The 71365-nt window shown below is 35.1% G+C and overlaps 7 protein-coding genes and 1 long non-coding RNA gene across 9 annotated transcripts; 5 read left to right on the forward strand and 3 right to left on the reverse strand.

Moving 5' to 3' along the window:
* Positions 1–10270: 10270 nt before the first annotated feature.
* LOC105785802 (ABC transporter B family member 26, chloroplastic) lies at positions 10271–18767 on the reverse strand. Of its 2 annotated transcripts, none has more exons than XM_012611965.2 (18): positions 17925–18767; positions 17661–17788; positions 17334–17376; positions 17092–17136; positions 16873–16995; positions 16688–16791; positions 14412–14466; positions 14246–14316; positions 14046–14148; positions 13727–13937; positions 13067–13140; positions 12065–12121; positions 11910–11984; positions 11643–11717; positions 11283–11564; positions 11087–11151; positions 10953–11013; positions 10271–10814 (listed from the first exon to the last, which is right to left on the reverse strand). In XM_012611965.2, the coding sequence occupies exons 1-18, from the start codon at positions 18447–18449 to the stop codon at positions 10734–10736; spliced, it is 2178 nt and encodes a 725-aa protein (XP_012467419.1). In that variant the 5' UTR covers positions 18450–18767; the 3' UTR covers positions 10271–10733. The 2 variants fall into 2 exon arrangements, with proteins under 2 accessions (XP_012467419.1, XP_052489740.1); XM_052633780.1 differs by having other exon boundaries at positions 17650–17788; positions 17925–18074.
* A 142-nt stretch (positions 18768–18909) lies between these two features.
* On the forward strand, positions 18910–20943 carry LOC105785803 (uncharacterized). The gene is made up of 4 exons (XM_012611967.2): positions 18910–19453; positions 19594–19746; positions 19934–20139; positions 20529–20943. The coding sequence occupies exons 1-4, from the start codon at positions 18962–18964 to the stop codon at positions 20734–20736; spliced, it is 1059 nt and encodes a 352-aa protein (XP_012467421.1). The 5' UTR covers positions 18910–18961; the 3' UTR covers positions 20737–20943.
* Positions 20944–25097: 4154 nt separating this feature from the next.
* LOC105787012 (kinesin-like protein KIN-UB) lies at positions 25098–26689 on the forward strand. The gene is made up of 5 exons (XM_012613478.2): positions 25098–25347; positions 25592–25741; positions 25917–26005; positions 26266–26460; positions 26603–26689. The coding sequence occupies exons 1-5, from the start codon at positions 25128–25130 to the stop codon at positions 26663–26665; spliced, it is 717 nt and encodes a 238-aa protein (XP_012468932.1). The 5' UTR covers positions 25098–25127; the 3' UTR covers positions 26666–26689.
* Positions 26690–30155: 3466 nt separating this feature from the next.
* Positions 30156–30818, forward strand: LOC105785804 (60S ribosomal protein L27a-3). The gene has a single exon (XM_012611969.2). It carries the CDS (start codon positions 30234–30236, stop codon positions 30672–30674), a length of 441 nt encoding a protein of 146 aa, XP_012467423.1. The 5' UTR covers positions 30156–30233; the 3' UTR covers positions 30675–30818.
* A 3113-nt stretch (positions 30819–33931) lies between these two features.
* On the forward strand, positions 33932–39298 carry LOC105785805 (amine oxidase [copper-containing] zeta, peroxisomal). The gene is made up of 12 exons (XM_012611970.2): positions 33932–34355; positions 34844–34953; positions 35073–35378; positions 35643–35755; positions 35856–36186; positions 36270–36485; positions 36594–36830; positions 37158–37343; positions 37566–37706; positions 37863–38131; positions 38213–38294; positions 38968–39298. The coding sequence occupies exons 1-12, from the start codon at positions 34154–34156 to the stop codon at positions 39088–39090; spliced, it is 2316 nt and encodes a 771-aa protein (XP_012467424.1). The 5' UTR covers positions 33932–34153; the 3' UTR covers positions 39091–39298.
* On the reverse strand, positions 38361–38973 carry LOC128042458 (uncharacterized). The gene is made up of 2 exons (XR_008197987.1): positions 38767–38973; positions 38361–38690 (listed from the first exon to the last, which is right to left on the reverse strand). It is a non-coding gene; the product is annotated as an uncharacterized LOC128042458 (long non-coding RNA).
* A 1601-nt stretch (positions 39299–40899) lies between the features above and the next one.
* Positions 40900–43247, forward strand: LOC105785806 (uncharacterized). Its single transcript, XM_012611971.2, has one exon. The coding sequence runs from the start codon at positions 41128–41130 to the stop codon at positions 42985–42987; it is 1860 nt and encodes a 619-aa protein (XP_012467425.1). The 5' UTR covers positions 40900–41127; the 3' UTR covers positions 42988–43247.
* Positions 43248–69279: 26032 nt separating this feature from the next.
* On the reverse strand, positions 69280–69606 carry LOC128033748 (uncharacterized). The gene has a single exon (XM_052621814.1). It carries the CDS (start codon positions 69604–69606, stop codon positions 69280–69282), a length of 327 nt encoding a protein of 108 aa, XP_052477774.1.
* Between the last annotated feature and the right edge of the window lie 1759 nt (positions 69607–71365).

Genomic DNA, 71365 nt, shown 5'->3' on the forward strand with positions numbered 1-71365 from the left:
AGGTTTTAAACAAGATGTCACGTAGCCCTAAACGGAATGTCGTTAGTGGAGGTACATTAAACGTTGCCGAAGGTGGTGGTATACATCCTGTGAGAAATGTAGCCGTTAGTGGTGTGCCTGATTTGGCATACCAAACCCTTCTTTGAGAAATGACTCGTTTGCTTCAACAACAATTGGAGCCACTTCAAGAACGAATGAATCAACTCGAAAAAAGAACTCAACGAGAATGTACTCCTCCAAACCCAAGGAAAGAGCGAGGCCGACTGTGGCAAATCAAAATGACCTCTATGAACCAAGTGACGTGGAGAGCGACCAAGCCTCCAACCGAAGTGAAAGGCATCGAGGCCAAAGAAATCGAGGGCCAAAAGAGTAAGAACATGTAGATGACGATCTAAAGAACATTAAGATGGCCATTCCCTCTTTCCAAGGTAGAACCGATCCCGAGGCTTACCTAGAATGGGAAAAGAAGATCGAACTTTTGTTTGAGTGTCACAATTATTCTGAAAGAAAGAAAGTCAAGCTTGCAATAATAGAGCTCTCTAATTACACTATTATTTGGTGAGATCAACTCACCATGAGTCGACAGAGAAACGGAGAACATCCGGTCTCAACGTGGGCTGAAATGAAGTCCATTATGAGAAAGTGGTTCATCCCAACTTACTATTACCGAGAGTTGTATCAAAAGTTACAAAGCCTTACCCAAGGTAATCGAAGTGTAGAAGATTACTACAAGGAGAAGGAGGTAGCAATGATCCGAGTTGATGTCGAGGAGGATCGAGAGGCTACTATGGCAAGGTTTCTTACTGGTCTCAACCGAGACATTGCCAACATAGTGGAGTTACAACACTATGTCGAAGTTATTGACATGGTTCATATGGAAATCAAGGTGAAGAAGTAATTAAAGCGAAAGGGCGTCGCCCGAGCCTTTTCTAACGTCACTTCTACATCAATGTGAGGACAATGAGTTAGCAAAAAGGAAGCCTCAAACCGATCCAAGGAGAATAGTGGAGCCACAAAGTTTAACAAGCCAAGTGGTGAAACGAGCAAAGGGAAAATAGATGCTGCACCAAACCAGACCCGAGACACCAAGTGTTTTAGGTGTCTTGGAAGGGGTTACATAGCCAGTGTTCACCATATTCATTGCAAGCAGGTTCGCCAGTGTGTTTGGTGAGCTAGGGTTTGCCAGGTAAGTTGTGAACTAAATTCGCCAGTCAAAGATTGAGTCAAACTCAAATTAGGAAATAAAGATATGGTGTATCTAGGAATAATTTACGTGCAAGTAACATATTTTCTAAGTCAAGTAAGGTATCCTAAGATTTCCAGGACACTTAGGTCTATAAATATAACCCTTATTCTGTGAGAATTCTCTCAACGAATATTCTACCAACAAATCTTTGTTCTGAATCAAGTTCGTAGCACCCTTAGGTTTAATTATCCAGAAAGCTAGGTTCACTTGCATGTGTGAATTCTGAAAGTTCTGTTAGGTTAGTAATCTGAGTGTTTATATTGCAAACCAGCCAAACTGTAACACCCCTAACCCTTTTTCGTTGTCGGATTAAGGTTACAAAGCATTACCGTGCAAACGGAAACATTTAACATCTTAATATTTAAATAAATTATATATATTATAATCCATTCAATCGAAGGCATTTTGTCCTTAAATCAAGCCCTCGAGGCCTTAAAAATAGCTTAGAAGCAATTTGAGACTAATTTGAAACAAATCAAAAAGATGCAAAAATTTAAAAACAATGGTCACACGGTCGTGTGGTCGGGCCGTGTAACATTCGAACAAGGGACACACGATAGTGTCCTAGCCCGTGTCCTCACCCGTGTAACTTACTGAGATGCTCCACATGCCCGTGTGCCAGGCCGTGTGCTAGGTCATGCAACTCACTAACTTGAACACTATGAAACTCTCAATTGACATGCGGCCGTATGACAGCCCGTGTCCCAAGCCGTGTGAACCCAAAATTTAACCAAAAATCAAGTCATTTCAAAGCTATGGGCACACATTCAAGGAATTCAAATACCATCCAAACACTCAAAAACATACCATTTCAAACATCCTAAATAATTTAACCAATATGCCATTCAAAGGTACCACAATTGCATCAAAACATCATTTACCAAATCAAGTTAACATTGTTTCATTTCATGCATAAAGACCTCGTTCAAATATATGCCAAACATGCCATAAATGACCATTTTCAAACCATCAATAACATACCAAAAGAACCATATTCACAAGCACTTAAAAGTGACCAAAATGACACCATTTGGTAAGATATTGTAAGTCATCAAACTAAGCAAAACTTTAAAATTTTAAACATACCAAAGCAACCATTTATACATCCATAAACTATCAATAAAAAGACCTATACATGTCATTATTAACCTTCGCCAAAATACTACAAAACTATCGAAATGATTGTTAGATAGTGTGATAGGTCTCTGTTGGATCGTCGGCACTCCTATGGCGCAGCGAAAAAATAATAATTCGGTGATCCCAACCAGGAATCCATGTGTGAGGAATGAATCGGGGTGAAAAGGTTGCGAAATTACCTAATGTTTATTCAGAGTAGGCAGCAATGCCTCAACAACGAGTAGTCTGATCTGCTGTCAAACCAAGTCGCAATCTATCGTGATCTCGGCCTCTACGTAATCCACCCAGTTGACTACGAACGGAAGAAATTCCCAAAACAGTTTTGAAAGTGATTTTTCTTTGACGGCTGCTAGACCCAAGCAAAGGAAAAACGAGATCCTTATAAATCTTTTTATTTTTAGGGTTTTTAGGAATTAAATAAATATAATAATATTTTAAACCGAAAATTATAATTACATTAATTATAATATAATTTCGGTAAACCATATATTTATTTGAATTCATATGCTAACCAAATTCATGTCATCATTATGCGTACAACAACCTTGTACATAATGTGTTGGAAATTTTATTACCGAATTAAATTAATTCTATAATTAATTTAATTCAAGCTACCACCAAAAACAATACCAACTATGGCTTATTCCGTTCATTTCAACTATATGGTGTAACCCTGTAGGTTCCTGTAACGTTAGCAGTAATACTAGAACGATTCCAATGTTACAAACAATGAGTGGCATCTAGCAATGCATCATTGCTACCTAAGTCACAAGAGATCATGATTCGACATAACCTTTTTATGATTAACCTTTTATGCAATAATCCTTAAGTCCTTTATCTCTGAATTGGACACAAGTCATGGAATAGTCACACTTGCATAGTCCATTCCATGTTCATTGATATCTTAAGCAGACTACGATATACAAATAAGTATGACATCTCATATCAACTTATTTGAGCATGGCCATGCATTTCTAGTCTCAATTAATCAAGTGGCCTAAGATATTACTCCCATTATGTAGGAGAGACTTATTCTATATCGACCAACCATATCCCGCTACATCGATTGTGGTATATCCAACATCAGCCTTTATAGAACAACCAGTTACGGTGTACGTTTGACTGTATCAAGATATACTACTCACGATATTGGAATTATGATGATCTCAAGTCTGAGGATCATATACATATTAATCACTATGAGTAATGTCGTGACAATTACATAATAATCCAAGAAACATACTCATAATGGGTCAGTCCAATATGTTGTTCTCTAACACACATATTCATGCATCGATTCTGACATTCCATATCAATGACAACTCTTTATCATCAATCAACTGCATGTTAGTCTTAATGCATTATCGTTGTCCTATCCAACAATAATACTTGACTAAGGATATTTTAAGAATAATCATATTATTCTCAGGACATTATTATAAAACAGTTTATTTATACACACAGAAAAGAAACTGAAATAATAATGGTAACGCCTTATATTAATAAACATGATAAATCAAGTATGTTATTACAACCATCTCATGATTGATCTTTGGGCATACTCTAACAGTCTCTAACAAGCTTCCAACTGATCGAGCTTCCGATAATCTATAAAACAAAAGAAAGAAACTACGTTTGCAACGAGTGCTTAGTAAGCTCATATAACCTTAAACTTAACTTACCATTTCATTTATGCAATTCAAAGATTAAACATAAATCATTACCAATGCCATAAAGTTAGTAAAAGCCTATACAACATCATCAACTCACAAGTTATTATACTTGTCCATGAAACAAAGGAAATCAACCAAAAGATATGTAAATTTCCATATGTAATAACATCATTTAGTTCATAAATCTTTTCATAAGGTCAAGATTTCATCCATTTGCATACTTACCACTTCCTTTCCTCTTCTTACCATTGAACCATCTAGAATTACATCGGATACTCGAGAAATCTCACACATAGTGTGCCTTTACATATACCCGTAACATTTCTTTTACATCGACGCTCATACGAGCTGTGAAATGGGTTTGCTCACACGAGCTGTGGGTCGGAATGTAAGCTACACGATACTGCTTACACGAGCTGTGGAGAATCCGCAACAAATGCAGGACCTCAACCATTGGTAGGACATTCAAGACCAACACTCGAAACAATAAATCCCTAATGACATTTCATTTGTCTCCTAAGAATTCTTAAGGTTCACTCGGTTCGTTATCCATCAATTTATCATAACTTGGATTCGTTTATATATAGAGAGATTCATTTATATTAAAGCAACATAGTAAATAGTTGATTTAGCTAACATTAAAACGATCATAGTTCATATGAACTTACCTCGATAACTAGGGCGTAGAAACAAAGCTGAACTAATCTAAAGTTATAGTTTTTCCTCGATATAAGTCCAATTGTGGTTTATCTTAATCTAAATAAATAATTTCATTCAATTAAGAATTTCTAGAATACAATTTATTCCATAATTCATATTTATACAAAATTATGAATTTTCCCTAACATTTAAACTTTTCACAATTTAGTCCTTAAGCCCATAACTTAGAATCTAACAATTTTAACCTAAATCCAACTTAATCCATGTTACTGGGGACCTTAAAGCAACTCATATTTATCAAAATTCTCAACAAAACCCATATATTTATACTTTTAATAATTTAATCCCTATTTTAAAATTTAACAAAAATCACTTAACAAAACATGTTTATTTTCTAAAAAAATATTCATAATTTATCAACTAGTTAACCCCCGAACTAGTTAAATTAAGCTAAAACAGACTCAAAAACATAAAAAAATCATTTAAAATAGGTTGAAAAACACATACCATGCATCAAAGAAAGCTTTGCCGAATGTTATCAACCTAAAAATAGTGATTTTCGGTAATAGCAAGTGAAAATGGAAGAAGATGATAACTTTTACTTAGTTTGTTTTAAGTTTATTTACTAAATTACCATTTTACCCTTACTAATAATAAAAATTTCATTAATGCCTTGTCCATACACACCCACTAACTCATTAAATAGTATATTTACCATTCAATTCCTTTATTTTAAGATTTCATAGCCATTGTACCCTTTAACTAATAGAACTCAACTTTTATACTTTTTACAATTTAGTCCTTTTCGCTTAATTAACTATTTAAATATCAAAATTTCTTAACAAAATTTTAATACAAACTTAATATAATCCCGTATAAATTAAATAAATATTAAAACAATAGTTTACTCGTCGAAATTGTGGTCCCAAAACCACTTTTTTCGACATCATTGAAAATAAACTATTACACGGACCATCTATCCACAAGGATAAAGGCAAAGCCAAGCTTGTTTAGTTCTCAATTTTTTGGTGAGTGGTTAAGAATTGCCATAAGTATGCTAACTAATATGTTTTTCAATATTGGTAACCAGTCAGACCATCTATCCACAACTAATATTCCATCAGATGGGCTCGTGGGTCTCTCCTACCTTTGAACATGTCTTTTGGGACCTTAAAATCTCGTGATAGACTTATTGTTGCTATCTTCAGGGTCAACTGATTGTTAGAACAAAAAATCCAGTCTATATCTCTAGACTCGGGATGCAATACCCTCACATCTCGCCACAATACATCCATCTCGTTTTGCCATTCTCTCGCATGCAAGCCTAGACCTTCATCTTGCATGGTCACATTATTGTGAAAAATCAGAATTATCAAATTGTACATTTCTTTTAAGTTCTTTGTTCTGATTCATTAACTCCTGCTGGAAAGTCTGCTACTGCTCAAATCGCGTATTCTATGCAGCCATTTGTTCCCTCATCAACTTCATCTACTCCTGAAGAGCAAGAAATTGTTGCGGCGACGCTTCTTGGTCAGAAGGAAGTGGTAGCCCTCAACCAGAAGGAAGGTTCAAGTCGAGCGGGCTCAAAGCTCCTAGGTGAGCCACATTACCTAGGTTTTTCGGCCAATCTACAAACCATCTAGCAATCCGTTCCAACCGGTTAACCACCGGAACTTGATGCTCCAGCTTGTCCAGATGAAAAATCAAAGGGGAAATTCTAATTTGGGTGAGCCATTGTAACTTTTGGTAATTTTTCTCAAACTTGAAAGAAATCTGTTGGTCAGAAGTATGTCCACGCTCATCGCACCAATTGTCGAGTATTTTTCCGTTATGTCTCTTTGGAGGGGGCAATCAAATATTTATACACATGGTTATTGTTCATGAAATTGATGTTCTTGGTAAGCTCTATGCATGCTTGACACGTGTATTGCTTTGGTCTGCCTGCTGGACCTTGTAGCCCCCCACATGCGAGCTCCTTAGTATACGAGAACTGGGACCACGAACTTCCCTTACTGGACCTCGTAGCCCCCCACATGCAAGCTCATTGGTGTACGCTGTCGAAACCGTTTTTGAAAACAAAAATTTTAGTTGCCGACTTAAAAAACAAAAACTGGAGTCGCCACCGATCCTTTATTAAGGTGTGATCGGCTCACCTTAAAATGATTTTGGTCTACGAAATTTGAGAAAATGAGTCCGGGAGTCAGTTACGCACGAGGAAGGATTAGCACCCTCGTAACGCCCAAAATTGGTACCAAATTGATTTTTTTTAATGCCTTGGTGTCGAAAATTTGAAAAGATTTTAAAAGGAAACTTTTTATTTCATGAACGAATTAAAATAATAAGGCATTCTTATTTCAAAGAAATAAAACACCACACCCAGTGAGTTAGGGCACAATGTTTTTAAATCTTCAAAATACCCAAATATTGCCTTTTGCTTTTGAAAATTCTTATTTCGAGAAGAAAATGTCATGACCAGTAAGTTAGGACCCAACATTTTGAATTCCTGAGAATAAGCTTTTATTTAAAATTTGAGAATTTATTGCAAAATAAATACTTGGCTTTCTAAATTCAACGAAAAATAATCGCAATCCAGTAAGTTAGGACACAATCTTTCCCGAGAATCATGAATGCCAAATATTTTGGAAATTTGTAAAAATATGATGATTTTAATGTTTTGACAAAACCAAAATATATTTCCGAAAGGTATGTTAAAAGTTAATGTATAATATGAAACAAACTTTATTTTAAGACCAATATGAATAAATATTTACAAATATATATATAAGTACAATATACAAGTAAATTTGCAAACAAAAAGAAGGAATGAAATACATCAAACCAAAAAAATAATAAAAATGCATGTTTATAAATATGAAAATAGTAAAAAAAAAGGGTATGCATATAAAATAAAATGCATAAGTATATATGTGAAATAAAAAGTATGTGAAAAATAAAAAAACTATATATAAAAAAATGTGAATGCATGTACTTATAAAGTTTAATATATATCTTAAATATGCATATATACTATGTAGAATGTGCGTACGTATATATATATAGAAAATATAATAATAGTAATAATAAATAATACAATAATAATAATAATAATAGAAAATCGTGGTAAAAGAATGATTAAACTGGCAAAAAAACACTTAATTTGAACTTAAAAAGAAAAATAATGGGTAAATTCCAAGCAAATTAAAAAAAAACCACATTGAATGCGCGTACAAACGTGGGGGACTAAAAGGGAAATTATCCCTTCCACCCAAAACGCTGCGCAGCTGGGGACCGAATTGAAACAAAATTAAAATATGCGGCCCAAATTTAAAAAGAAATAAAAGGGTTTAATTGAAACGAAACGCAAAAAAAAAAAGACTAAACGCAAAATTTCCCCATTCAGGCTAGAATGCGCGGATCCTTCCCTCCGGGTCGGGCCACCGCGCGGGTCTGGCCCCTTCAAAACGGCGTCGTTTTATCTTTACTATTAAAACCAAAAAATTTCCTAAAAAACTATTTCATTTGATTTTTCTAAAAAAAATTTACAACAAGGGGGGAACCTCTGTTAGGTTTTCAACCCCCCAGCCCTCCATGCCGCCGCCGTTCAGTTGATACCCACGACCTCCGTCGACGGAGAAGACGCCGAATCCGGCGAAAAAGGTAAGTTTCTCTTTCCCCTCTCCCTTTTATAAATTAATATAAACACAAAAATACTCAAAAGAGGATAAAATCGAAAAAATACCTTTATATTCAAAGAAAAATGTATTTCTCTTCTCTTTTTTCTGTATTTCGTATTTCGTATTTGTATCACTTTTTCGAATCCCTCTTTTTCAGCCTTTTCTCCTTTTTTTACAATAAGAATCGGCCTTTATATAGCCGAAAAAAATCAAATTGTTGTCCCGATTTTGCTATTATTCTTCACTGTTTTCTCTCTATGGGACTCCTTGAGTCCGTTTTGCAGGCGAACGTGGGGGAAAACGGCGTGCATGGAGGAGGTCAGTCCTGAGACGTGCGGCGGCTGGGGTCTTGCTGGTGGCTGCTATGCGGCTAGGGTTTTGATTTTTGATTTGGCTAAAAATTTGTTAAGCTTTGGGCTTGCTGGGCTGTTGGTATTTTTTGGGCTTGTAATTAGGGTTAATATTTGGGCCATACGGGTTGTTGGGTTTGGTATATTTATTTGGGCCCGGGCATATTTGGGTTTGTACATACGCAAATTGGGACCGCGAACTTCCCTTGCGAGACCTCCTAACGAACCCCCACTACAAGACCTGCACGCACCCAACTGGTGGGGCCCAACCAATTCGCGGGTAAGCGACCTAGATTTTATCTGGGTTTCGGATTGGTGATCATAAATATATAACAATTCTCAATAATAAGCTACGCAAAATACAAAATTAAAAAAAAGAAAAACATGACTTCCATAGAATTATAATGTATACCATTTACAATATAAAATTATAATGTCTTAAATACACATAAAAAAATTCAAACATTATATAAAAAAATAACACATATCTAAAAGAACATGTTTTTTTATTTTTTATTTTCTTACTTCGTCATGATCAAACAAAATATAAAATATTTAAAAAAACATCATACTATCCTTCAAATCATATTTAATGAACTGAAAATTAATCATTTACAATGTTAAATTGAGCTTTAATGTGCAATTCATATCCCATTTATTTATTGTTATGGATAACTATCATAGATAAGCTAAAATCAAATTTAACGAAAAATTAGAAGTTTTAATAATTGATGCTTAAATTACCTTTCAAATCATTTTCTTCTTCTTATGCTTAGCAACTTTTAAAGCAAATAATCCCAATTCCAAACTTAAAAAACAAAAAAATAAAATTATCAGCAAAAATTTTAAAATTGAACTAGGGATTGAATCAATTAGATCACCCAATATTCAATCTGATTAATTCAACCGACAATAATTTATCCATCCTTTTGTCCTCTTAGGCCGAACAATCCAAATTTTAAAGTATTTACTCATCTCGTTTCTCACTTCCATCTTTTTCTTCTCCAGCATCTCATCTCATCACTTTTCTTTACTTTTATTTATCACTTCCTTCTTCATCTTTCATCTCCCTTTATATTTTTTTTATTTGAACTTTGCTTCATGCCTCTTCATCAATCCTTCACAATAGGTTTTTTTTTTTTTTTCAAAATCTTTCACAATTTCACTCTTTACTTATTATATTCTTTCTCATAAGGTTCTGATTTTCTTTCTTTTAATTTTAATTTTTTTGTTGTTGGGTCATTGGGTTCGATAAAGCTGGGCACAAAATGAATAAATTATTAGGTCAAATATATGAAAAATAAAACAAAATTCCAAAAAACTATAGAACTCGGTTTAAATAGTTTTGGTTTCCTGTTTAATCCAAAGACAGTTCAACATCACTAATAAAATTAATTAAACACATTCCTTCCTGTTAATCTCCCTTCAACCCTCATCCCTTTCCAATTTTCAAAATTTTGTAAGATCAAACTCATGGTTGTATTTCATTAAAAATTAAAATGGAGGAGTATGTAACCTAAAAGACAAAAGTGCTTGAAACTACGTCTAAAGAATCTTCATAAATTCTGAATCGGATCAATGTTTATCATCAAAATTACATGGCTTAAAACATTACAATTGTATAAGCTTAGTGTTGATGGATTGACTATGGTGCGTAAGTTTATCACTACATTCTACATCTAATCACACTTCCCTCCTTCCATTCTTCAATCTTTACTGCTGTAATGCTATCATGCCTGCATAGTACAGTTCTGCCTACTGAAAATTAAAAACTCATACCTTCAAAGCGCTGGCAGGTGCCGACTCCTGACGCATCTCCTTTTTCCGGCAACCTCCTTCTCATACCAATAGACACTGAATTCTTGTTGTGTGATTATACACTCATCGGTCAGCTGTAAAAAGTTGCTTTGATATCCTACGCTTTATCTGTTGAGATAAAATTCGAAGGATACTTGAATTGATATTAATTACAATATGCCAATTTACATGACAATCAAACTACAGCATCGGTCTGTCTTCTTGTCAATCGTGCATATAGACCATTTTTGTGGAGAAGTTCGTTATGACTGCCCATCTGCAAGTTTGGAAGACAATTGTTTAAGAACAGCAATTCTCAATGCAAGCATATGCTTTTCTTAACACCTACATATATACTAAAGTTTTGATATTAAAGACCCAAGAAAATTATATTGTCTTCAAGAAAAAAACCAACCTCGGCAATTTGACCACCATCCATCACCACAATTCTGTCAGCAGCTTGAATTGTAGAAAGTCTGTAGATAAAGCATGATAAGACTTTTATACTCACTGTTAAGTCTTGGAAAAAGATGATACCTGAAAGCTTACCGGTGAGCAATTACTATGACGGTTCTTCTAGATGACAAATCACTTCTGACAGAACGAAGCACACCCTGGATAAGGTGACATGTGAAACATTAAGGGTAAGAAACAAGTGGCTCCACAAGTTCCATGCTCAACCTCCTAATTGGAAAAAAGAATATAAAGAATGGAGTCGGATATTGGTATTTATAACAATGGCTACCTTAACATTGTGTTCACTCTCTGCATCCAATGCACTGGTTGCTTCATCAAGGATGAGAATTGTAGGGTCTCTAAGAATGGCTCGAGCAATGGCAATTCTCTGCTTTTGTCCCCCACTGAGCAGATCATCATCAACAAGTGTGTTATACCCATTGGGGAGTAATGTGATGAAGTCATGGGCATATGCCAGCTTGGCAGCCCATTCAACATCCTCTTGCTTTATGTTTCTGGTACATCCGTATTTAATGTTGGAACTAATGTCCATGCGGAAAAGTTTTGGTTCCTGTAACGAAAGAACATATTAATGAGGTAAGATCCACCAAAATTTACTGAAATTCAATCCTGGAACTAAATGGAGGACCTGTCCCACATATCCTATTCTTCCCCTCAACCACATGGTGTCCAGTTCGTTAAGAGGGACACCATCAATTAAAATCTGCAAAAAGAGGTGTAAATATAGCATAAGATTCAATTACAGATACTGGAAACAAAATTGCTGAGATGTAAGCAGAAAATACAAAATAGATGGCTACAAAACACTATGCTGTATGAAAGTTCCGAGCAGCATATGTCCAACACCGACTGCTCAGAGGTAAATTGAATAGGATGAAGATCAAAACACTTCTACCTGACCATTTGTTGGCTCATAGAGACGGAGCAAAAGATTCACCATCGTACTTTTCCCGCTACCACTGAGACCAACCTAATCAAGATCAAGTACATAGAAAATTATTCCTCATAATCGGTGAGGAAGTGATGAAAATTTGCAAGAGCAACACTTACTATTGCAACAACTTCACCAGGATGAACCGATAAATTTATATGCTGCAGGACTGGTACCTGTTAAAATTATCTATACTATTAATTGTTTCCACATAACTATAGTAACACATTTACAAAGATATAGACATTCATGCACCAAAAATTTATGTACATAGTCTTGGGGTTAAAGGAGACCAAATAAAAGGGATTAAAAGTCTCAATTATTTTGAATCAGGCAATCCAAGGTATACCACAATGAAATTTACCACATAAAGGGGGGGGAGGAGAGAGGAAAGTGCCACAGAGCTGTAAATGCTTAAATAGGAAAAGGTGTGCTTTACCATTTTCACATTTTTCCACTTTTATCTGGATTCTCAAGAAAAATGGAGATAAGGTTGTCTAAACCTTCCATGTAAATAGCATGGGAGACAAAAGCCAAAGAAAAATAGCATTCTTTGCTTGAGAAGCATCTTAGGAAAGAGCTTCAATCATAGTAATCTCCTAAGGATGTAGGAAAAACTCTTCTGGAAAGATGCTTTCTGTGAAAAAATGCAGCTGAAAGCCTGAAACAGTACATCATCTCCTTTGAATTGTTCTTAGACAAGACAATGTCCATAGTGGTGGCAGTTATATTTTTGGTTTTCAGTTTGAGAGGATTCTATGGCATGGAAATGGTATGCACTTATGTAAGAGAAAATAAACATATAATATAAATTAAGTCCTCTCTCTATATGTATATTTCTTGGAGTGAAAGGGGCAAAAGGGGGCATTTGAGGGAGGACAGTTTTTCTCTTGAAAATAAAAACTAAAAGAAGAAAGTTGCATCCACCGCTTGCAAGTGGCATTTGAGGGAGGACAGTTTTTCTCTTGAAAATAAAAACTAAAAGAAGAAAGTTGCATCCACCGCTTGCAAGTGGCATATCTGGTTCCAGGACCATGTAATCCACTAAAATAATAGATAATATCAACAGTATCAAAAGAAAGGTGTTACTTGGAGTACTTGTGATACTAAGGACGACATACCATTTCTCTTGAAAGATATTGAAAAGATACATTTACAAATTCTATATGCCCTTGCAGCTTTTGCAGTGCCATTCCTATAACAGAGCAAAATCGAATGTGATACAAGTTAAATGAAAGAAATATCTGCCATTGAAGAAAACTTCTTCTGAAAGGAGTATTTAATTAATAATTAAAGAGAATGTTCCTCACAAGATTAAGGTTCTCTTTAATTTTGATAAAGGGAAAGAATGATGTAGAACAATAAAAACTGCTCTCTCTACAGACATATATGTCACCCACTGATAAGTAACATGCTTAAGAATGATATCAAACCTTTCATCTAAAACCTTTGTGAATTAAAATCAAATTTGAAGTACCATATGCCAATATAAAGAACATATCTTACTGTGTACAACAACACATCCCTTAATCTCAGAGCCACGCAAGGTACATCAAAAGAAGTACTATATTCAACCAAGTAACTACATGCGGGAGCATTTACCTACTCTTTATATAAATAACAGGTTAACATAACATTAAAGTTCCAGCGATTACAGGTTTGCAGTTAAAACTCTACAATCTTCACAATGATGGAGTGCTATATATCACAGGAAAGTGAATGAAGGAACATTTCAGAAAAATATGCTATGAATTGTCTATCAAAGTTAATAAAATTCTTGCCTTCTGATATGAATTGGTCACTAGGCAGAAGATCCATCAATTGGAAGACCTTTTCACTTGCTCCAACAGACTGCATCAGTGATGATACATTATCCCCAACCCACCATGTTGAATAGATTAGCCATTCACTGTATAGTATAAACTTTGTAAGTTTCTCTGCTGTTATATGACCAGCAAGAATATACATCCCTCCAACAAGCACAGCGATAATCTATAGAGAAAAAAGAGGAAAATTCAATAACCAAAGGAGTATATTACTATTTTCTTTCATTTACGATATTATACTTGTTTAGAAAGGCCAGAGCCATGAGTTGCAAACCTGAGTTGCATGGTAAAGAGTGTTGAAGGTCAAATTCCAAACTCCATAAGCAGCACTTTGTCGCAAGCTTACCTCAGCCAGTTTATCCAGCCAATGGTTGTACCTATTAATCATAAACAGATCAAACCTTTTTCCATATGCTATCAAAGGAAAAGACCAAAAGCAATGACATTGACAAGAACTCCAGTAGAATAATTTACCTTTTCAGTTCTTGCTTCTCTGTTCCATAAACGCGAACAGTTCTCATTAAGGAAAATGTCTCCTGAGCTACCTATGAAATAAATAGTAAAGAATCTTTCACCCTAATGCGAAAAATTGGGGAAAAAATACATGATGTAAACTAAAAAGAAAGTTTCTATTAAATACCTCATTGGCAGAAGCAGCATATTCTTGGATCAATTTTGCCGTCTTTTTCTGGTACCTATAGAAGAGGACAAAATATATTTTTCTCAGAAAATGACTACACTCAGACAATAGTCAAACCAACCATATATCTGAAAATCAAGAAAGAAGAAAACTGTCACTTTATATTTTAGTAAGTCAAAATCCTCAGTTTGAATCAAAGGTTTGTTGTTTGTCTGTCTTTCTTTTCTTTTCTTTTAGAATCCAAACACATTTTGTTGTGGATGCTTAGTAGTTGCTAGGTGAGACTCTTAGGAGAAATTTGTTAGGTAGGACTCTTAGAATAAAGTTGTTTTAGGACTCTTAAAATAGATGTTGTGTTTGGTAGTGCTTTAATTACTGTAATCTCTACTTAAAAGGGGAGATTAAGAAAAAAAAAAGTCAAAATTTATCAAAACTCTACTAAGAGATTTGGTCTCTCTCTAACGAGAGCTAAAGGTTTCAGTCTCACTTTGATGAGTTGAACTATCAATCCCAAATTCATGGTTGTAACAATTTGGTGTTTAAAGCCAACAATTCTTGGAAATGGCAGAGCAATGGTTGGTGTTATGAATCGAAACAGAAAACAGGAAATAGAAAGGGAAGAAGAAGAATAGAAAGCAAAGAGAGGAGAGGAGAGAAATCACAGAGATGAAGAAGAAGATAGAAATCGAGAGAAAAGAAGCAAACAAAACATATTCATTTCATAACCTCCCCTCTGTTATAGACTAAGTTAAAAAAAGGGAAAAAGAGGTGAAGTTGCACCAGATTCAGTTAGCAGCTGTTACTACAGCTGTAAACAGGAGGGATTGAAACACATCGTTTCATCACGTTTCCACTCAATCCAGCCCACTAAAATATAAGTAAAAATGTTATTTTTTCCTAATCTTAATTTTGCCCCATAACAGTTGGAAAAGTGGGGAGCAGACATACGCAAGAAGCTCAAGAATATGCAAACAAAGATAGAACAGATGATTGATTGTACAATGCAGCATGTAACCAACATATTGCAGAAACTAAAACACACTGTATAACTAAATCTGTGGTAGATCAAAAATAACTTTATGGTAGATACAAAAGTAACCCTCTAACTGAACAAAATCAAACCATGGCAGCCTCTACTAATCTCTATTTCTTATGCCATGCATCAACCCCTCCTTAACCCATCTCGACAAAAACCATCACAGTCACAGCCAACTTCGTTCCTTGTCTTATTCATTAACCCCCCGTAAACGCATATCCAGCAATCCATCCTTTTCTCTAAATCCAAGAAACCTTCAACTCTATGTCGAAAAAGTTAATGAATCTAAACTTGCTAGTGTATTTTTGAAAATTGCAAATGCTGGTAAGAAGTTTGTAAAAGGTATTGAAATAGTGAAAGAATGATGAGCTTATTCATACCTTGGTAAGTATTTATAGTGGTTACCATGCTCATTAAACCACAAAGCAGAGATAAAGAGATAAAGAAAAAGATAACAGCAAGAAATCAAAACAGGATAGTTGTTTTTGTTGCGGAATAAGTCAATGACTGTTATAGTTGTTGTTGTTGTGGACTAAGTGGCTGTTATTAGTTAGATTCAATGGTGCTGATAAATGAGAATAAATTTGTGAAGGTCCATGACCCCTTCAATTTTAACAGTTAGCAATAGAAGGAATAATGGTGCGGTAGTGGTTGTTTTATAGAGTAAAAAATGACCTTTGATCCTAATACAAGGATTATAGATGGATGTGCAAGCATTGGATAACTGCCAATCACTCTTAAGCTCTTTTCCAATAAGTATTGTTGTGGACACTTAGAAGTTCTTCGGTAGGACTCTTGAGAGAATTTGTTAGGTAGGAATCTTAAAATAGAAGTTGTGGAAGTAGGACTTTATTTACTTTCTTTAATTATTGTAATCTCTATTTAAAGGGATGATAAATAAAACAAAGGTACGTTGACTTTTATCAAATAAACAAGATTTGGGTTTCTCTCAAACAAGTCCTAAAGGTTTCAGTCTCCCTTTAATGAGATGAACTATTAATCCCAAATTCACGGTTGTAACACATTTTTAGTTAAACTGTCTCTTCCTCGAACCCTCTAAAACCTACCGTGTGACTTTGCAACATCTAATTAACATTAATAGCATTCAGATATATCCTCTACTCCGCTATTTTCTTTAATTTCCTTCATATGCATCCATTTAATCATAATTACTACCTTTTATGATATATTTTAAGTAAACTAGCTTCAATTTAAAGTGAGGATACTCTAAAAATCTTACATGCCATAGACAGTCATAATTGCTGCTAGACTAGAGCATATCACCAACGTACATACACCAAGTGGCCATGACAAAATCAGCAAGTAGATCAAGGCACCTGTCCCCTAAAAGAAGAATGAAATGCTGATGAGATTCCCACCATTCCAGCAAAGTCAAACAGATTAATTATTTGATCAATGACAAACCTGAAGAACATTCCGCATAATAAGATTAAGATCATTCCCAATCACACGGGACACTTGTTGACAATCTGAACCAAGCCTACTTGTTAAATCACCAACTGTTTCACCATCAAAAAAGGATATTTCCTGCACAAAATATGATGCGAAAACTAAAGGTATATACCTGTATGCCTAACAGCAAGCAAACATTTGAAGAAAGTAGAGTTTTTATATATTCAGAACCTGAAGAAGAAGAGACGAATACAGTGTTTCTCTCATTCGCTTAACCTGTTGATATTACATGAACAAGTCAGGCTTAAGTCACTCCAAGGAAAGAAATGTTGATCATCACTAAATACACACTCAAAAATGGAAATTAAAAATTGAATAATGGTTCCCATGAAACACCCCCAAACACAGGGCCCTATGTGAAAACCAGACAAGGCATCGGAGATTAAACAGTAAAAGCATGATAAGAAACTCACCAGGATCATATTTGCAATGCCAAAGCAGCATCCTCGCAGACCACTGAAATTCAAGCAAACACAGCAAAGCCTAAGCAGCTGTTACCTTTTCCTTCATGAAAGCTCAAATTCCAATAAAAATAGTTAAAACTTTTACAATCACTGGAAACTAAGCAATGGTGAATCCTTTCAAGCATCAATACAGGCAAACAATTAAAGGAAAAAAATCATTGACTAATAGAAGCATGACTTCAGATTAGCTTAGTTGCGACCACAAGAAAAGGAGAATCCCATGTTTAGTATTGCAACTTAATATAGAAGGGAGATTTGACCATACTAGATTTTGACCTGCATATTCCTGCAGTAACACATATCATAATCAGATGGCGTACATTCCTGTGGAACACTGCTATTTCATGACTCTGTGCCGAAAATATTGTTGCGGTCAAGTAATGCGGGATAGATATTTCCGAAAGCTGAACCAATACATGCACCAAACAGTTGATCAGAAAACAAAAACTAAAAATCTCACCGGAAACTAAAGTTATAATTTCAACAAACAAGATAATAACTAATAAATTATCAGAAATCATTAACCACAATGGGTCTTACAGCAGCCACAATAAGGGTAGAAAAAGCAGCGAAAATGACCAAGCGATCTTTAGCAATCAATTGCCACATTCGACTAAGCGCCCTCCAAACCGTCACTGGTTTGGCCATGAATTTAATCTCCACATCATCGGAGAAGCTCCACCAGCTCCCTCCTGGTAAAACCGATCGAAGAAAATCAATCCATTTCCGAATTCTGTCTCGCAACTCGACATTCTCTACGGAATGCTCTTCCTCAAAATGATCTAGATTCGTCTCTAGCGAGAATCCGTTAATCGAAGACGATTTTAAAGGAGCTAAGCGATGGCTAATCCTCTTAAAACAAATCGAGACCTCAGGACTCCTGGAAAATCGGAGAGTCCGGCGGTTAACGAAATGAAACAGTCGCTGGTAATGAGCCGAAGAACGATAGCCAGGATGTAACTTCGCGTTGCAGCAAAGAGGAAGCGCCATTGGACGGAGTAATAATGGAGGGAGTTTGTTTGGGGATAAAGCTAAATGTTTTAAAATCTTTAGCTTCTGGCCCATGTGCACTTGCCAAGAAACGCCTCCGATTTTAAGGCAGGGGAAATAAATGACAATTCATAATTGTCACAAATTCTCGCGCGTGCTTACATTTCTGGAAGTGCGCGCGTTGGAAGATTTTTTTCCTGTTTTGTTATGAACGTTTTCTGTGAAGTGGATGGTCTCGTCGTGTTGAATGCCACACCGTTAGATCCGCCCCAATAAAACGACAGCGTTGCCTGGAGTACATGGGAGAGATTATTTCCGATGACGTGTTTGAACGGATTAAGCTTTTTGGTCTCCACACACGACACTCGTCTTACGTAGTAACGTAGCGCCCCGTTAACATTCTTTTGACGGTATCACCCTCATGGATTTCATATATTATCTTCAAACATTATTAAAATTTAACGCGAATGGAAGGATAATTTAGTCATTAAGATAGAAAGAAACAACCTTCTAAAAATATCTTCACGTTCACGGCCCGGTACATATTATTACCCTTCTTTTCTCTCTCTCGGGATCGGACTCCAGCCATGGCTGTGGTTCTTGGAAATTTGGCTTTGTTACTAGACGTGACGTCTGCGAGGACCGTTACGACGGACCGAAAATCTCGTCCCTTGGCGATCGACGTCGTTTTGAACCTGCAGAAGAGGGATCCTCATTTCTCCCACGTTTCTCTTCCCAACAAGAGCCAACTCGACTACTGGGACGGGGAGAATCGGGCACCCCGGGCCGTGGCTCGTGGCAAAGCGAATTCGAAAGTAAAGGCGGTGGATTTTGACGCGGCGTCCAGTGACGACGATGAAAACGGCAACGGATTTGAGGAGGAAGAGGAGGAGTACGATTGGGAGAACGAAATGAGGAAGAGAGTTAAAGAAATTGAGGAGATGAGGGAATTGGAGAAGAAAGCAGAGGAGCTGCAGAGTAAAGCGGAAGCAGAGGAAACTGAAGGTGAAGATGAAGGTGCAGATAGAGAAGAAACCGAGGAGGAAAAGAGGATGAGAGTGAGAAAAGAGCTCGAAAAGGTTTTGCCTTCGTCTCTCTTCCCTTGCTACATAAATAGAACTAATCCTCTACTTCTTTTTTCGGTTTTCGTTCCAATTTTGTATTAGAGATTCAAAGTTTAAAATTTTTTAATCAGATATAGATGCCTGTGTGAGAACAGGTGGCTAAGGAACAGGCAGAGAGGAGAGCTACAGCACAATTGATGTTCGAATTGGGCCAAAAGGCTTACGGAAAAGGCATGTACGGACGTGCCATTGAATTTCTTGAAGGTGCTCTCACGATCATTCCCAGGCCAACATTATTTGGCGGTGAGGTTGGTTGATACTTGATATTACCCTATAAGATAAGGCGGAAATTTGAGGAACTTCGATGGCCCTGTATTGAAATCCATGTTTGAACCAAACCCCCCCCCCCCTCGGCCCCAAAAAAAAAATAAAAAATAAAAAAAATTGCCAAAGACTAATAGACTCTTTTTTTTTTCGCCCTTTTTCGGGTATCAGATTCAAATATGGCTGGCTATGGCTTATGAGGCGAATAACCGCCATGCGGACTGCATTGCTCTGTACCAGCAATTAGAGAAGAAGCACCCTAGTGTGAGCATTCGACGGCAAGCTGCTGAACTCCGCTACATTTTGCAAGCACCCAAACTCAAGATATCCCAGGAAGAGATGGTTACAATACCGCTGATTGGTTCTAGTTACGACAGGTATATGCTTTTGGCCTTTTGGATATATATAAAATAATGGTGCAATAGACTTTAATAACACTTGCTTTTATGATGATTGACCAGCAGTTCATTTCAGTTCTCTTTTTGCATCTAAACTGGAATATTTTAGTTGTTGCCCTGTTGTTTTGCGATTAAGCTTCTGCACATATTTTAATTCTCAGCCAGTCTCATCTGTTCAACTGGCAATGGCGTCTGATACTATTGAGTTCTGAGAATATTATAGGGGTTCTAGTCCATGTCCGTACTTCATAGGTTCTAGATACTTTATGAACATATAACGATTAAATGGAAGCAAGAACGTTCTTTTTGTAGGCTATCTTTTTTTACCACTAACTATATATAAATATGCATTACTTCAAAACGTTCAGCTATGCAGCGACATGGACTGACAAGTACAAGGACAAAGATCAGAAGACAAGCGGATCAACAACCAATCAGCTTCCCTCCTCCAGAGACTTTCTGGCTGATTTTCTGGTGTGGCGACCTCCTGTTGGACTGGAGAAGAACAGAGCATTTTGGGTTGCTTTGACTTTATGGTTTGGCTTGGTGGGAGCTGCCGTTTTACTACAAAGATGAATCATCCAGAACGGACTCCATAATTATTGTTGTTGTTGGATTATGATATATGTTCATTTAATTATTTATCGTGCCTTGTTAATTTAATGTCAATAATGTATGTATAAAGCAAAAGGATGTGTTCCTTAATGATTTACAAGCACACTTGAGATCTGTCATCTATGGCTGGATATCGAATTGGGTATGGTTATTTCTTTGTACAAACAATTCCTTACTACGAAACCATAAACAAGTCCAAGCGAAAGGATGTGTTCCGTAATGATTTACAGGCACCTTTTCCCCCTTTGTCAAATGATGGAACTCCATACTCTTTTTGACTCGATAATAGTTTGATAAAAAAATATTTCAATTGAAATCACCCTCTTAGCACTGATTAATCACTTCGGACATCCTAATATAAATATTTTATTTGATTTGTTCTTTTATTCCAATTACTTTTAGGACATACGAATTTGATGCTTGTCAACTTTTATTCCGGTCGGTTCAATAATTTATTTTGATTTTTATAAACTATAACACTGTAAATTGGTTATATATACATTAAAAATAATTGTCTGAATAGGAAAAGGTGGATTTGAGCATGTTGAAGTGTATTATTCTCTTATTTAAAAATTAGGAAGAAAAATATTATTATGTATAAAATACATAGAACCAATTAAAATGTAAAATTAAATCATACAATACACTGCAAATAAAAAACTGAAAAACCAATCAAAATCTACCTTCACTCATGTTGGGGCATGAATGTAAGAATATTTTACTTTGATTGGAATTTAAAATAAATTTTTTATGTATAATTTCTTGGTTGAAGAGTGTACTTCTCATTTGATAGATCCTAAAAAGGCATGAAATTATGGTGGTTTGTTCCACACTGATTTCGGTTATTTTAATTGATGCGCATTATTCTAGTGTTAAAACGAAATATTAAATGATTCTTTTCGTATTAATAAAAATTTCGATTTATCTCAATTGTAGTGACCTGTTTTGACTAATTTTAATCATATCGGATAGAACATGGAACACCGACCGATGCGCCAAATAATATTAAAAAAATGAAAAATGTTAATTTTTTTATAGTTTGCTTTGTTTGAAACTTTGAAAAATCAACACTTGCATTAACCAATAACAATATCAACTACCTTGCATGAAACTATGTTGTGCAAAGCTTAAACACGTGGACTTTTTATGCACAGAACACTTAACAAATCTGTCCAACAAGTTCCAATTTCACAAAGCAATTGATTTATATATGTCTCATAAAGAAACTGAGAGTACACGTGGTCACATGCACCAATTCTGGCATGCTACTTTTCTTATGGTGCGGAAGAGATTATAATAATCTCATGATTGGTTTTAGGCATACTTTAATATTTGGTTGAGGATTGTTTGAATTCACAGTCAAAACACAACAACGTCTAGTATCTGTCTCACTCAAAGCACAAATATTTTTTGAAAAAAAATATTATTATAGATATCACAAATCAGCTTAATTTTTAAAATTTTAATTTTCCGCTGTGATTGAAAATCGTTTTTCTAAATCGGATTTTTCCAACAATACATGTATGTTCATATAATGAATATTGTTAGGAAGGAAACTCGTGAAGAACTCTTGTAGATAGTCACATCCATTGTTTATATATACATCATATCTATAAATTCTACATTCTATACTTATGATTCTACACGGCAGGACTTCATTCTCCACGTAATTTCATGTTGCGAAGGCCTACTGTAGCGTGGTCTACCAATGATTTTTTATTGCAAGCCTCTCCTTATGCATCTGGGAGTAAGACCATAATTACCACATTTCATAAGCCTCTCCACGCGTCTGGGAGCAGGGTCATCATTACCACATTCCATAAGCCTCTTCCCATGCGTCTGGGAGTAGGGCCTTTATTACCTTCCATAAGTTTGCCTCCTATTATGTGTTTGGGAGCAGGGTCACCTTATTACCTTTCATAAGTCTCCCTCTATGAGTTTGGGAGTAGGGTCATTTCATTACCTTCCATAAGCGTCCTCCCATCGCCTAGATGGTCACTCAGTGACTGACTATCCACTTGCCTCATATCACTTTCTAGAAGTGACCGTCTATTTTTAACCACCTAATCGGGGACATTCGCTATTAATGAATATGCTCTCCTTGAGGAAGAGACCACCCACGAATCATTGTACCTCCAGTCGAACTATAAATCAAAGTTTTTAGGAATTTCAAAATGGAAGCACTTCCTCATACTTTCCTTTCATCAAGGATGGATCTTCTCCTTATAAATTGTTCAAACTGACCACTAGTTATTTTATTTGCAACAATTACTGGACGAGGAGACATTCTATGAATGGTCTCGAGGCATAGTCATTTTATAACCTACCTTTCAAATGAAGGATTATTGATATATCCCTACCTCAATTTAGACCCGATTGGGCTTGGGCCCTCGCCTCTCCTATAAATTTCCCAATATGCCATTTAGTAGGGGACTCGTTTTCACTCCCAAAATCTTAACACATTAAGTTCACGTTTGGTTGGATGGAATAGCTATTCCATTCCGCCTTAATTCCACACGCTACAGTAAAGCAGCCGTTTGGTTCACCGTTTGTGATTCCACGGAATTGCTATTACATGGGCATTCCCTTATCTCACGGAATTGCTATTACAGGGGTTGGGGGTCTGAATACCTATTCAACGCCCCACCGTTTAGGTTTTTAGACCAAAATATCCTGCCTCTCTTTTCCCAAAATTCATCACTCCAGTTTCTTCCTCCCCAAATCAAACATCCATTCGCCTTCATCTTCATCTCCTACGTTTTCTTTTTTTTTTTTTCCGATTCCTTTTAGTTAAAGTTCATTCATCTTCATCTCCCAAATATTGTAAGTTCGGTTGAGACTTTTTCGCCTTCTTTTCCCCTTTCACCACGTTTTCTTATTCTTGTTTACACGAATTGAAATTATGATGTTTCCATTGGATGCGATTAAATCCGTAAGTACCAAAGAAAGTCGAGAACTCCTCATCAGGAAACTGCCTTTCCAAAGGTTACGGTTATGGTTATATAAGATAAGAATGTTTACATTTCATGAAGACGGACGATTAAACAAAAAATTGGTAGTGTGAGGAACATCCAAAAACCTTCTTATCTGTAAGCATATAGGCTTTAAATACTAGCCACCAGTAAAGAAGCTAAGTTGGAAAAGGGAAAAAGGAAAAAAAATCCATATGTTTTTCAAGGTGGTTCTCTTCTTGTTCTTTGGATTGTTTTTCGAATGGCTTGTGATTTCGATTCGTTGAGTTCTCTTTATTTGCATTTCTTTAAATTTTTTAATGATAAAATTGTGGGTTTTAATATTAAGAGGATGTTAACATGGAGTTTATGTTTTGGTTTCTGTATTGAATTAAGTTGATGTTTTTCTTTAGAGAATATTGATTAGTTAGGTGAGAGTCTATATTCAGGATTTAGGGTCTGTTTGATTACCAGTAAAATGTTTTCCGTAAAATGATTTCTGGAAAATGTTTTACTTTTCTCAAAAATGATTTATTGGAAAATATTTTCGGTGTTTGATTGAATCATGTAAAATATTTTCACAAGTGATTTCTGAAAATATTTTTCGAAAAGTTGTTTTACATATATTAATATATATTAATAAATTTTATATTTTAAATTATTTTTACATATATTGCAATGATTTATTTATAATAATACTCAATTATTAAGCTACAATATTAATCGTTATAAATTGAAAAAAACTAATATCAAATAAATTATTTGTAATTGTGTTAAAAAAACAAGTATTGAATAATTAAAAAACAAGTTACTAGAAAATCGATAAACAGAAGTAGTTTTCTACCGGAAATGAAGGAAGGAATGAAGGAGGCGATAGAGAGGAGAGCACGGAAAATGTCTTACGGAAATTGAAAAGGTAAGACATTTTCCCTAAAATGTAACTCATTTTCCCTTGTTTTGGAGTTCATTTTCCAAATGGAAAATGTTTTCCGCCAATCAAACGCTGTAAAAGTTGGAAATGATTTTTCGGAAAATCAATTCCGTCAATCAAACAGACCCTTAATCACGAATACTGCCTAGTAGTATGTGTGGATGCGGATTTGAGAGCGGATTTGAGAATTGCCTTCGTTTCTGTTTATGTATTATCACTATTGTTGTTGTTTAATCGGGCATGTAATGTAATGATGATAGTTTAGATCAATGTTACTTGGACTCGAATGTGATAGCCGGATATGTTTGTCCAACTGTGCTATTTTGTATAAAATGCTTCTTGGATTTTAAAATTTTTTATTGTTTCCTTACAGTTTATATGCTCTGATTTTTTTGTTAGACTTTCTGCTTTTGTGTTTCCTCAGTAAGAACTTTTACTAGTTTGTTTCCAATGTTTTCTTGTAGCTTTACATGGAGACCATCCAGGATCTCCTTGATCCGGCAAATGATAATATATATTCAACCATGTTACTGCAGGTACATGTTAAGAGATCAGTCTTGGGAGAAGAAGTTGCCATTCCAAGTGAATCAGACAAGTCTTCTCACTTTTTTAAACCTCCAAAGCCTCTTGTCCGGAAAAGCAAGCTAGTATTGGTAGATTTGGCAGGCTCAGAGCGTGTTCAAAAGTCAGGTGCTTATATTTTCTTCCCCTCCAATGGCAAATCGGTTGCATGCTGCATATCAAAGAGCATTTTCATTTTTTGCCACATAAGATTTTTAAGCATTGCATCTCATATATATATCTTTGGCAAAGAAATTATATTTCCTATCCAACCTATATATACCTGTATACTTTCTTAATGCTAGTGCTGGCGTTACTTATGAGTTGGATCCGGTTGGTAGATGATGAGTTTGATTCTCTTTGCTTCTGGCAGGAAGTGAGGGACACATGTTAGAAGAAGCTAAGTTTATTAACCTGTCACTGAGTGCTTTGGGAAAGTGTATTAATGCTTTAGCAGAGAATAGCGCTCATGTGCCCATTCGTGATTCAAAACTTACGAGGCTACTCAGAGATTCTTTCGGAGGTAAGTCATCTTTTATGTTAATTTAAGTTGGCATGTGCCTGGGCTACATTTTAACCTAACTAAGCTATTATGGCGAAGATGTTTATGATCTAAATTTTTATATATTTCTTTAGGAGTTTTATATCTGGAGTTGAATATTTTTGAGTTATTATGAGATAGATTCTATGTATTGCAGGTACTGCCAAGACCTCATTAATTGTGACAATTGGCCCTTCCCCACGACATCGAGGAGAGACTACAAGTACGATATTGTTTGGTCAAAGGGTGAGTTCTTACACCAAAATGGGCTCAAACTATAATCTATCATGTGTTTGCTATAAGTAATATCTGCTTTCAAACAACTCATGATTATAAAGTGAAGGCACTGGGAAAGATGCATCCTAGTTATATTTAAGCTTCTCTTCGTTGTTTGACACTTTTCTTTCATCTGTCCATTTCTTCATGTCTCGTGTAACATAGTCTCTAAATTATGTAAAAGTAAGATGCTATTACCTTGCTAACTCCATTATGCCCCGGCAATGAAGGTGGAGAATATGTTGAGAATAAAGGACGAGTTTGATTATAAAAGTTTGGCTAAAAGGCTTGAAATACAACTGGACAAGCTCGTTGCAGAAAATGAAAGGCAACAGAAGGCTTTTGATGACGAAGTTGAAAGAATAAACTTAGAAGCACAAAACCGTGTCTCTGAGGTTGAGAGAAATTTCACAGATGCCTTAGAGGTTACTTCAGCAATTCATCACTCCCCCTGATGCGCGATTCTATAACCTCATGTTTTTATATTTTCCATTATTCATTCTTAAACAGTTATTTGCTTGAGAATGTGATATATTGATATTGAACATCTGGTTGCTCCTTTTATAGAAGGAACGACTAAAGTGCCATATGGAATATATGGAATCAGTTAAAAAGCTGGAGGAAAGATGATAGAAAATCAACGGAAGCATCAGCATGATGGTAAATTGAGCCGCAGTTTTCATCGAAAAAGATCATTTTTTACCTCTAAATTTTGATTTTTTCGGTTTAAAATTAAATTTTGAAACATTCAAATCATTATTTTTCTTATTTATTTGAAGTAAACACGGATTTTTTTACGAATTGTTGCATTTATTTGAATCTTTTTGTACTTGTTACATTTATTTTTTAATCAATTAACTGGGTAAAATACCAAAAAAACCCTATTTTTTAAAATTTATCGAAATGGGCCCAGTTAATTGATTAAAAAATAAATGCAACAAGTGCAAAAATATTCAAAATTATTACCAACAAGATTTGAATCAAGGTACTAAGGAAAAAGCAAGCATCTTAACCAACTAAGCTAAACTAATTAATTGACATATTATAAAAATACTGTTATTATCTTAATTATATTACTTACGTTTTAATGATTTATCGGACCTATTCCATACACGTGTCAAATCAAAAAAAATAATACAACAATTCTGTAAAAAAAAATCGGTGTTTACTTCAAATAATAATGATTTGAATGTTTCAAAATTTAATTTTAAACCGAAAAATTAAAATTTAGAGGTAAAAAAGGATCTTTTTCGATGAAAATTGTAGCGGTTTGTCAGCGAGTAGATCTCGAAAAGTTATTCGAAATTAAAAAAAATCGTCTCAATCGGACAACCGAGCGAAATGTTATGGCCTTTCAAAGTTTTTCAAACTAAAAAACATAAACTGTTCATCCCACGTCAGCAAATCGCGTCCTAGAGGGAGCGGTTTGCTTCCACGTTAGCAACTCGCGCTGACGTGGACGCAATTTCCTAGCGCGTACCCTGACATCGGGCTGACGTGGACGTAATTTCGCAAAAAATAGACCATTCTGGTAAATAATTAAATAATGGGCAAATTTCGATAAATTAAAAAAAAAAGACTTTTATTGGTAAATTGCCTTAAAAAGTTTCTTCCATCAGTCAGGTTTTTGTCCCATACTGTGGCTATCACCTCTCAAAGCTATTTCTGCGAACTCAAGTTCAAACTTCTCTATTTCGCATGAGTTTATTGGAAGATGTGATTAATTCAAACTTTATTCTTATAGTGTTATCAATGTTTGAAATACGTATTTATGGCTTGTTGGTGATTTGTTTGGCATTCAACATAATGGTAAAAAGACTCTGTTTTTAATAATGGTGTACACATGTTAGTTGCATGATGGTCAAGTATAATTTCCTTGTACGAACTCAGTTGCCATTACTAGGTGGTGTACACAATAATTAAATACATAAAACTAATTAAATTATATATTTAATTAAAATAATTAAATTATTTTTAATATTTTTATTTTAATATTCCAATTTATTAAAATAAAATAATTAAATTATATATTTAATTATTAAATACCGCTTAATAATTACAAAGTCTTTAATTTTTTAATTAACAAAATATTGTTTTAATTAACTGTAATGAATATTAATAATAAATATGGAAACAAAAAATTTCAAATAAATCTTGAAATTACATTAAATTTTAATTTGATGTAGAATGTGATTTAAAATTTTATTTTGGTGCAATTGTATAAATATAATTTTAATTTTAATTCAATATATAGATGAAATTTTAATTTTAGCTCAATTATACATATACCTACAAAGCATCAACATAATAACATGATCAAAGATTTTGAAGACGAAGAATTTATGCAAATTGCTCTAGACTATTTTCAAAATTTGTTCACCTCACAAGGATAGTCTAATTCTACTTTATTGGCGGAAAACATGCGGGCCATTGGCGAACAAATCAGTAGGAGTATTGCCTCCGATGTAATAGTTCAATAAAAATCAGAAGAATTCCAGATCATCCAATAAAAAGCTATAAATTTATATCCAACCTTATGTGAAATAGAAGGTTTAACTGTGGATGAGCGCTATCGAGCATTGAGCAAAATTCCAGATCATCCAACGTAAATGCTCATTTTCTTTAGTTTACTTTCTGATGTATGGTTGGAATGGGTCAGAAGATTTTTTGCTAACCATTTAAAATCGTGGTTCTGTTGATGATATTTTGGGGACTTTTTGTGTTTCTAACATATGTATTATGACATAAAAACTAATGAAGTCGTGTAACCTTTTTGTTAATATATGAATATTTATGTTTATGCAAAATTTTATTCTTAAGTTATTTATTACTTCTAATATTTTTTTAATTGTAGAATAATTAAATTATTTGTTTCATTAATGATATTTTAGCACATTAAATATGTATTATGGTTTAAAAATAATAAAGTAGGTTATATATATATTTTTATATTATTATATATTATGATTTTAGTAAATTCATATAAGAATAATTATATTAAGAATTTTATTAAATTATATATTTTTATTAAATTATATTTAATAATAATTATGTTAAAATATGATTAAAATATTTATTATTTATATTAATAATCTTATTATAATTTAATAACAATAACAATAACAATAATCTTCTACCTTTAAAAAAAATTCAGCTAAGGGTATTCTAGTCATTTTAGCTTTTTTCCTTATGCTATTACAACATCATTCCATTCAACCAAACACAAGAATACTATTACAGTTCTATTCTATTCCATTCAACCAAACAATTGAATTACTATTACTGCTCTATTCCATTACACATCTATTCCATTACACCTCTATTCCATTACGGCGAACCAAACGTGCCCTAAGTATTCATCCTTAGTCCATCTACTTGTCTAGTGAACCAGCCTTCTTTGACACTGTTCCCTCTTTAACAACTTTTGTGTATTATTTTAGTTTATACTGATTTTTCACTTTAATCCTTGATATTTTTACCCCAATCAATACTTTAAAAAATATTTTCGGGTGACCAAAATGAAAGCGACCTAAAAGTTAGGTGACCAAAATGAAATGTAAATATGATGTGACATGTACAATTAACTATCGTTAGAGATTTAACGCTTGGGTGACTAAAATGATAATACCCTAAAAGTTAGATGACCAAATTACAAAGATTTCATTCTGAGTGATAAAAATGAAAACATCTTAAAATTTGAGTAACCAACTAAGTAGTTTACCCTATAAAAATTATAACTAATATAAACAAGGTTTGGTGGTGCTCAAGCTCAACACCATATGACACACTAAAATATCTAAAATATATACAAAATATGACATAAATACCCAAAGATATATATTTCATTTTTTCTGCTTATACACTCCCAAACCTTGTCAATATTTAGGTGACTTAGTAGCTAGTCATGCTCATGTAACACAAATTTTAATTTGCCAAAATTTATAAAACTACAAAATAATTTAAGCACGATACATGCTAATCTACCTCCTTAAAGCCCATCAATCAACATATTCAGCCAAAAGCCCATTCATTAGGGCCGAACCACAGCCATAAATTATCCACAACCCTAGAGTAAGGGCAAATCCGGAAACGAAAAACTCCTCTCCAAAATATAATTCGCAGAAAACCCTAGTTTCATTTACACCTCTCTCGGCCGCTCTTAACCCTTCGTCCTCACAACTTCCATACCCATACGAAAATGACAACCCGCTTCAAGAAGAACCGCAAGAAGCGCGGCCACGTCAGCGCTGGTCACGGACGTATTGGTAAGCATAGGAAGCATCCTGGAGGTCGCGGAAACGCCGGAGGCATGCACCACCACAGGATCCTCTTTGACAAATATCACCCTGGGTATTTCGGTAAAGTCGGTATGAGGTACTTCCACAAGCTCCGCAACAAGTTTTACTGCCCCATTGTCAACATCGACAAGCTCTGGTCTCTCGTCCCACAAGACGTGAAGGCAAAAGCCAACAAGGACGCCGCGCCGATGATCGACGTGACCCAGTTCGGGTACTTTAAGGTCCTTGGAAAGGGTGTTTTGCCCGAGGACCAACCGATCGTGGTTAAGGCTAAGTTGGTGTCCAAGACAGCTGAAAAGAAGATTAAGGAGGCTGGTGGTGCTGTTGTGCTCACCGCCTAGGTTAGCTTTTCTGTTTTTGTGGTTTTTGGATTTGAATGACATTTCTGTTATATTATTATCTTATGTTGTTTGGAGTTGATCTTGAAATGAGATTTTCAATTTATTTTGGTCAATTATATATCAAGTTTGCGACGATTTGGGTTATTATGTTTGTTTTGTTGTGTTTTACGTTGTTGAATGTTGTTGGTTTAGTCTTAATGACTTGGTTTAAACAGACTTGTGTTTACCCTGCCCTTTATTGCACCTTTCTTTGTCTTCCTCATATGATATCAAATCTAAATGTACTTGTCCAAGTTTGTTCGGTTTGGCTCTGCTCGTGATATGATTTGAAGTTTGTAGGCAAAATGTGCAGAGCAAGAGATGAAGCCTTTAAATTTTTTTTAACCATTTTGTAATCGTATCTTTCAACCACAGAAACCTGCACCCAAGTTCAGTGATTAGTACTTGGCATTAGCGACAGTAGGTCTAATATAAATCATCTCAAAAATGACATTTTGCACTATCGTCCTTGATTCTTTCCACACCAATTCCCTCCCAGTTCATCCAATTCCATTAAATTTCCTCTTAGACAGAGAACTACCTTAACACCCATACCGCAATTGAAGTCCATTACGAGACACATTGGAACGCCAAAGACATGGTAACACCCGATGTTAACAGAAGCAACAAGAGCTTGCCATTCAGCTTCCTCCCCTGCCCCTGCCGCCAACATTTGCATGCTTTGTTACCCTCTATAATTTCTGGAATGTATGTTTGTCAACAAAATCCATTGAAAATAAGCTCCTTGGCAGCTTCTTTAGCTTGCGAAATGGTTGTAAATGAGTCTGGGTATTTGTCACGAAAGATAAGAAGAATAGCCACTATACCAAGAGCGATGAAAAATGAAGAGATCACTGCCACAAGCAATGAGTTTTGCTTTTCTCGGATGTCTGTTCCCGATTCATTTCGGCATATTAAAGAGCTGTTGAGTGTTGACGGCAGCCACGTTCATCCCGAAAAGCTACCATGGCCATTGGCATCCATCCCGGAATGAAACAGCTGCAAAATTGGAAGCTCTTATGAGAGATTGAGGCAGAAAGATGCGCTTTTAACGAAAATGGCAACCCGTTTTGCTATTCTTTTTAATCCATTGTTCAAGATCAAAACAAAAGTAAAATAATTTAGCACCATTAGATACAAGGCAAGCAGTTTTAAAAGCCTTAAACAGTGCATGTAGATCATTGTTAGTATAAATAGCGGTGGTGGTGAAATTAGATATTATAGACACATCACACTATCCATCCAAACTTACAAATACGGACCAAGTCTCCGTGGTAGTCATACAATCAAATAAAAGCAATGTGAGTATTGTTTGCCATGGATGACATTAGGTTAGGTAAAATTATAAATGGTTTAACGTCATATTTGATATATGATGTAGTTGATGTGGATTAGCAATGGGATACCTTTGATTAATGGTGTTAGTTTCTGATTTATCAGGACATGTGGCATTATTTAACAGAGATTTTTTTAATTCCAAAATAAGCCAAGCATTTCAATTTAAATTTGAACCAAATAAAAATAAAAAACCTTAAAAATAAATTTAAATGCTTGCCCCAAAATTTATTTTGGCTGTTTTAGAGTTAGCCGCCGTTAGTCCTCCACCGCTGCCGCTCGTCCCCCAAATTTAAATAAATTTAACGTCTTTTTTCCTCTAAAATAAAAATGGTATAATTGACTTTATTATTCTTTTTTTTGACATCAGTTGGCACTTTATGATTGGGTCAGAAGTACCACATTGATAAACAAGTTTAAGTATGAATCAAATATGACATTAAGTCAAAATTTAAAAGTTCAATATGCTTCAAATTCATATGCTCTATACTATCACAAGAATTTAATTTTTAAAATTTTAAAATTAAAATTTAGGCTCTTAATAAAAAATTACTCCACCAAATTTTGAAATTTTATTTGAGCTCATTTTGGTGAACACAAATAAATATTATTTTTGTGATTATTGTGAATCCAATTTGTGAGATTCTTCTAACAATTATAATTTAGATAGAAGAAATTAAATTTTCGATTTTGATTTTCCCTTTAGAGAAAGTTGATTTATTTCATTGGAAAGTTTTAATTTGCATACTCTTTTGACGTTTGAGGGTTAGAGAATAATGGAGATCATTTTATTGAGGGTTTGAGAATAATAGAGATCATTCGATGGAGAGTTAGAACAATTTAAATATTAGATTTAAGATTTGACAAATCTCCTTAATTTGTTCAATTTGACTTTATGAAAATCACACCAAAAATATTTGATTTTATGAAAATTTTAAATCCTGAATTGCAATAAAATCATTTTTCATAAACAATTTTTCCAATAACTTTAGTGGACAAGTAACCATAGACATAAACTAAGATGCGAAGGTTAATTGGGAGAAAAGAAAGATGAGAAAAAGGGAAAAAATGTATGTATATTTATGTTATGTTTTTATATAATAATTGTATAATATATAAATTTGAAAATTTATAAGTTATTTCAATTATGTTTTGGTATATTTGTGTTAAATTTATATTAAATTTTTATAGGTTAGTGCATAATTTGGTATATGAGTTTGATATTTTTTAATGCAAGACATGTGTTGTTTTTGGTCCGGTGTCCTACCTATATTTGATAAAAGTTATATATGCTAGTATCGAAGATAATAATGTTAATATTTAGTGTTTAATTCAAGTTTTAGAGTTAATTAGCTGAAAATTTGTAATTAGCTAATAATATTAGCAATTAAGTTTCATTAAATCAACCTTAAAACTCAAATTAAACATTAAAAATTAACACTATTGCCTCTAAGTATTAAAATATGTAACATTTGTCAAATACAGATATTAGATTAACATCCATACTACATTAGAAAAAATGTCAAATTTAAGTATCAAATCATATATTAGATTTTTTTATATTATACCCTAACTAATAGTTATGTTATATAGTAAATTAATAGTGTTAAAATAGCTTTCCTATTTATGTCCCATCTTATTATATTAATAATAATTCTATTAATTATTTAAGTGTGACATGAGTTTGAGTCATGCTAATCGCATTTATTATTTAAGTTGTACCCATTATTATAGTACACAATTTTTTTAATATTTTAATTAATAATAATTCGTGTTTCCCACACCACATCCTACCAACTTCCACCAAGGACTGCTGTCGTGTATTTCAACTTTGTATTGTACTATAATAAAAAGTGATGGGCATATTGCAGTGTGAAGCCAATCGAAATACCATCTAAGCCCATTTCTCCCTTGTCTTTGTCTTAGAACCAATCAATTTCCTCCTTTTGTCTTAAACTTTCTATTCTTCCATTTGGCTTCCTAATTTTGAAGTGAAGGTTAGAAACTGAGAATCCAGACCAGAGACATAGTACTTGCTGTATGTCACTAGAATACTTCAGTGACAATTTCTACGGTGGATACTGTGAGGTTGCTAACCCTTTGCAATGGCCTCAACTCAGGAAAAAGCGACGCACAAGAACAACACCCCTTCTCCTTCTTCTTCATCCTCTGCTCAGGTTTTGCAGAACTGGAGTCTTGCTGCTCCCTCCGAGGATCCCATCCCCAAGGCAGCTTCCATGGCAGCCCTGATCCGACCTGCTGAGACCATCGCCGATCCTCCTGCTACTAAGACTACTACCAGCAAAGGTTTTTTTTAACTTCAATTAAAAACACTTTTCTTGGATAATTCTCCTTTTAAGTTTTATTTATAATTCAACACAAATTTACAATATATTTTCTTTCTTATTTTTCCTTATCGCTCTTAGTTGTTTTGAATAGTTAGTAAGAACTGGGAGGCTTTGTTTCAGAAAGCTGTGTAATTGAATTGAAGTCTAAGAAAGAAAGGTCTTAATCTTTTTGGTATCAAATGAGAATCTTGCTTGTCATAAGATTTTTCCCCTTCTTTCACTTCACAACATTTTATTTGCAATTAAACATTTTTCTTCTTTATATAGATAAGATTTTTCTTATTATATTTCCTTGATGTCAGATTTGCATTGATAAGAAGACGCTTTTGACTTGCTTCATTTATTTATGTAATATCAAATAATCTAAATGATTCTCTGTCAATCCTATTGGCTGACCATAATCTGATTATATATTTCATGTACAAACTGGTGATTTTGTTTGCATAGGAATTTCAATCATGCCAAGGGCTCAGACCAGCCATCCTCTGGATCCATTATCTGCTGCTGAAATCTCGGTGGCGGTGGCAACTGTAAGGGCAGCTGGAGCAACCCCAGAGGTAAAAACAAAGGGGTATTTTTACTTGTTTTCCTGCTTCAATCTTGATGCTATCATTTTAGGGAGAAATTGTTTGATGTTGATTTTCTATGAAAGAAATGATTTTTTCCCTTTCTTTAGGTGAGAGATAGCATGCGCTTTATTGAGGTGGTTTTGGTGGAACCAGATAAGCATGTTGTTGCATTGGCAGATGCATATTTCTTTCCTCCTTTCCAGCCTTCATTACTCCCGAGGACAAAGGGTGGACCTGTGATTCCTAGTAAACTTCCTCCGCGGAAAGCAAGACTTGTGGTTTACAACAAAAGGTCCAATGAGACTAGTATATGGATAGTTGAATTGTCAGAAGTTCATGCTGCAACTCGAGGAGGCCACCATAGGGGCAAAGTCATTTCATCTAAAGTTGTTCCAAATGTCCAGCCTCCCATGGTAAATATGTGTCTTCCATCGGTTCAATCAGGTTTCATTTTGTGGTTCACATCAATATTTATATCCCTGCTTCTAGAACACTGATATTATGTTCATTCAATAAGTTACTTTATCAGTTACTATGTGGGTTGGATAGCATTTGTGTTTAATTTGCTGCTAACCTGTTTTGTGTTTCTCAACTATCATCTTTCTTGCTCTTAGCTTATTTGATAATCTGTAACTGACATGTTTGTTAATCAGTGTCTTTTACTTCTCAAATTATAGGATGCCATGGAATATGCTGAATGTGAGGCTGTTGTTAAGGATTTTCCTCCATTTCGAGAGGCAATGAAGAAGAGGGGCATCGAGGATATGGATCTTTTGATGGTTGATCCCTGGTAAGTGATCATGTTAGATTCTTACACTTTTCTGTTCTATAAAATCATCCAATGCAGGTTTCTTATCATTGTACTTTCAATGTCTTCCGCACTTTGATAGGTGTGCAGGATATCATAGCAGTGCTGATGCCCCTAGCCGAAGACTTGCTAAGCCACTTATCTTCTGCAGAACTGAGAGTGACTGCCCCATGGAAAATGGTTATGCTCGTCCGGTTGAGGGAATCCATGTCCTTGTTGACATGCAAAATATGGTGGTCATTGAATTTGAAGACCGCAAACTTGTTCCCCTTCCGCCAGCTGATCCTTTAAGAAATTACACTGCTGGTGAAACACGAGGAGGTGTCGATCGGAGTGATGTGAAACCACTACAAATTATTCAGACTGAAGGTCCCAGTTTTCGTATCAATGGAAATTTTATTGCATGGCAGAAGGTGCTTGCTTGTGAAACTATTTATACCTTCTATCAATTCAAGATGTTGTCATAATATATATTATTCTTAATTTCTGGTTTCAGTGGAATTTCCGAATTGGTTTCACTCCTAGGGAGGGTCTGGTAATCTATTCTGTTGCTTATATTGATGGTAGTCGTGGTCGGAGGCCTGTAGCTCATCGATTAAGTTTTGTTGAAATGGTAGTTCCTTATGGTGATCCAAATGATCCGCATTATAGGAAGAATGCATTTGATGCAGGAGAAGATGGGCTGGGCAAAAATGCACATTCTCTTAAGAAGGTTTGGCAGTTCTTTCATGGTTAATGTTTTCTTGTTGAGTTTCATTTCGATATGCCATTTGATTAATTGAAGTTGAAATTTTCCGTGCTTTGCCTTTATTTCCTTTAGGGTTGTGATTGTTTGGGATATATCAAGTACTTTGATGCTCATTTTACAAATTTCACTGGAGGTGTTGAAACAATTGAGAATTGTGTTTGTTTGCATGAGGAGGACCATGGTATCTTATGGAAGCATCAAGATTGGAGAACTGGTTTAGCAGAAGTCCGCCGGTCAAGAAGGCTAACAGTGTCGTTTATATGCACTGTGGCTAATTATGAGTATGGATTTTTCTGGCATTTCTACCAGGCAAGTTGGTGTCTACCACGATTTTGTTTGCTTACTTTGCACGAATTGGCTCTCACTCTCATCTTTGAACTAATGCCTATTCTTAACTATTTGTGAGACTTGCCCCTAGCATGTTTATTTGATGGCAAAAGCAGGAATATTCAGTCCTTTCTTTTCAAATTTCAACTTCAGGTTGTCTTTTGAATGAGGGATGCTTATACATTAATCATATCTCTTAGTTCTATCTAATGGTCCCACTACCATTTTCTTGGGTTTTTAAGGGGGAATATTCCCTCATTTTGAAAGTAGCGTTACTTAAAATTTCAATGATTGATGCTTGTTATATAGGATGGTAAAATTGAAGCTGAGATTAAACTCACTGGAATTCTCAGTTTAGGAGCTTTGCAGCCTGGTGAAACTCGGAAATATGGCACAACCATTGCTCCTGGATTATATGCCCCTGTTCATCAACACTTTTTCGTGGCTCGCATGGACATGGCAGTAGATTGTAAACCTGGTGAAGCATTTAATCAAGTAATTTGTGTTATTATCCCATTATCATGGTTTCGTTTTCTGCCTTCATTATGCTGACATTTTCTGTTTGTAATGCATCTTATGATATCCATTATATATTTGTATTTTACATATGTAACATGTTCATGAGATTTGTCACTTCATTTTCCATTCTTTTTTGCTCCTTTAGAAATGTTAGGAGTTATTAAACGTAAGTTTATGCAAATACACGGATTCGTACAGGTTGTTGAGGTGAATCTTAAAGTTGAAGAACCAGGGAAGGATAATGTTCATAATAACGCATTCTATGCTGAAGAGGAACTACTGAGATCTGAACTGCAAGCAATGCGTGATTGTAATCCGTTGACTGCACGCCACTGGATTGTAAGTAATTTTTCTCATACTCGGTTGTTTAAATCACAAGGATATACATTTTTACTGGTGTTTAATCCACAAAGATTTTCTGAATATTGTGTGGATGGTGAGGTACTAATCCCAGTGACTTGATTGGTCAACTGTACTTTCTATTTTCAAAATTAGGTTAGAAACACAAGAAATGTCAACCGGACTGGGCAGCTAACAGGTTTCAAACTGGTACCTGGTTCAAATTGTTTGCCACTGGCTGGATCTGAGGCGAAATTTCTAAGAAGAGCTGCTTTCTTGAAGCATAATCTTTGGGTCACACCCTATGCACATGATGAAATGTATCCAGGGGGGGAGTTTCCAAATCAAAATCCACGTGTTGGGGAGGGATTAGCTACTTGGGTTAAGCAGAATCGTTCTTTGGAAGAAGCTGATGTAGTTCTGTGGTTAGTAAAATCACATCGGATAACTTCATATGAAATCCTAGGCATTTTATTATCTAACATGTATACTTTCCTCTGTATCAGGTATGTCTTTGGAGTGATACATATTCCTCGGCTGGAAGACTGGCCTGTCATGCCGGTTGATCGCATTGGCTTTATGCTTATGGTATACACTCATCCTAATAAAGTTCACTCTTTGCATCACTTGATTGCTTCATCATGATAGAATATATTAACATTCTTTTTCCTTTTCTGTTAATTCATCATTTTGATAACGATATCAAAGTTAAGGGTTACTCCATCTCATACAAGTTTATTGCTTTTGATTTACTAGCTTTTAGTTACCGACATGTGATATATAGGATCTTATTATGGACTTGGAAAGTTGTCCATCGTCTTATGTAGTTTGAAGATGTTGTCTACACATTGTCCCCTTTAGACACAAATCGCTATCGTGGTAGGCCTGCATGTTAAACAAAATGCTTGACGTAGACAGCCTGCTCAAAATTCTAGTATTTGTGCTTTCGTATGCATCCCAACTCTTAGAAGAGGAGCGCAAGTCCTGATCATGCATTTCAAGCCTGTTCAGTTCACTTTTCTCTTTAGCAGCGTTAGTAAATAGGAAGGGAATGACTCACCTCGTCAAGGAGACAACGCGTGAGTCATTAGGGTCCCACTCTTGCACTGCATTGTCAGAATGCTTATGGTGTGGATTTGCGCTTGCAATTGAAAATGCTATGCGGAAATTCTTTTTTTAAGTTGGACACAATATAGTAAGTTTACAGCTTGGTTGACAGAAGCATGATGTTAGAAGTTAACCATTGGTATCTGCAATGCAGCCACATGGTTTCTTTAACTGCTCCCCGGCGGTCGATGTTCCTCCTAGCACGACTGATCTGGAGCTCAAGGACAACGACATTGCAACAAAGCCTGTCCAAAATGTGATAATCGCGAAGCTTTGATTTCATCTCTGCAGTCTGCAAAATTTTTAGCAAACTACAAACAATTGAGCCATTGATTGGCCTCACATTATTAAATAAGTATGATCATCTGCATTTGTTTGTCCTCATTTTTTAACCGCCCTTGAACCTTTGTGATATAATTAACTCTGGTTGAATCCTAATGTAATACTTCACTCTGAATAATTGGATCGATTGTAGTTAGTTAACATTTAAGGTGTGTTAAAAAAATTAACTTCAATACAATATATATATATATTGGTGCTGTGGTATACCCATTGTGTGGGTGAAAGAAATAAAATATATTTAAGCAATTCATTTTCATTTTTAGTCAAGTTATTTTTAGTAACTAAATTTAGTCTTTTTTGCCACATTTTATATTCATATTTTTTTCATCAATTTTCATCTCTAATATCAATTTTATTTTCATAAAAATTTTCTATTTAACTCATTTTTCAAATTTCTTGAAATTTTACTAAACAATGTTAGATGTCTTATAAAAATTTTTGGGCTGTTGCAATGTCCATTAGCAAACCTACTCTTGTTCTGTGAAATTCTCACAAGTTAATAGCTTAATTAAAGGTAAAAGTTCAAAGGAAATCATTGTAATATAAGTAGATTGCATTTTGTCAATTTACTAAAAATATTAAATTGTATTAGATTAAAATTAAATTTATCATTTTGTAAAAATTCTATAAATTTTATTGTTAAAATTGATCTTTATACACTAGAATAAGGTACAAGTGGCATACTATATCTAACTGCTACTTTTTACTCAAAAATAAAAAATTAGTCATTATATATTAGATTAAAGAGTAAACTGATTATTTTATTAAAAGTTTCATTTATTTTATTATTAAAATTGGCCCTTATGTTAAAGTTAGTTATATCAGTTTTTAATAATAAATAATGATGAAATTTTTAACAAAAAGACAATAAAATAAACAAAATGTAATCTAACTCTTAATATATTTTTAAAATTTTAACATTTTTGTAGCATTATCTTATTTTTCTTATTTCAATTTTCCTATTTAATTTTCTAACAGTCTTAGGAAAAAAACTCAAAGGCATTGGAAGATGAAGCTCTTACCTAGAAACGAATCAGAGGCGCTGTCGCGAAGCTAAAACAACCAACCTTGCTCCATCATCTGAAACATCAATTAAGCAAATGAAGGAGCTGTCCTACGACATCCCAAAATCGTGGATTTGATCACTCTAGCACCTCCAAAGAACATCTCCAAACCACGAGAAATGGTCAAAAGGACTCAAGCAACAAGATAGAAGCTTCTCCCATTCAAGAAAGAGTCGAAGCACCTTTCCAAGTCAAACCACGCCCTTTACTCCCACTGAAACAGACAATCAAAAGGCGGAAACCAAAGATCCCCAAAAAATAGGAAACAATAAAAAAAAATACTGTAAAAATGTTAAGCTAGATATGGGGAGAAAAAACCCTAGTTTAATTAGACAAGAGGCCAAAGATTGCCCATGCAAAGAGCCAAAACAGCTTGGGAAACCCTACAGTCGGCAAGGTGTCGAGAGAGGGACAATTTTTTTTTTTTTGTGCTTAGGATTTTTAAATACTGTATAGGTACAGATTATATTCCGCATCCTTATAATGAAAAAGTAAATCAAACCTCTTCATTAAACATAGTTGCCAAAGAAGAAGAACCTTAATTGCCATTTTTGCCAGTTTCGGGTTTTTTTTTTCACATCAGAGAAAATAAAAAAAGGATCATTTTCCTATAATTTTTCAAATAAAAAATAGCCAATTAATTGATCTCCTCTCTTAAAAAATATCAATCATTTTTCAAATAAAAAATAGCCAATTAATTCATCTCCTCTCTTAAAAAATTGTAATGAAAATAAATTATTAAAAGAAGCCTGAGCTCAGCTCTGCTGCTGACTACACAAAACAAACATGCGAAGAATGAATGAGCAAACAGAATAGTAGACTAGATTGAGATTCTCAAAGTCTGACTCTTCACTTCACTCATCCCCGAAAAAGGCACGAATTTTTATAGTAAAAGAGGCAACGTGTTGATGATGGGTTCGGTGGGGGAAAAGAGAATCGAGGACGACCTTTCCTATCCGATATTGCTTGCAGAACGAGTTCGCTCCGCCGCGGACGAGGCCGAGTCCTTTAAAGCCGACTGCTGGGAGGTTGGGAAGCAAGTGGATCGGCTTTCCCAAATGCTTCGAACCCTTGTCCGCTTCACCACCTCGGTTCAATCCCTCTATGAACGCCCGATTCGCCGGGTAATCGCCGAGGTTTCCAAAAACCTAGAGCGGGCCCTCACTTTAGTCCGGAAGTGCAAGCGCCATAGCATCTTGAGCCTTGTGGTGAGAATCACCAGCGCCACTGATTTCCGCAAAGTGCTGAACCTTCTGGACGCTTCCGTCGGCGACATGAAGTGGCTCATGGGAGTCCTCGACGCCGAAAACAACGGCTCTGCTAGCGGAACCTTCCTTTCCCTCCCTCCAATCGCTAGCAACGACCCCATTATCTCCTGGGTTTGGTCTTGCATCGCAACCGTCCAAATGGGCCAATTAACCGATCGAATCGAAGCCGCCAACAACCTCGCTTCCCTCGCTCAAGACAACGACCGAAACAAAAAGATAGCCGTTGAAGAAGGCGGAGTCCCTCCTTTACTGAAACTTCTTAAAGAAAGCTCCTCAATGGAAGCGCAAATCACCGCGGCTAATGCCCTTCTTGTTTTGGCAAACGAACCGGAAAGAGTTCGCAGTATTGTTGAAGAAATGGGGGCCCCAATTGTGGTTCAAGTGTTGCGAGATTCTCCGATGAAGGTTCAAATCCCCGTAGCGAAATTGATAGCGAGAATGGCGGAGTATGATCCGGTGGCCCAAGAGTATTTCGCCAGAGAGAATGTGATTAGGCCGTTGGTCACTTTGTTGTCGTTTGAGACATTCGTGGACGATTCTGGGACTCGTTTGGGTAAGCAAAGCATTCATTCTATAGTTCAAATTAATAAAGAAATGGAGAAAAATTCATGGACTTCATCGAATTCAAGGAATTATAGTTATGGGCCCTATGCTAATTCATACTCAAATTTACACATGGATGGTAGTACTAGGGGAGGAAACTATAGGAAAGAAAGGGAAAATGAGAACCCTGAAGTGAAAATTCAGTTGAAAATCAACTGTGCTGAAGCTTTATGGATGCTGGCTAAAGGGAGTGCTTCAAATAGTGGGAGGATAACAGAGACAAAAGGATTACTTTGCTTGGCTAAGTTGGTGGAGAAAGAACAAGGTGAGCTACAGTATAATTCTTTGATGACAATAATGGAGATTACAGCGGCTGCTGAATGGAATTCTGATCTTAGACGCGCGGCTTTCAAGATGAATTCATCTGCTGCTAAGGCTGTTATTGATCAGCTTTTGAGGGTGATCAAGGAACTGGATAGCCCTACATTGCAAATTCCAGCTATCAGATCAATTGGTTCTCTGGCGAGAACTTTTCCAGCTCGGGAGACTCGAGTGATTGGTCCTTTGGTGACACAGCTTGGTAACAACAATCAAGAAGTGGCAATGGAAGCTGCCATTGCATTGGCAAAATTTGCCTCTCCAGACAATTTTCTCAGTATGGACCATTGCAAGTCGATAATCGAGTTTAATGGTGTTCCACCTTTGATGAGATTGCTTACATGTGGCGAGAAGACACAACTGCATGCTGTGGTACTGCTCTGCTACCTTGCTATTCATGCCGGTGATCATAAAGCTTTGGAACAAGCTAGGGTCTTGAGTGCCATTGAAGGGGCAGATCGAACAATGTTTGCACAACATCCTGATTTGAAAGACTTGGTGTCCAGGGCCATATATCAACTCAACCTTTACCATACCCATACCGGAGTCCATCCTCAGAGGCAATTATATGCGCCTTAAATTATGCACCCAATATTTCCGTTATGGTTATTTGTTTTGCTTTTCAGGTAAACCCTAAATTGGAAGGCAAAGCTAACAGGGCATACACATAATAGATTTGGTAAGTTGGATGAAAAAAGTATAGGTTCAGCAATAGACAGGTTTCTGTTTAAGAACTATACGTTGTTCAAAATACCTTAGGTGCTTTTATATGCCCTTTGATGGTCCAATTGTCTGAATATTTTCTTTCATGTTTATATGAACAAATTGATTCCTTCAAACCTTTTCTAGTATTTTTATCGTCCTTGAACTTGTTACATTATTCCCTCATAGTTCTTTCTTACATTATTTTGTACGCTATGAATTCCCATGGACAAATTTTGAGGATAGGTCACTAGTTGAGGTCGCCATCTGCTCCCCAGACCACAAGTCTAGACAGCTCAACAACTTTAAATGCTTCCCCCAAGGACCATGGGCTGAGCTGATGTATGAATATAGGAAGGACCAAGGGAAAGCAAAGCAATCATACCAAATTGATTCTTACCCATTGTTGCAAATAAATGTAAAAAGCCAATAGAAACAATATATCCCGTGTAGCCATCTCAAACATAAATGTTTTACCATCAATGGTGATTGATCAATTTGTCACAGTAATAACCATCGGTGCAATTGTCAATCCTAGTGTGAGAACCGTTCTACGACTATTTTTATAGGAAAAAAAGGAAAAAGAAAAAGAAAAAGAAAAAGAAAAAGAAAAAAGAGGGAGTTAAAACTCATAACATGTTTTCTGGCTGTGCCACTCATACTAAAATATACCAACACTGATGGTTAACGAGCAAACAAGAAAATAAATGCCAATTGTTTCTAGTTTTCAACCCGAGCTTTATACGGGTTATGTTATTAAGAAAAACTGAAAAAAAAAATTACATCACATAAATATAATAATTCCATAGTGTTATTATTTTTACGCAATGAATTTTTAAAATATAAAATACTGAGAAACAAATGAATGATAACATAATTGATTAATTTAAAAAAAAGGTTAAATATAAAATTGGTATATGAACTTGCCAACTTCTCTTAAATTGATACTTATGGGTTTTTTTTGTCTCATATTAGTACTCGAATTTTTTTTCGTCAATTAAATCGGTACCCGAGCCTAATGCCGTTAAGTTCATGACAAGTGGCGGAATAAGATTGTGACACCTAACATAAATGACATTATGATGATGTCTCTAAAAAATAAAAAATAAAAATATTTTTCTTTTTGACTTTTCTCCCCCAATTTTTGTCTGTGTAATTAATTTCCTTTTTTGTTTTTTTTGTCTGTCGTTTCTTTTTCTTCTTCTTTCTTCTTCCTCCCTTTTTTTTTGTGTAATTATATTTATATTAATCAAACGTGATTATTAGAAAATAATACGATTTTGGATATCATATATAAAATGTAAAGCTAAAATTTACTGTAATTTTGCTACAATTATTCTTAATTTGAATCCATATCATAAAATGCCAAAAATATTTACTGGCGGGAAAGTACTTATTAGGGTTTTTTACACAAATAGGGTAGGAAAAAAAATCTACTGAAATAGGGCGTCAGAAAAAGTATTTACCAAAATGGGTTACTTTTTTCATTGGAGCCTATTAGATAGGCGCCAATGAATAAAAAAATATTAATTTTTTGAATAAAATATTATTTTTATATTTTTTAATAAAATTTTTTAAAAAATACGAGTCAAAATACGGGTCGGGTCGGGTCGGGTGGCGCCTCATAGAGAGGCGCCAATGAAGGTGCCTCATAGAGAGGCGCCAATGGTGGCATTCTCGCCCACATCACTGCATGCTACACACAAAGAAGATGGTCTTATCCTCTCATGTTTGTTTTTTTTGCCTATAAGTAAATGGTCCCAACATGCAATGGGCACGGTAGAGAAAAAAAAAAGAGAGAAAGGAGAAGAAGAGAAGGAGAAGAAGAGAAGAAGAAGAAGAGAAGAAGAAGAAGAAAGAAAAAAAAAGGTAATGTTTTTTTTAGTAAATAATTTTGTTTATAATTTAAAAAGTTTATAGTTTGTGAATATTTTAGAAGATATTGTGAATTTTTGTTATTAATTATTAATTATCTATATTTAGTGTTTATAGTTTGGATTAGAATTTTGTATGAATATTGTAATTTTTATGAATATTGTAATTATTTTATAATTAAATTTGTATTTATAGTTTTGGATTAGTATTTTGTATGAATATTGTAATTTTTGTATGAATATTGTAATTTTGTATGAATATTGTAATTTTTTGTATGAATATTGTAATATTATAATTTTATATGAATATTGCAATTTTTGTATGAATATTGTAATATTGTAATTTTGTATGAATATTATAATGTCGAGATATATTGTAATATTGTAATTTTTGTATGAATATTGTAATTATTTTATAATTAATTGTTAGTAATTTAGGATTATGTTATAAATTTTGTGTTTGTAATTATTTAAAATTTAATTTATTGGTAATTTAGGATTAAGCTATAAGTTGTGTTTAGTTTAGTATTTGGTGAGTTTAACATATAAAGTTTATAAAAAATAAAATCATTTTATTAAAAGTTTAATTATAAAAATTAAAATCATTTATTAAAAGTTTAATTATAACCGACTTTTTTAATCATATAGTTGTTGTTAACTCATTTAATTTTTATATAATGTAACTTTTATATAATTTAATTTAATTTGATTTTGTATTTATTTAACAGAATTATTGATTTTTGAAACAAATTAACTGAATTCATTTTTTGATTCTGATTTCGGAAATGGGTTCTCTAATTAATAATAATAATCACATATCAAGTACTATTAATGAGATGGTAATAAAATTTTTATTTGATATTCATGTTATTTGCTAAATTAAATTATATTGTATTAACTATTTTGCTAATTTAATAATGTCAAGGTCCGTACCGCACATTGAGGGGCCGTGTTAATAGTGTAGGGTTTCAGCCAGATGAACGCCTAATACCATACTTAGAGTTAGCCGGGTTTGGATCAGCGGCATTGATCCGGACTTTTGATCTGCGATACGACTTGATTTCCGCTTTAGTCGAGCGATGGCGTCTGGAGACCCACACATTTCATTTGCCGTGCGGAGAGTGTACCGTCACTCTAGAGGATGTTGCAAGATGTTTCGGGCTTCCCATAGACGGGAATGCGGTCACGGGCGTAAGTTCAATCTCTAGGCCGGCTACCCTTTGTAATGAATTACTTGGACGCTCGCCAAGTCAGGGAAATTTACCAGTTAGAGATTTTCATGGCTAAAGGCCAATTTTCAGCATTTGCCAAGTACTGCTAATGAATGGGAGGTGATGCAGGCTGTTCGAGCTTACATTATGCACCTTATAGGGGGTGTACTCATGCTGGATGCAAACGGCAGTAAGGTCCACTTGATGTACTTACCCCTATTATCCAATTTGCATAACACTCGTTCATACAGTTGGGGGTCCGCAGTTTTAGCCATGCTGTATCGCGAACTTTGTCGGACGACAGATCCTTCTGCGGTTGACATAGGCGGATGCCTCATATTGCTGCAGTTGTGGGCACTTTACCGAACGCCATTCTTGGCATCCATTAGTCATCAATCATATATATTTCCACTCGTTAATAGGTGATGAATTTTTACTCATTATAATAATTAGTTGACTTTTTTACATTATATTATTCTAACAATTTGTTTTCGTAGGTGGAGTACTAATCCGGGTATCGGGAGGTCACAGACGGTTCCGATATATCGTCTAATGATTGAGAATCATGCTGGAGAGGGGGTAAGTTTTTCGAATATAAACTTAATTTTATTATTTTATCTCACTCGACCCGCGTTGATATAACAACATTATTAATTGTGCAGTTCATTTGGATGCCGTATTCTGCTCCAGAAATTATGGCAGTTATGCCCTCATCTACACACGTCCACTCAAACCTATGGTGCGTTAGCGCACCCATTATCAATTTTAACGTACTGGAGTGGTATCATGGCAATCGAGTACTCCGGCAGTTCGGTTGCATACAGTATATCCCGACACTGCCAGTACAATTGGGGGAGATCCATGGGATGAGCAAGAGGGGGAGGTATGGAGATAATTGGGGAGAAGTGCACGAAGAATATATTACGATATGAAACAACCGATTCGGGAGGGTACCTCAGATGTATCGTGCTCCGTATTTGTAGCCCTCGTTAGAGTACATACAGTGGTACTGTGAGACAGGGAAACCATTTCTGTTTGGTGGGCGGTCGATTGTAGTCCCTCCGTATATGACACGAATTACGCAACCCCTTCCAGATCTGCATCATGCACCAGAGCCAGAGCCAGTGCCAGTGCCAGAGACAGTACTACATTCTAGGGATAGTTCTTATCATCCAGAATTGGGGGGCGATGACTATTTCGCGGCCTCGTATCCACCTCAGTACTCCGCTCCTTCTGGCCAATATCTGCCGTCGTACTCCTCTCCTCCCGGATCAAGTTCATCGATGGCATTCGAGACATATGATTATTCATCTATGTTTCACACGCCCTAACATACTGTTGAGGAGAACGTTGATGACCATAATCGCCCACAACGTGAGTGTCGAGCTCCACAAAAATATACCCCTAGAACCACACCATCAAACCATCAATTTTAGGGGTTTTTGTAATAGACAACCTCATATTTAATGGTTTTTTATGTAAATAAAATTATAATGGTTTTTTTATGTAAATAAAATTATAATGTTTTTTTTAATTTTGTAATTTCAAATTGCTCCAAAACTGCAACATATTGTAGACAATTTTGTGATTCAAACCATTTTTATGTAATGAAGTACATATCAATTTCTACCTGATTGAGACGATTGTCCAACATGGTAGTTTCGGAGAGGGCATTTACTCCGATTATGACCGGCTAATCTGCATACGCCATACAAATTCCTGTCAGATTTCTCCCTAATGTCCATTTCGTTATGGATTCTAGATGATTGCGGACGACCTTTCAGGTTCCTACGCAACCTTTTGTCTGGGACTAGCTCGAAGGTCGTCGGAGGTACCTCCCAAGTAGATAGGTCAGGAAGCACGAGGAACTCGTTTTCCCATAAACGCAACGTGCGTTCGATGGTGTACACTTCATCGATAAATTGTTCTACATTGAGCCCAACTTTAGCACAAGCTGCCACGACGTGTGTACATGGAAAATGAAGTGTTTGAAACCTCCTGCAATCGCACCGTCTATTTTGGAGATCAACTCCGTAGGACCTAGGTGGTATATCGGGTCGACAACTGATGGTCTCTGTAACTCGAAATGTTTCATTATGTCGTGAATATACTTCTACTGTCATCGACCTCGCCATTCGACGGTTTACAACCATTGCATCCGTAATGCCTTCGACAAAGACATGTCCCGCCTCCATCTGGTTCACTTGTTGCTGACCCATTCTTGGCATCAAGGTCGCCAACCTGTAGAACATTTTCGAGAAGACAGATGAAATTGGAAGATGTCGTGTTTTTAATAACATAGCATTGATCCCCTCCACTAAGTTTGTAGTCATTTGACCATAACGAAAGCCCTCGTCAAAACTTTGAGCCCATTTCCATTGCTCCATGGTACCCAACCACTGCCGGAATGATGTGTTGGTTTGACCCTCCATGTCACTCTCAAGTCGGGCCATTCTTTGGCAAAAAAATGTGTGGCTCTAGCTCGTACGCTGCATATGTATTAAAAAAAATTAAGTTACAGTATTGCCTAAAACATTAAAACTTATATTGAAAAGATAAGGTAATTCTTTACCTATTCTCACAACTTGTCTCTTCCAATTTGCATTCTTATAATCTCGCTGGAAGTTAGCCGCGATGTGCCGGATGCAGTAAACAGATCTCCATGGTACACCAGAACGCCTAATGGCTGCAATTAATCCTTTCCCTCTATCAGAGATGATGCAAATATTATCGTTGCTAATAACATACCTCCGCAAGTTGGTAAGAAAGAACTCCCACGATTCCATGTTCTCCTTATCGACGATGGCAAATGCTATCGGGAGCACATTCCTGTTGCCGTCTTGAGCAACCGCAAGAAGTAAGATCTGTGTGTATTTTCCATATAGCTAGGTTCCATCTACTTGCACACATGGTTTGCAGTGGGGAAATGCGCGCATACATTGATCAAACGTCCAGAACATCCGATGGAAAATTCTTTTCCTCGATTGTAGTTAGTCATTTGGCTCGTAATAAGATCGTGTCTGTAACTCAATTACAGTCCCCGGCACGTGTTCCCTCATGGCGGCTATCCATCCCTGTAACTCATTGTACGATGCATCAAAATCTCCGTACAATTGCTCCATTGCCATCTGTTTAGTTATCCATACCTTTCGGTATGATACTCGATACTAGAATCGTGCTTGTATTTTGGCAATCAGTACCGAAACCTTAATGGTCGGCATGTCTTTCACCATTGGCATGATGCATGTACAGATAGTTTTCGAGTCAAGTTTTCGATGATCTTCTGTTATACGTGTTGAAGTGCATGTGTGAGGCCCAACAAATTTTTGTATCTCCCACATCTGTGACTTCTGCATAAATGCAGCTCGTATCCGCCAATTGCAGCTTTCTGCCGACCTCCAACACTCTCCAATATATAATGTTGGTTTAGACTCGATGACTTTGTAATCTACTGATATATTCATGCTATACCGCTTAATGGCAAACATGCATTCTTCCTTACTTTCAAATCTCTGGCCCACACATAACTCCTCTGGATTAGAATATACGCCCATTCGATTAGCATGTGGTATTTCAGGGTACTCTAGAAACTCAGTTGCCTGTGCCGCATCGGGGTTTATCCGAGACATGTGTGCCCCAGGATTATTGTGTATCACAATACGACGAATCTGGTTTCCGACTGAAGATGCATTAACATTTCCATCCTCATTCACGCCTTCGTTGTCAATATCATCCGGGACCTCGTCCGTGTCAGGATCACTCTCACTATCCACTTCGTAATCAACAGGATCACTACTATAGTATACATCATCACCAACCACATCAGTCTCTACCGCAAAGATTAAGATCAATATTTATCCCGTATAGTTGATTGACTATCAACATACGATACCGGACCACCATACACGGCGCTTCAACTCCATCTTCTTCACCTAATGGAGTGGGATCTTCAGTTGCCTCCACACCGGCTAACTCAGCAAATAACTGAATCGGTGCATTTTTGTTACTCTGAGTCCCATAATAAAGAGCGACCATTGTCTCCACGTATTCTTCGTCTACAAGTTCCATTTCGGTAAATTTTATTGGATCTGTTGAAACTGGAAACTTGTAGAAAACTTTTGATATCCTTCTCCCACAACGTCTATAAATTTTTTCACTAATTTTTTCCTTCATATCATCAAATGAGATATTTCTATCAAATCTTATTGCTACTTGTTTGCGACATTCAAATATACATCCCACAGTTGTTGTCAAAATTTCTCCATCGAAATAAATGCATACAAAAAACTTATTCTCCATTTTCAATACTAGATCTATTAAAAGAATTTCAAATTTCTTAAAACAGTTTCAAAATGTAAATAGTTTACATAAAATTACATAAAAATGTAAATGAAGCTAACAAAATTAATAACCTAACAAAATAACTTTCAAATAATAAAATTACTAACAAGACTCTACATTCTATTTAAAAATAAATAAACCAAAATACCTTATTTTTTTCTTCTTCCTTCGTTTTTTTCTTCTGCTTCCTTCTTATTTCTTCCGTTTCTCTAGTAAAATTTATGTCTGTGTTGGGGGTATTTATAATGAAAAATCAGACCATTGGCGCCTCTCTATATGACACCAATAATGGCGCCTCCCAGATAGGCACCACCATTGCCGCCTTTGAGATAGGCACCAATACTATGTATTATACGGGTTATATACTGACCCGGGAAAATAAAAAATAATATTTTATTCAAAAAAATTAATATTTTTTTATTCATTGGCGCCTATCTAGTAGGCTCCAATGAAAAAAGTAACCCATTTTGGTAAATACTTTTTCTGACACCCTATTTCAGTAGATTTTTTTTCTTACCCTATTTGTGTAAAAAACCCATACTTATTATTAATGGGCTCTCCATTGCAAAGTTGCAGCAAACATTATTAACTGCATAACAAAAATAAAAAGAGGACTTGTGAAAGCCTCTTTGGCTTGGCTAGGGAGAAAAAAAAAGAACGGGAAAAGAAAAAAAGAAGGAAGAAAACCCAAATTGTTTAAGAAGCCAAATAAGCTTCCTAGAAGAGCTTGTTCTTTTCCATCTCATTCATAGTTTCTCTTGAGTTTTCAGTTATTGAAGGGGTTTCTTTTCTTTCCCAAAGAACTAAAAAATACGATGATGCATAACAAAAAGAAAAAGAGGACTAGTGAAAGCCTATTTGGCTAGCGAGGAAAAAAATAACAAGAAACGAAAAAAAGAGGCGAGGAAGAAAGTCCATATTTTCTAGGAAGCCAAAAAAGAGCTTGTTCTTTTCCATCTCATTCATGGCTTCTTTTAAGTTTTCAGTTGATGAAGAGGGTTCTTTTCTTTTCCAAAGAACTAAAAAATAGGTGATGCATAACAAAAAGAAAAAGAGGACTGGTGAAAGCCTGTTTGGCTAGTGAGGAAAAAAATGAATGAGAAAAGAAAAAAAAGTGGGAAGGAAGAAAACCCAGATTTTCTAGGAAGCCAAACAATCTTCCTAGAAGAACATATTCTTTTCCATCTCATTCATGGTTTCTCATGAGTTTTCAGTTAAAGAAAAAGGTTTCTTTTCTTTCCAAAAGAACTAAAAAATATGATGATGCATAACAAAAAGAAAAAGAGGACTGATGAAAGCTTGTTTGGCTAGCAAGAAAAGTAAAAGAATAAAAAAGAAAAAAAGGAGGGAAAAAAGAAAACTGAGATTTTCTAGGAAGCCAAACAAGCTTAAGAGAAAACTCTATTTGGTGGGAGTTGGTTGATGGTGGCTGGAAAATGGGAAGAAAAAAGGAAGGGGTTTAAGAGATGTGATTTTTGTGATGATTGGATGGTGAGAAAGTGAGGGAAAATTTTGGGGGTTTTTTACAGAAGGAAGAAAGAATAAAGATGAAGAAGTGTAGAAGTAGGACCAAAAAAAACAAAAATAAAATTATGAAAAGAGAAGAAAAGGAAAGAAAAAGGGAAGGAAAGGAGGGAAAAGAAAAACAAAAAGAAAAATAGGTACAAAAGGATGCTACGTGGTGGCGCACGAATGGCCAGCGCTTCCATGTCACCAAAAAATTAACGGTGTTAGACTCGGGTACCAATTTAGTTGACAAAAAAAAGTTTGGGTACAATATGGGACAAAAAAAATCCATAAGTACCAATCTGGGAGAAGTGGATAAGTCCGGATACAAATTTTATATTTAACCCTTAAAAAACAATTTATACAAAAAATTTAAGCCTATGCATATATATGCAAAAACAAATAATGTTCTGTGTCATAATTATTGTGTTGTGTTGCATAATAGCTTGAGTTCAATCTTGCTTAGGGGAGGTCAACTTTATCATGAGATTTTTCTGAATTGTTGTTTGTTAGAAGTTGACAGTTTTGTCTCCTGACTTTGCCAAGAGCCCAAGTGTTTGAAGAGCCAACTGATTCACAACACAAGAGCACCTTTTCAGGCGCTTGATAACATGAACCATGCACATTGTGCATGGTTGGATTCAAGCCCATGCCCTAAAGCTTATAAGGTATTGTTGGATGGGAATACTGCCACTTGAACCCATATCTTCATCTTAGTTAAGGATTACAAATCTTTATACCTTTGTTTGGACAAAAGTCACTTTATAACCTTATTGCCAACTAGGCGACAATTTTGTACATTCTTTGCCAAAACGGACCTTACCCATCGCACCTAAAGTCACCTCGCTCACTGTAGTACCTCACTAACCATAAACCTCACTGATGCATATCATGCTGGACACATGGAGCCTCTTTAATCAAGCTCATCTAGACAGATTTTGAGCCCTCTCAATGCATGCATAACATGTCACACCTGAAATGTTAAGTTCAGATCGAAATAGTGACCCTGGGTACTAAATTGTGAAATTTGAAAATTTAGCGGGATTTAGTGGAAATTAGAGTAAATAAAAGATTAGATTTCAACGGTAGTCCAGTTACATTGAAACTAGAAAGTTTCTTAACGGGAGACATGATGATTATGGACATCTACACTTGGCTGTTGCATTTGAGATTGGTGAAGAAAGTGCGTCAATAATATATAAGGGGGAGATTGTAACACTCCTAACCCGTCTCCGTCACCAGATTAATGTCAGAGTAGTACAGTACAATTCAGAACATTCAAAACATTTGATTTCAAACAGAACATTTATTCAATTTAAAATTATAACAATCATTTGCACATTCCATTTATAGCATACAATATACTTATGGGCCTTAAACTGATCCTACAGGGCCCTAAAAATAGTTTGGGAACAATCTGGGATCAAATCGAAACAAATTAGAAAATTTTGGAAAAACTTGAAAATTTTTGAAATAGGGGTCATATGGCCGTGTGACATAGCCCAAACCGTGTGCGCATTCAAACTCTGGACACATAACCGTGTCCCAGCCTGTGTGTCTGCCTGTGTGGGTATTCAAAATAGGGCCACACGATCGTGTTGCAAGCCGTGTGCCAAATCGTGTTACATACTGGCTTGAGACACATGACTGTGTCGCAGGCCATGTCTCAGACCGTGTGAAACTTGCACCTAAAATAATAATGACACACAGCCGTGTGGGATGACCGTGTGTGACACACGACCATGTGATAGCCTGTGTCCCAGGTCGTGTGCTTCTCAAAATGACCTTAAAACAAGCGAAAGCATTTATCTTTTCTTACATAACAAATCATACCATTCCAATCATTTTCACATGACCAAAATAATTTAAAACATACCAAAATCAACCAACATAGGTGTCCAGCCAATATGTCATCAATTGACACCACAATTCAACACAACAACTTGACTCAATTCAACATTTCGAGTCCATTTACACTTCAATAGACCAAAAGCCATCTAAATCTCAAGGCATTCATAAGGGACCAAAACATATACTTACATATTTACATTTATAAGCCAACATCAAGGTATATAGGCAAAAAAACGTAAACCACATCACATTGATAAATAACATAAAAACTCCTAGTACATGCCATTTATAACCGATATCCAAAACAATCAAAACTACTAATATGACAAATGGATAGTGTGATTGTGCTCCTACATGATTCCAATCGATCGAGCTTCTGGTGATCTGCAAAACAGAGAAAAATGACTAAATAAGCAAATAATGCTTAGTAAGCTCATATAAAGGAAACTTAACTTACCAAACATTTTAAGTTAAACAACCAAGCATAAATTCATTATGTCATAAGCCAACTTTCCATTCCTATACACACCACCTCATAAGGTTAATTGTTATAACATTGTATATATAATTCCAATCTAGACATGGTATAAAACATATCTAACATTTCACTTTCAAAATTCACCACTTATACATTGTAACACCCTTAACCCGTATCCATCGCCAAAATAGGGTTATAGAGCGTTATCATAAAAACATATCGTAAAAACATACATTTCCAATATGAATATAATCATAGCATACTCAATCACATACATGTATATCATCCCTTATTCGATCCTTCGAGGCTCTAGAAACACTTTAGAAACAATTCGAGACTAAATTAGAAACATTTAAAACATTGAGAAAAAAGTTAGAAAAATTAAAACTGTAGGGTCACACGGCCGTGTGGCTAGGTCATGTGACTCACACAGCTGAGACACACGCCCCGTGTCTTAGGCCGTGTAACAATCGAAATAGGGACACACAACCGTGTTCCAACCCGTGTTTGTGCCCGTGCTAGTGTAACTCTTTGACTTGGGTCATACGGCAAAGCCATACGCCCGTGTGCCAGGCCGTGTAACACTCGAAATGGCCTCACACGCCCGTGTGCTAGGCCGTGTAACCGCTTGACTTGCAACCTTTAAATACTACAAGGGACACACGGTCGTGTGTCGCACACGGTCGTGTGTCACACACGGTTGAGACACATGCCCGTGTCTTAGGCAGTGTGGACAAAAAATTGGCAAAAATCAAGCCATTTCCTTCACCCATTTCAAACATGTACCTACAAGCCATTTGCACCCTTAATCAAAGCATCTAAACATACCAATTCAAGCATAAAACAACCCGTTCAATGAACCATAAATCCATCCAAACAATATGCCAACAAGGCACTTCAAATGCATTTAACCATATCTTACCTAAACATGGAAACATTACCACATTTCATATATACCTATCGAGATCAATACCATGTCAAAACTTACCTTTTTTTGACTGCAACAAAACTATTCCAACACATACCGTATCTTGACCATATTGAAACCAATTCATCACATATCATTTTAGTCATTCAGACATGCATCAAAACTAAATCACATTAACACATACTAATAAGGCATCAAAAGTACCAAACCAAGTAACTTATACAAACTAAAATATCAAACAAACATTCAACTAAACATCATTATAAGTCCACCTATACATGCCATTATAACCATAACCATAATAAAAACTACCAAATTGACTTTTGTATAGTGTGATAGATTTCCGACGAGCTTCCAACCCAATCGATCTTTCCGATGACCTACAGGAAAAGAAAAAAACTAACGTAAGCAATAATGGTTAGTAAGTTCATATAAAGGTAACCTAACTAGCTTTCCGATGACCTACAGGAAAAGAAAACAACTAACGTAAGAAATAATGCTTAGTAAGTTCGTATATAGGTAACCTAACTACTGAACATATTAGAATAATCAACTAGGCATAAATTTTCATTATATCAAAAGTTAACTTTTACTTTTCTATTCAATACATTCACTTAAACATTTCTCCTTACCATAATACTTACATAGTTAACATATAATCATATTGTAATTCATCTTTCGCTTCAAAGTTTCATATAAACATATTAACCGTAATCACTTACTTTCACTAAACAATGTGAAAACTAAATAAACAGATTAATCATACCTTTTATTCATTCACAAAGCACTTATAAAATTAGTACTGAAAATGATTAATCATATGCTTCTTTACTATAATAATTCAATCCAAACTCATTCATATATGTATATAATTATCTAACTTTAACCGTATAATCATCAATAAAATTATACTCACGTATGATCAAATAGATCATTGAACATTTAATATTTACTACTATCTTGTCTATACATTAGCCTATAAGCACATAAATAAATTTGTAAATTCCATTAACTTTTAGCCTAATGAACTAATAACTTGACTCGGATACTCGGGTAACTGTACCACACCAGGGGCATCATAGATGCATAATAGGGGCACCAAAGTGCAATCAGGAGCACTGTATATGCCATATTTTGCTTGGGTTTTAAAAACCCACATTACAGATAGGCCTATATGGCCCAAATAATAAAACAAACAAGGGCCCAAAGTTACGGTGGCCCAAACTACAGATAGAAACCCTAGGGTTTCAACAGCGCCGCAAGCCTCCGAATCTTCCCCGATCTGCACCTGCAAGGAAACAAAGCAATAAAGGGAAAAAATCAAAGATTTGTAATCAAACAATATTTGTTTCTTGATTTATTTTATTCATTCGGATATAAAAAGCCCTAAACACACTGTAACAGGGGGAGGAAAGATCAATAAAAAAAGTACAATTTTTACAACACAAACAGAAACAAACGAAATCTAAGGTTGTTTTCTATTCTATTTTATCATTTATTTAATTTTTTTATATACTATTATAAATCAAAATAAGAGGAGAGAAACAACCTTTTCTCTTTGGAAATGCCGTAGGACGGCCGAGGGAGCCACCCTCGAGGATCAGTGGCCGGAAATCGAAAGGTTTCGTGTTGTTTTGGAATTTCCTTGCTGGCGTTTTGAAGGATTTAAGCCCGGATTTGGGCATAAGGGTGTCGAGAAGGCCAAAAGGGAAATTTTACTTTTTTCCGGCCACCGCAGATGGTGGTGCCGGCGCCGGAGATCGACGGCCGGTGCGGTGGCCGACGAAAGGCCGATGACCGACTGATGGCCAGAAAATCAAGAGGCAGAGAGTGTTTTTTTGAGGGTTTGGTTTTTTTTAAAATGTGTTTTGAAATGAAATTTTGTTTTAATTTTGGTTTAAATAGCCAATTGAAAACGGCGCCGTTTTGAGGGGAGGATCCGCGCGGTGACCTGACCTGGACCCAGGATCTGCGCCTTTTTTATGCGGAGGGGCAAATTGCGCTTTTGGCCCCTCCGCCTTTTAATATATTTACAATTAATTTTATTTTCTTTTTTAAAAACTTCGCATTTAATTTGTTTTTAATTTCAATTTAATCCGCCCTGACGGCGCTGTTTTAGAGGAGAAGGGAAAATTTTCCTTCCAGCCCCTCTATGTAATTCGTGTGTTTAAATTAGCCCTTTGGGTTTTATATTTGCGGATTTGCCCAAAATTTTTCAATTGCTGTTCAATTTAGTCTTTTATTATTATTTTCCTAATAAACTTTAACGATTGTTATTGTTTTTTTATTCTTTTGCAATTATTTTTTAAATATATATATTTTTATTTTATATGCCCATTTATTTTTTTACAAATGTTTTTCATATTTATGTGGGTATATATTTTTAATTTTCGATAATATTGACATTATTTAATAATTTTTAATACATCTTATGTTTGCTTAAATACATTATAAATTTCACAAATCAAAGTTTTACATGAAAAATCATATGTATGCCTCTAATTCTTCATAATTTCATTTATTTTATTTTGCTCATTTATTTGATATTTTATATGTCATTCGTTATTTTTGCTTTTATATTAATTCAAATTTTTTTAAACTTCATGTTATTACATCATTGTTTATTATTGTTGTATTTATTATTATAGCATTTGTATGTATAATATAGCATCATATCATTTTTTTACTTGATTTCAATGTTTTTAAAAAAAAATGAGATAATGCTTGTATTTAGGATTTTTCAAGGAAATTGAGCCCTAACGTATTGGGTTCTGGTTTTCTTCGTTAAGTCTAACAATCGAGTATTTCTCTTATATCAAAAAAATAAGAACTCATTATTGGGAATTCAACACGTTGCGTCCTAACGCATTGGATGTGACGCATTGATTTCTCGAAATGAATATTTTTTTTAAAAAATAATAAAGGAAATATTCCGAGTTTGGGATTTTAGAGGAATTGTGCCCTAACGTATTGGGCCGCGATTTCTTAAATCTTGAATAAATGGATATTCTTTTACATTTTTATTGCACTAGTATTTTGCCTTAATTCATTTTTGGGGAAAAATTAGAATGTCGTGCCCTAACGTATTGGGTGTGGTATTTTATTTCTCTGAAATGATAAAGGTCTTAATACGTAAGGTTTTAAGTTTTTTCTAAGGATTACGATTTTCAAATTTTCGACATTAAGACATTAATTAATTAACTATGTACCAATTTTTGGGCGTAATGAGGGTGCTAATCCTTCCTCATACGTAACCGACTCCCGGACCCGTTTTTCTAAAATTTGTAGACCAAAGTCATTTTTAGGTGACCCGATTACACCTTAATAAAAGATTGGTGGCGACTCCTAATTTTCATTTTTTAAAGTCGACAACCTAAAATTTTTTTTGTTTTCAAAAAATGGTTTCTATAGCTTGGCTACTCCACTGGGGATTTTTTAAAAAAAATATGAGAGTCGAGCCACAAAGTTTATTAATTTTGTCTTATAGTCGAAAAAAATTCTTTTTAAAAAAAACCCTCTTGCATCCATGCTTAATTGATTTAAGTACTTTAAATTATTTTGCATTATACATTACATGTACTGAATAAATTTTACCCTCTAAGTGGGAGCGAGAAGCTATTCCTTCGTGAGGTTTTCACCTCCGTATAGGATAGTGGATCGCTTTCAGGATACATCGGTACCTATGCCTTCGTGAGATTTTCATCTCCGTATAGTCATAGGGAAAATGTGTCCCCCTGAACTGAACTTGATCTATATGAGCCTATAATGGGTGAGGATCAAGGAATCTGCTGGTTCGGGTACCTTTAATTTAGAGCCAAACCGCATATAATGAGCCTTAGAAGCTTGCCTTAGGTAGAACTACACTAAACCCTAGTAGATGTCCTAATAGACGTTTTACTCTTCCTTGATTATATGCTTGTATTGGATACTGACACTTGTGCTTTATTTTGTTTGCATGACATGGCATTTCATTTCATTATAAAAGGCGTCAGTTCGGATTCGGTTGTTAGATAGAAAGCTTAACATGGAAAAAGGGTTTCTTGATAAAGTGGAGGACAATGCGGTTGTCCGAACTTGGTCTGAAACGACGCAGCAAGAAAAGGGTGATAGCTTGGCCGATGGGTATGTATCAGAGTTATGGGATTTTACTCACATCAGTGTGGCTCAAAACAATTTGCAGGAGTTGAAAGAAATTTGGGATCAGTGGAATAATGAAGTTAGGCAGTTATTTTACGACAATTATGGGGACTTGCCTTATTTGTTTGATGTGAAGGTAGACAAACATTTGTTTCGAGCCCTCGCCCAGTTTTGGAATCCTGCTTACAGTTGCTTCACGTTTGGGAATGTCGATTTGGTACCTACGATAGAGGAGTATGTGGCTTTACTCCGATGTTCAAAGTTTCAAGTGGATAGAGTCTACTCGAGAGCGGTAAATGTGCCAACCTTTTCAAAGAAGCCGATAGGTATAACAGGGATGAGTGAGCAGTGGGTCGTTGCACGAGTTAAGCAAAAGGGGGACAACTTTAAAAATCATAATCCATATCATTACTAAAAAATCATAGTTCATTTCATGTAATTGCATACCCTTTAAAGCTTTATTTACCCGCTGAACCAAATGAAACAACCTCGAATACTTAAAAAATACTTATATAAACATTTAATTCTCTAATCACACCACAAACATAACTAGATAACATCCTTATAAACATATGAAACATATAATTACACCAAGGCATTAATATTCATTAACAAACTATACTAATCAAAACATTCATCTCATATAATTCAATATACACAATAGCTCAAATAAAAGCAATCCATGCTTCCATTTATAAACATACATACACAAACATATCATTGTACATAAATCCAACTCTAGAGTAATTTATCATTTAAACGTAAAATTTCATGGCCTGTTGAACTGTAGCAAATTGATTCGGATACTCGGGTTTCCCCCAAAACACACCAGAGAGCATCGAAATGCTAATAGAGGCACCGTAGTGCAAATATAGAGGCACCGTAGTGCAAACAAAGGCATCGAAGTGCAAATAGAGGCACTTCTTATTTTCATAGAAATACCATAAGTCCTTTATATTCATTTCAAATTTGTGCAACCACAATATTCATCACTTTCGAATATTCTTTTACCATTTGTACTCAATCGCAACATTTAATGATTTATAGGTAAATAATGGAATTTCACATTATATACAATTATCCAGCAAACAGTAATACACATATAAAGAAATATTCATATACATATACTTAGACTGTGTACTTACATAGACAAATACAATTGTAAAAACAAAGCCGACGACTAACCCGACACATTAGCTTTTCCTCGATTTAGATCTGTTTGATTCATTTCTTGATCTAAATAGTAATTTTCATTCAATGAAACCATTCAAATAACTTAAAATAATTAATTTAACTTATAACCCTTATTAATGGAAAATTTACAAAATTACCCTAATATTTTACCTTTTATGCAATTTAGTCCCTAAAACCGAACTTGCAAATTTAATAAAATTTCACAAATACCCATGCTAGCTGAATTTTTCCTATTTTAGTACAATCCGAATTACTAAAAATTCGAAGAATTCCATGTAAATTTTAATAATTTTAACAAATTAACCATTTAACTAAAACTAACTAAAATCACTTTTCAAAATATCTCTAAACATTAACCAAGACTACGATTTCATCACTTAACTTCAAAAATACCTAGAATTCATCAATGGTAAATTTCAAAATCTTAAACAGTTTCAAAATAGAGATACGGGTTAGTTGGACCTAGTTGCAACGATATCAAAAATATAAAAATTACAAAAAAGGGTATACTAAACTTTAAACACCAAAAATGGTGTTCTTTGTTTACAATTTCGGTAACGAATCTTTTGGAAGATGACGATGCCATTATTTTGATTTTTGTTTAAGTTTTAATCGCTAAATTACCAATTTACCCTTTAATAATATATTATAATAAACCAAAACATAAACCTATTATCGTCCATTAGTTTATAACATGGAATAATTACCATATAAGTCCATTAATTCAAGATTCCATAACCATTTGACCCATTTAACTATTAAAAATCAACATCTGCACCTTATTCACTTTAGTCCATTTTACCTAATTAACCTTTTAAACATTAAAATTTCTGAACCAAATTCTAATATGACCCTGATAACACTTCATAAATATTGAATAAAATATTTATGGGCTTGGTTTATAGAAATGAGGTCACAATACCTCTTTTTCTAAAACTATTCGACTTTAAGGATATACCACTTGAACCTAATTATTCTTTTAATTAAAAAAACCATTAAATCAAATTTCAACGAAACTTTATATTCGTCTTGTAAATATTAATTAATAATATTTACGGATTCACTCGTCGGATTTGTGGCTCCAAAACCACCGTTTCTGACACCACTAAAAAATGAGTTGTTACAGAGATGCTATTCTCCAGTATGGTTTTCTCAACTCTCTGTTTTTTCTTTATCTTTTTCACTAGTATGGATTGAAAGAGAGGAAGATTAAAGAGCGGTTTGCATAGAGGAAGGTAGTTAAAGATTGTGCATAAGTAACTGAGGATGTCTCAAGCTGGTAAGTTTCCTAACCTTTCTATACTCCCGGATTTAAGAAAAGGGATGACAGTTAAGGATTTCAGTTATCCATTAAAATTTTTCTGTTTTGGATTAAGTTGTGGATAATCATTTTAATGGCCTCTGCATGCAAACAAATTCTAGTTTTTATAATGATGATATATCTTCGTTGGATATTCTGAAATGGTTCTTATATTTTGTAAGTTGGAGGCTCAAATAGCAAAGGAAAAAATTGTAACACCCCAAACTCGACCGAGTTGGTTTGACCTAAATTTGGCAAGCTACATTAGCCACTAGAGTGACTCTCTATTAACTCCCAACCTATCCTCCAACACATCATGGATTTACAACACATATAATGTGCTAAGTTATCACACAACAATAGAATATGCATGGAATGCAAAACATGCGAACTTACCAAAATAAGCAGAGGAAAGATTCACATGTCACCTAAATAGTAAAACTTAAGGGTTCTCATGAAAGAAATAAACAGGGTATTTAGGGTATGCATACTCAAACATAAATATAAGTACATATAAGTTATTATTATGGTTTGCACAACAACACATGTTCGCATAAATCTTACAACATAGGTTCGTATAACAAGGTATCATATGAGTTCTTATAACTACATAAAGCATGAGTTCACACAAAAAACACGGGTTTGCAAAATATTAGAGGTTCGCATACTTCTTAAGTTTGCACATAAACTTACATATTTGGGTTTGCATACAAAACAAGCTTCGCAACAAAAGGAGTCATTCATATAAGGGTTCTCACACTTTTATAAGGTTTGCTAAATAGTAAGGTTATCAGTACTGAGGCTTTGCATGCATATTGGGTGTCACAAACATACAGGGGTCGAAACAATATTACGCAATATAAATGACTCGCATGTGGAATTAAGACATGCTCTGGAAAAATTATAGGAATACGACATGGCACTCATATAAAGAGGAATAATGAGCATTAAGCTTTATTCATACCAAAAAGAAGAATTTAGCAACAAAGGTTTAATTCAAGGTTTCTCAAAATAAAATAAAATCAAACTTCAAGAAATTGTTTCAATAACAGCAACAGCTAAGCCCATACAATAAACCTCATCACCTTTTTCCCCAGAATTGTTGGTATCTATTCAGGGTTTAGCCTCACCTAAATTATCCACCTCATCACTGCCATCTGCAACCTACTTAACTACGAAGTAAGAGAGGAGTGGGTGAGTTCATTGAGAACTCAATGAATATATAGGAACATTGGTCACCTCTGGACATACCAACGTTTAGATTGTGAATATTGTAACTAAAAGATATGGAATTAAGGCAGTGTCCACAAGTATATGGGTTAGGTTGTAATATAGTTACAACAAAGCAAGTAAGTACACTAAGGATCGTACCCAAGGGAGGCAAGTGCTAAATTAATATCAACCTAAATGAAAATAGAAGTAATTAGTAGTTTAAATGAAATATATTATGATAAAACATGAAAAGAAATATTTTGGGTTTTTTATAACTAATGAAATAAAAATAACAAAAATAAAAGGAACTTTGGAAACTGAATTCTAACTTAATGAAATCTAGGTATTGGTGATTAGCTTGCTTTGGTGATCATAACTAATTCCTATATTGGGTTTCTATTCAATCAATTAGTTGCTACTCTAGTAAGGTCTCTCGATCTTCTACTAAATTAATGAGTCGGCAAGAACTACTTATCTCTTGACCTCATAGTCCAAACTGGTTCGGAGCTAAGGTGTTCATGGATAAGCCATACCAATTTTCGGTTAATTCCCACCTAAATGACTTCCTAGGGTCGTCAAGCCTAGGGTTTAAGTTCTTCCTCTCCTAAACAGTTGATCTGCTAAGAAAATCCTACATAGTAATTAATTAATCACACCTCCACTCACTAATCCCCCATAAAATGATTAGTTCCTTGTGGATCTCATGAACACAATAATCTTGATAATAATGATAATTATAAATAATAAATCAAGAGAAAGGTTTAATAGAATCTTGAATTATATTGATTGAAGCACAAAATCCGCAATAGTTTGATCGCAGTTACAACTCACATTCTCCGATGAACACAAAACAGAAAATAACTAAAATAAACCTAAATCCTAAAAGAAAGGAAAAACTAAAGACTAAATTTACAAAGAAAAACTTAAAATATAAAAGCTATCCTTTAAACAAGTTTTTTAAGAGCCTATTTATAAAGTTAGGGTTGCTATTGTCCTTAATCCTAGGTCAGTTGATGTTCTCGTGTTTAGTATTCATTGTGTGGACCAAAACGCTCTTGGCTCATAAGTGCTTCTTGTACAGGACTGATGTCACGACAACCTAGTTCCTGTGTCACAACATCGAAGGTAGTATGCATGGTTTAGGGCTAGATTTAGGGGTCTGTCGTGACATTCCTTCGCTATGTCACGACACCTAAGGTAGTACATTAATCATAGCATTTTTCTCCCTGTGTTGCGGCATCGAACTCCCCGTGTTGCAACATAGCGATCAACTTTGAGTTCCTATGCCTTTCAATGGTCTCCTACACACTTACTAAGTACGTTAACTCGCCTCTAGGCTTCAATTGACCCCTAAGGTTAATAAAAGACTTAAAATGCACTTTTTATTGAATTGAACTAAACTAAGAAAACATAAGTAAAACATACTAAAATTGCTCGTATTCAAGCTCCTCAAGTGCGAAAAATAGTTTAATATGCTACATTGAATTACAACAGATCAAACATCAAAACATGCCATAAGAAATATGGTGTTTAAAACAAAAGCTTAGTTCAAAAACCATTTTGTGAGCTAGGCTTGCCGTAAGGGTGCAAGACCCAGTTCGCAATTACTTGTTTGTTAGAGAAACACATAAATTTGAAAATAGAATCAAATGTACTTTGCTAAAAATCATACTTAAAACCTTGGCTTGTTCCTAAAAGGAAAACTTAAAACATAAACATGTACTTGTGCTTGTTCTATTCTTATACTTGTACTGTTAATAACAGTTTCATAAAAATTTGTTCATAGTCAATTGCACTTGTCTTTTATTGGATAAGTGGATCTCCTTTTAGCGCCTCACTTGTGACTCAGAGAGCTCTTAACATGTCCCATAAGTGTAGCGATAAGCTAGACACTCTCCTGTACGCCAACATGTCCTTGTGAATAGAGCATAGCTCGACATTGCTTTATCCCTCCACATGTTCCAGGCCTTAACGCCCAAATCACAAACTTATAGAAGACTACTCACAATCCTATGGCATGCCATTATATCCAACACATAAGGTCACATAAGGAGCTCGCATATAAGCACTTTGTTCACATAGGTCTCACACAAAAAGCTCGTAAAACTACAGTTTATAAAACTGTATTTTAAAAACATATCTTAAAACTTTGGCTCACATAGGAGCAAACATAAAACATAACTTAAAAAAATAACTTAAAAACAAAATTTTATAGAAAAGCTTACTCTTGGAATTTCGTTTAAAAACCCAAAGTTATTGGAAAATATAACAGTTCGCACATAGTAACGAACCCTGAACACTCACAAAAAATTTGAGAATTTTAACGAGTTTTGCTTTGCCTTTATCCTTGCTAGTAGATGGTCCGACTGGTTCGCAACATACATACACGAATATACACAAATTACTAAACAAACAGATCATACTCAAATATACGAGTGAACCTAGCTTTTTGGACAATCAACCCTAAGAGGACAGAGACTTACCTTGGTTGCTATGAACTTGATTCTGAATGGAGACTTGACAATAAAATAATTGATGAGAGAATTTTCATGGAATAAGAGCATTAAGTGTCTTAGTATTCTTCGGATACCCTTCTTGATACACAATATCTTAATTTCTTTATTTAAGTTAGACTTGACTTTAACTGGCTAATCTGTAACCTCTCAAACCTGGCGTAGATGTTATAACTAGATTGAGAAGGCTGCATTAGCCACCGAAATGGCTAAGCTAACTTACGTTACTTTTAAAGACCTTCAATAAACTCATTTTAGAGAAAAAATGTAGTTGTACTTTTGTATTAGTTTAAAACATTCATTTATTAGGTCAACTATACTTAAGATTCATTTTATTATTGACAATGTTGTTTCAGAAAAATCGCTTGTTCGTCACTTTACGTTGCAAAAACTTGATGTTAACTAATGTAGCAAAAAAACCATTATTCATGTCATCTTTAAAATCTAGTTGCCTTATTGATTTATTTTTGTCAAAAATAGTTCCTTAGCAATGCAGTGAAATTTAGGGATCAATGTTAAATTTTACTTAATCCAGATATCATGCGTTTTCTAGTTATTATGCTTGAGTAATCCATACATGCAGAAAAATCCCTAAATGAAAAGTTACCAAGCCACGAACCAGAAATAATTAAAAATTACAAACCAAAACCAGTAGAGACGTATTAATAATACTTATTAAAAATAGTCTAAGGTCCAAGGTGATTCTCCGAATACCGGGTCCGACCCTAGTTTCGAGGTTTACCTGAAAAGTTAAACACAATGGGGGGTGAGCTTATGAAAGCTCAGTGTCAGTCGAACAATTAATTAAACATTGACAACTATCAAATACAATGAAACATATTAGAATTAACAGAAGAACACAAAACCATCATTGAAATTTCATATCATTTCATAGCCACTATCAAAATCAATGTCAAACAGTGTGTGAGCATGTACCATCATTCATTCGAGTAATAATCATTAATTTTGATACCATTCAATACAACACAATACAATACATAACATAAATCAATAACATTTGATTATGTCGTGAGCATGATGCAATGTAAAAAGGGTTTTATTGCAAACCATCCTTACACACCATGATTTTCCCAAAACCCGTCTGGCAAGCTCTAATGTTTTCGAGCAAAGCTTGATGTGGTAAAAGCCACCGTATATCATAAATGCAAAAAAATATTCCGAATAACATATAACGTGATAAAATCACCAATCCTCTCGGCATTCCAGGTGCAGTGCACTGACTATGAATAATTCAAACTTAATATACTGTCGGTACTCCACGGAACTTCTTCATCAACCACAAATAATTACCCATCCAATGCACATGCAATATATCATACAGTCTCATACATAGCCATAATTCAATACTTTCACATTTAATTGGCATGTTCAACACGCCCTCAATTATAAAATACTTTTAGTGAATGGAATCAATATTCCAACTTTCAATTTTCCAATAAGATGGTATCATTCAACAAATCACAATTTCATGTACATTTACAACTTTTCTGTTTGCATGTATAGTAGTCTTTCAAACGTATCATAGCGAATCACTTGTATGAATATATCATGTATAAACCTTATTTTCAATCATAAACGTGCTATACATAGAATCAGTCATACATCAAATTAACCAATCATTCATGACAATGCCAACCATTCAATCATTCAGTCAAACTAGCAATATTGCTACCATGCCAAATTGATAAGGCTCAAAACGTACTTGATTCGACCACTTACAAATTTAATTACTTAGATAGTAAGCTAAGCTCGATCAACAAGCTAAATAATCATTAGTAACATTAAAGTTTTTGAGTTAGGACCCACACCTTATTTTACGCTATTTTGTAGCACACTAGAAAATCTTGTGGTTTCTCTAGTAAAATTTAAAATGGACCTAAATTAAATTAAAAAAATCTCGATAGAACTCAATTAATACACCCCTTAACTAATTAGATTTCTTACACTATTTTGATGCGAATCGTACGAGCGAACGTCTTTCAGCTTTACCGTTGATTTGAAGCACTCGGGTCAGCACCTAACACATTTAAATACTGGAAAATCAGTATCTAATCTTGATTAAAGTCCTTCATTTAATCAATCGATAACCTTTACCCAAAATCTATGTCGAAACAACAAACTAGTTTACAATTACCCACACTTACGCTTCCGAAATTGTTAGATCTAAATTGCTAATTGATCAAAAACAATTTTCCCTATTTAACATGTGATTAAAGGCTGATTAAGAGGGTTTCAAGAACCCAAAATCATGCTGGAAAAGGATGGGAAAGAATTAAAGAAAAATAGCCCCCTTTTCTTGTGCATAGGCACGTGCACCACCACTCGCAATGGCCGAATTGGGGATGATTTAAAACCACTTTCAAGATCAATTAAAAAGCTGGAAAAATACACATTAAATATTTAAAAATCCCAAAAATTCTAGATCTAGAAATTTAGGTTTTTATTTAACAAGATTTAACAAGAAATCGAGAGAAAATAGATCTTACACAAACTAGTTGATAGGGGTGGCAATGGCACTTCTTGGAAATGTTAGGAATCAATCTTGGAGGTTTAAGATTTTAGATTTGGGGTTGAATATATTAGAGAAAAATGAAAAAAAGTTGGTGAAGGAGATGATGCAGGATCTTGTGGCAAAAAGAAAAGAAAAAGATGATAGATCTAGGTGCTTATGGGCGACGGCAACAGTGGAGGAAGAAAGAAAAATTGTAAAACAAGAAAGAGAAGAGGAGAGGAGAAGGGAGGGCGGCTAAGGTGGAGGAAATATGATTAAAGGCTGATCAAACTTGTTAAAAGCAATATTTATACCTAGGTTTAAAAGCAAAATTTATTTAATTTGCAAAGGAAAATATTCGAACTTGGGACCTTAATCTAATTTCCATGCTTTCTCATATTTCTTTTAACCACTAGGCTATTTCCTCATTATTGAAATAATTTTACAACATTTATTTTAAAAACAAGACATGTCACATACTAGGGTTTGATGCAAAATTAGAAAAATAATAAAAATAGTGTGAGAGAAGGGATTTCATCTTGGGTTTCAAGGAGCGTATCACTAAAACTTGTCCAAGAAACCAATGCATCATTTATTTCCTAAAAACGCATAGATAATCTTAAAAATTAGGGCATGGCACCTCTATCTCTTGATTAACTAACCCGATTCTACTAGCCCTCAATTTTTGGGATGTTACAGAACCCAGTTAGATAAACCAATTGGCGAACCCTAGCTCGCCAAACCAACTAGCGAACCCAACTTGCAATAAATCTGGTGAACCCCCTATCTCTAGCGAACTCCTTATTGATATTATTTTAGCGAACCTCTAATTCGCCAAAACATTGGCAAACCTTCACTTGCGAGGCCAAAAATTCTAGACTCTATCTCAGGATGTTACAACTCTCCCATTCTTAGGGCATTTTTTCCTTGAAATGTTCTCTACCAAATAGTTGAGGATACTGATGCTTCATTGCTTCTTCTGTTTCCCAAGTAGCTTCGTTGGTCTTATGGTTTTGCCACAACACTTTGACCAAAAGTATTTTCTTGTTTCGCATGACTTTTACCTCGTGAGCTAAAATTTTTACTGGTTTTTCCTCGTATGACAAATCAGGTTACACTTCAATGTCATTAGTTGACACTACATGGGATGGGTCTGCACGATATTTCCTCAACATAGACACATGGAAAACATCGTGAATTTGATCAAGTTCGCAGGGTAACTTGAGTGGATATGCTACAGGACCAATTCTTTCCACCACTTCATAAGGACCAATGAATTTTGAATTTAACTTTCCTTTACTCCCAAATCTTAGGACTTTCTTCCATGGCGATACCTTAAGAAACACATGCTCGCTCACTTGGTACTCAATATCTTGCTGTTTAAAGTTAGTAGAGGACTTTTGTCTGTTTGAAGCAGCCTTTAGCCTCTTGCATATCATCTTTACCTTGTCTTCAGTCTTGCAAAACAACTCAGGTCCAACTATTCACTTATTATCTAATTCAACCCAACATAGAGGTTTTCAACACCTTCTTTCATACAATGCTTCAAAGGGTACCATCTGATTGCTTACTTGGTAACTGTTGTTATATGTGAACTTTGTCAAGGCTAAATAATGTTTCTAGCTTCTGGCAAACTCCAATGCATAGCTTCACAACATATCTTCCAAAACTTGTATCACTCTCTCAAACTGGCCATCTGTTTGAGGATGATACGCTGTACTAAATTTAAGCTTTAAACCCAAAGCTTCTTGCAAACTCTTCCAAAATTTCAAAGTGAAGCGAGGATCTTTATCGGATATAATAGAAACCAGTACGCTGTGAAGTCTCACTATGTTAGTGATGTAAATTTTTGTGAGCCTTTGCAAAGTGTAGCTTGTGCAAACAACTAAGAAATGCAAACTCTTCATAAGGCGATCTAGAATCACCCAAATAGCATCCTTCTTGGTTTTAGCTAGTGACAAGCTTGACACAAAATCCATAGTGATCTTTTCCTATTTCCACTTTGGAATCTTTAGTGGTTGAAATAGTCCTGAAGGATACTAATTCTTTTCTTTGACTTTCTGACAAGTTAGGCACTTCGCCATAAAGTTTATAACAACTTGCTTCAAACCAGACCACCAATAGAGTTCACGGAGGTCACAGTACATCTTGTTACTGTTGGGGTGCAGTGCATAAGGACTATTGTGTGCCTCATTAAGAATAACGTATTGGCGCTCCTCATCATTGGGTGTACAAAGTTTGCCATGAACATAGAGTACCCTTTCTTCATTTAGTGTGAAGTCCCCTCACACTCCTTACTCCACTTGACAAACCCTCTTCACCAACTCTTCATGTGAAGCTTGCTTCTCATTGATTTCGTGTGACAAAGTTGGTGTCACTTGTAGTTTCGTGAGCAATCCCCTATCACTTGTCACATTTAACTGTGCGAACAAGGCTCGTAGCTCACTTACAGTCTTTTTGCTTACTGCATCAGTTACCATATTAACCTTGCCAGGGTGATGCTCTATCACACATTTGTAATCCTTCAGCAACTCTATCCTTATTCTCTGTCGTAGATTCAACTTCTTCTACGTGAGCAAGTACTTAAGACTCTTACTGTCTGTATAGACAGTACACTTCTCATTATACAAGTAATGTCTCCAGATTTTAAGTGTGAACACCACTACTGCTAACTCTAAATTGTAGGTTAGGTAGTTACGCTCATGGACCTTTAATTTCCTAGAAGCATAAGCTACTACATTCTCTTATTATATTAGCACACATCCCAACCTCGTGTGTGAGGAATCGCTGTAAACCACAAATTCCTTCCCTAGTTCTAGTTGAATCAACATAGGTGTTTTGGTGAGGGTCGCCTTAAGTTTGTTGAAGCTTTACTTTCTTTCTTCTATCCATAAGAACTCTTATTTCTTTTGGAGAAACTTTGTTAAGGGTGTTGCTATAGTGGTGAACCCCTTAACAAACCTGCGATAGTACCCTATGAGCCCTAAGAAGCTTCGTACTTTAGTAACACTTCTTGGTGATCTTCTGTCCATAATGGCTTCGAGTTTCTTTGGGTCTACGCGAACCCTTTTAACTGAAACTACATAACCCAAAAATATAACTTCCTTAAGCCAAAACTCACACTTGCTAAACTTCATAAATAGTTACTTCTCTCACAAAACTTGCAACACAGTTCATAAATGAGTATCGTGCTCTTCC

This window comes from Gossypium raimondii, chromosome 1 (genome assembly GCF_025698545.1).
Source record: "Gossypium raimondii isolate GPD5lz chromosome 1, ASM2569854v1, whole genome shotgun sequence".
In the NCBI taxonomy this organism is placed as follows: Eukaryota; Viridiplantae; Streptophyta; class Magnoliopsida; order Malvales; family Malvaceae; genus Gossypium; species Gossypium raimondii.

What these genes read in the sequence shown, in the direction of transcription:
- LOC105785802 (XM_012611965.2), bottom strand. Translation starts at nt 18,449, where the DNA reads ATGGGCCAGAAGCTAAAGATTTTAAAACATTTAGCTTTATCCCCAAAC. An exon ending in CTACCCTTATTGTGGCTGCT is followed by an intron (nt 17,789 to 17,924) that starts GTAAGACCCATT and finishes GTATTGGTTCAG; the next exon opens with CTTTCGGAAATATCTATCCC. An exon ending in ATTCGTCTCTTCTTCTTCAG is followed by an intron (nt 16,996 to 17,091) that starts GTTCTGAATATA and finishes TATTTTGTGCAG; the next exon opens with GAAATATCCTTTTTTGATGG.
- LOC105785803 (XM_012611967.2), top strand. Translation starts at nt 18,962, where the DNA reads ATGGCTGTGGTTCTTGGAAATTTGGCTTTGTTACTAGACGTGACGTCT. An exon ending in TGAGAAAAGAGCTCGAAAAG is followed by an intron (nt 19,454 to 19,593) that starts GTTTTGCCTTCG and finishes GTGTGAGAACAG; the next exon opens with GTGGCTAAGGAACAGGCAGA. An exon ending in ATTGGTTCTAGTTACGACAG is followed by an intron (nt 20,140 to 20,528) that starts GTATATGCTTTT and finishes CAAAACGTTCAG; the next exon opens with CTATGCAGCGACATGGACTG.
- LOC105787012 (XM_012613478.2), top strand. Translation starts at nt 25,128, where the DNA reads ATGGAGACCATCCAGGATCTCCTTGATCCGGCAAATGATAATATATAT. An exon ending in ACTCAGAGATTCTTTCGGAG is followed by an intron (nt 25,742 to 25,916) that starts GTAAGTCATCTT and finishes TATGTATTGCAG; the next exon opens with GTACTGCCAAGACCTCATTA. An exon ending in CGATATTGTTTGGTCAAAGG is followed by an intron (nt 26,006 to 26,265) that starts GTGAGTTCTTAC and finishes CCGGCAATGAAG; the next exon opens with GTGGAGAATATGTTGAGAAT.
- LOC105785804 (XM_012611969.2), top strand. Translation starts at nt 30,234, where the DNA reads ATGACAACCCGCTTCAAGAAGAACCGCAAGAAGCGCGGCCACGTCAGC.
- LOC105785805 (XM_012611970.2), top strand. Translation starts at nt 34,154, where the DNA reads ATGGCCTCAACTCAGGAAAAAGCGACGCACAAGAACAACACCCCTTCT. An exon ending in TAAGACTACTACCAGCAAAG is followed by an intron (nt 34,356 to 34,843) that starts GTTTTTTTTAAC and finishes TTGTTTGCATAG; the next exon opens with GAATTTCAATCATGCCAAGG. An exon ending in CAAATGTCCAGCCTCCCATG is followed by an intron (nt 35,379 to 35,642) that starts GTAAATATGTGT and finishes CTCAAATTATAG; the next exon opens with GATGCCATGGAATATGCTGA.
- LOC105785806 (XM_012611971.2), top strand. Translation starts at nt 41,128, where the DNA reads ATGATGGGTTCGGTGGGGGAAAAGAGAATCGAGGACGACCTTTCCTAT.
- LOC128033748 (XM_052621814.1), bottom strand. Translation starts at nt 69,606, where the DNA reads ATGATATGCAAGAGGCTAAAGGCTGCTTCAAACAGACAAAAGTCCTCT.